The sequence below is a fragment of the Megascapheus bottae genome, unplaced genomic scaffold (assembly GCF_031878675.1).
Source record: "Megascapheus bottae isolate mThoBot1 unplaced genomic scaffold, mThoBot2.hap1 HAP1_SCAFFOLD_40, whole genome shotgun sequence".
NCBI lineage: Eukaryota > Metazoa > Chordata > Mammalia > Rodentia > Geomyidae > Megascapheus > Megascapheus bottae.
In genome coordinates, this window is record NW_028327715.1 from 105371 (window position 1) to 166318 (window position 60948).

The 60948-nt window shown below is 45.1% G+C and overlaps 3 protein-coding genes, 1 long non-coding RNA gene and 3 pseudogenes across 4 annotated transcripts; 4 read left to right on the plus strand and 3 right to left on the minus strand.

Moving 5' to 3' along the window:
* Positions 1-7869: 7869 nt before the first annotated feature.
* Positions 7870-8355, minus strand: LOC150039256 (fibroblast growth factor 3-like). Its single transcript, XM_090327812.1, has one exon. It carries the CDS (start codon positions 8353-8355, stop codon positions 7870-7872), a length of 486 nt encoding a protein of 161 aa, XP_090183938.1.
* Positions 8356-8903: 548 nt separating this feature from the next.
* LOC150039257 (RWD domain-containing protein 3-like) lies at positions 8904-9925 on the minus strand (annotated as a pseudogene).
* Positions 9926-21485: 11560 nt separating this feature from the next.
* Positions 21486-23074, minus strand: LOC150039258 (proteasomal ubiquitin receptor ADRM1 pseudogene; annotated as a pseudogene).
* A 9585-nt stretch (positions 23075-32659) lies between these two features.
* LOC150039259 (AP-1 complex subunit sigma-3-like) lies at positions 32660-33180 on the plus strand (annotated as a pseudogene).
* An 8016-nt stretch (positions 33181-41196) lies between these two features.
* Positions 41197-48862, plus strand: LOC150039260 (ral guanine nucleotide dissociation stimulator-like). The gene is made up of 6 exons (XM_090327813.1): positions 41197-41374; positions 46726-46817; positions 47424-47639; positions 47970-48073; positions 48523-48684; positions 48772-48862. Exons 1-6 carry the CDS (start codon positions 41197-41199, stop codon positions 48860-48862), a joined length of 843 nt encoding a protein of 280 aa, XP_090183939.1.
* A 2836-nt stretch (positions 48863-51698) lies between these two features.
* On the plus strand, positions 51699-52459 carry LOC150039261 (uncharacterized). Its single transcript, XR_016534420.1, has 3 exons — positions 51699-51792; positions 52096-52300; positions 52404-52459. It is a non-coding gene; the product is annotated as an uncharacterized LOC150039261 (long non-coding RNA).
* Position 52460: 1 nt separating this feature from the next.
* Positions 52461-56217, plus strand: LOC150039262 (ral guanine nucleotide dissociation stimulator-like). Its single transcript, XM_090327881.1, has 3 exons — positions 52461-52634; positions 53648-53762; positions 55761-56217. Exons 1-3 carry the CDS (start codon positions 52485-52487, stop codon positions 55919-55921), a joined length of 426 nt encoding a protein of 141 aa, XP_090184007.1. The 5' UTR covers positions 52461-52484; the 3' UTR covers positions 55922-56217.
* The last annotated feature ends 4731 nt before the right edge of the window (positions 56218-60948 follow it).

Here is a 60948-nt window from a genome sequence, read left to right on the forward strand (position 1 = left end):
CCAGATATTAAACCACAGACCTATGGCCACCTAATCTTTGACAAGGGAGCCAAAAAAATAGAATGGAAGAAAGACAGCCTCTTCAACAAGTTGTGCTGGCAGAACTGGTTAAGCACCTGCAGAAAACTAAAGCTGGATCCTTCTTTATCACCTTGCACTAGAATTAACTCCAAATGGATCAAAGACCTGGAGGTAAAAGCTGACACACTGAAAACTCTACAGGAAGGAATAGGAGATACACTAGGCCTCCTTGGCACAGGTCGAAACTTTCTTAATAAGGACCAAGAATCCCAACAAATCAGAGAAAGGCTGGATAAGTGGGACTGCATTAAACTGCAGAGCTTTTGTATGGCAAAGGACATAGATAGTAAACTAATCAGGAAGCCTACAGAGTGGGAGAAGATCTTCACCAACCAAACAACGGACAAAGGCCTCATATCTAAAATATATCAACAACTCAAAAAATTGAATCACTCCAAAACTAACCTCCAAAGTAACAACCATCCCATTAAAAAATGGGCCAAAGACTTAAAGAGAATCTTCTCTGAAGAAGAAACAAAAATGGCCTATAGACACATGAAGAAATCCTGAACATCTCTGGTCATAAAAGAAATGCAAATCAAAACAACTCTAAGATTCCACCTCACTCCAGCTAGAATGGCCAGGATCAGGAAAACGAATGACAACAGATGCTGGAGAGGATGTGGCCAGGAGGGATCACTACTACACTGTTGGTGGGAGTGCAAACTCGTTCAACCACTATGGAAAGCAGTGTGGCAGTGCCTCAAAAGGCTAAACATAGAACTCCCCTATGACCCAGCGATTCCACTACTTGGCATTTACCCAACCATCCAGAAACAAGGGCGTACTAAATCCACTAGCACAACAATGTTCATTGCAGCACTATTCACCATAGCAAAGATATGGAACCAACCTAGATGTCCCTCAGTTGATGAGTGGATCAACAAGATTTGTTGATTTGTACACAATGGAATTCTATGCTGCTGTCAGAAAGAATAACATCGCCCCATTTGTTAGGAAATGGAAAGACTTAGAAAAAATCCTATTAAGTGAAGTAAGCCAAACTCAAAGGAACTTAGGCTCAATGGTTTCCCTCATACGTCATAATTAGTAGATACCTTGGGCTCTACTAGCAGAGATTTGCAATAGAGCAAAATCTTGATACATAAGGACATATAATGTGAAGCTAATTGAAAGGACCTCCAGGATATCGAAACAAAAGCCATATAATGAATGATTGTTGTCCTTAATGTACTATGTTGTCTCTCATCTCCTTTGCTGTCCCTTGGTTATCTCATATTGGTATAGTATCTCACTTTGTTATCTGATATATTAAATTTATTTGTATTTGGATATTTGAAATTTGATAGGGAAGGGGGGAAAACCAAGACGGGTGGGGGGGGTGGGGGGGAGGGAAATGGGTACCAAGACATGTGAAAGGGTATCAATGTATGTGAATTAATGCACCTTCTATCTGGCAAATATCATGTAACACTTTTACTAATTACAATAAAAAAAGAAGAAGTTTGGCAGGAGAGAGTGTCCTCACCCACCAACCCCTCCATCAGGGTATGGCAGCATAAGGGCAGCCTTAGACCCCAGGCCCAAGCCAGCCCTGGTTGCTGCACAGCTATTGCCCTCATGGACATGCTTGTTCTTGCCCTGGCTGAGGAGGAAGTAGCCAGTGCAGAGACCATATATGAGGACTGGAGAGAATGCAGCTCATAGGACAGAATGGCTGGCTTGCTCACCAGAAGGGACTGTGTCGTACTCCAATGTGAAAACCTGGCTACAGAAAATATTTGACACTTGAGTGTTGCTTAGTTGTAAAGTGTATGCCAGTATTCATGAGACCCTTGCATCGTCCCCAGTTCATTGAAACTATCCCTCCAAACACCACTTACCCTATATCATGGACTAATGCAAGCCCTGAAAGAGCTATTGAGAACTCATGGGCAACTTCCCAATATTCTCTACCTATGAGTTTTCTTCCAAATGAGTTAGAAGCCAGGTGCCTAGGACTCAGCCTACAAACCCAGTTCATTAGGAGGCTAATCTGAGGCTCTAGCCTTAGTCCTATTAACCATGGCAAAAGCAGCAAAAGGCATTGTGGATCCAATGGTGCAACACTTAGTGAACAAACCGGTCAGGGGTAGGACCCAGTCAATGAGTTAGATAAGTAAACCAAAAGTTGACTTACTTGTAAAAGATATCAGTTGAAAAATAGCCAAAAGTTTAGATAGATGAGACAGAGAAACAGGGACAGGGATAGACACAGAAGTAGCAAAAGAGACAGAGACAGTAACAGATGGCAAGAGAGAAGACAGTCTCATGTATCCCTAGAACCCAAAGGCAATTGTGCCATGGTGGTGTTGCTGTGTTGTCTTTACAATGAGGTGCAGAATCCGCCCAGGTCTTTGTGGAGTTGACCAGCATTGAATGCAAGATCCATGCAGGAGGTGTTCTGAATTCCTACCTGCCTCTGACCATTCCCACTATGCTGGCAGCATGGGGTTTCCTCTCACAAAGAGTGCAGTACTGAGGAGACTGGGGAGAAATAAAAGGCCAAAGGCAAGACTTGCTGTCTGCTTGGGGTAGGACAAGCCTTAGGAGAGCTGATCTGCACTCTGCAAAACCTGTTGTGTCTGAGATGCCGATAAGGCAGCAGTGAGGTCAGAAGGGGAATAGCTTGTGCCTCCTTCACCCTGACCTGGCAGGACCTGCAGTCCAAAGTTGTCCTTGGAGCATTTTTCTGCAATCCTTTCCCATGCAGGAGTCACAGAGATTGCAGCCATTCAGGGTCTTAACCCACAGTGGATCTCTAAGTGCATGGGAATGGTAGTGGTCTCAGCCCAAGGTTGGACAGCTAAGAAGGTTTGTGTCCCTCTTCCACCAGAACTGAGGATTCCTGATGATGCCAACGTTTTCTATGCCTTGAAGACCATGGACGTCTACCATGTGGTGCTGTGGAAGTACACCTTCCCCCGGAGGACACCTGCCAAGCAGAGATCCAGCTTCAGCCTCTTCCACAGGAAGAGGAGGGGAAGCAAGGCTTAAGGAGAGCTCCACGTGCCCATGTATCCCTGGGTCTGACTGGCCATGGGCTGGGCACGTGATGACTTGGGTTGCCCTGTCCACCCCTCACTGTCTTTAACTCCAACCCAGGACACCCAGACTCCTTCACCTACAAAACCACTCTGCTGTCCCCTGGCTTCTTGCATTAGCCAAACTCCCCTCCCCTCCTGGGACTCCCTGAGTACCTTGGGCACAGGTACTCACAGGGCCATCACAGGACAACTGTACCCACCACACTGTCACCTGACTCTAGTACAGGTCACCACCACTTGTGCCCTTGGCTCTTCCACTCCCAGAATCCGTGTTCTGGCCTTCAAAGTTTCATCAAAGGACAATTCCCTACCCTCAGCCTTTCCACTCTTAGTTAGGCTACACCAAAATCCAAGCCTCTGACATCAGGCTGGAATGAGACTCACCACGTGATGGAAACCACACACTGCAGAGCTCTGGTGTTGAGGAAAATGCCGCTGCTAGATCTCATTCTTACCCACATGTAGAGGAAACTCATTGACCCATTAATGGTGTCAAGGTCAAGCCAATCCCATCACTGTTTCATACAGCAGCACTCCAAACACTGCAGACCATTGAACATTGGAATTTCAGGAGTGTGGGCCCTGATGTGTGTCCCAGTTCTTGAGTGAATATGTGGACACATGCCAAAACGGACGGAGCTCACGAATTATCCTGGGGAGATGTTTCAGAAGGAACTGTAAGGTTTGAATTTTCACACTCTATTAAAATTCTTGTTCCATACTCTGATCATGATTTTCTTCTTTCATGTCTACTGTTACAAAGACAGTGCTCTTTCATGTGTTTTGACCTGGGAAGCTGGCAGGATGCTCAGTGGATTTGATGTATGCACGGCAAAGGCTGCCAACCTTCTGCACTCTAATGAAGGAAGGGCCTGTCCTCCTTCCACTAAGCAAGGGTTCAATTTAGTTTCACTGCACTGAGGTTGCACTAACATCTCTACCACAAAGGGGGTCTGGAGGGGGCTGGCAGTTTGGCCTACTGGTAGAATGCTTGCCTAGCATGCACGAAGACCGGGGTTTGATTCCTCGGTACCACATACATAGCAAAAAGTCAGAAATAGTGCAGTGGTTCAAGTGGTAGAGCTCTAGCCCTGAGAAAGCCCAAGGACAGTGCCCAGGCCCTGAGTTCAAGGCCCAGGTCTGGCACAAAAAAACAGGACTGGAGGCTGAGGTGATCTCACAGAGCTTGGTGAAGGATTGAGTGCTGCTCAATTCCTCCTGGTCAAGCAAGGCACCAGGCACATGCTCAGGTGCTTGTCTGCAGGCAGGTGATTCTGTCCTAGGTCCCCAGGGGATAATGGCCCCCACACTACAGGTGGAAAATTCCACTGGGGGCCTGGACAAGCACATCACCCTGCACCTCCAACAGACCATTACCCCTCTTTTAATGTTTGCTCCCTTTTTAAGCCCTATAAAGGCCTACCCCAAACCCAGTCCCTTGCTCAACCTCTAGTCCTGTGGGTAGATCTCTGCCCCTTGCTATTCCCCAATTCATGTCCCGTTCTGTTGATGATTGAGTCCAGCCTATTCTGTTTCCATTCTCCTCCATTTTTCTAATACATGAAGCTGTATTCTAATACTCTGAAATGTGACTGTCTCCCTAAACAACACGTGCACTGCAAAGTTGCACACTGGGAAATTTCAGTTCACACACTATTCAAGGATATTCTTATATTCCATGTGGCTTTCATTTCACCATACTGTCAAGAATTATGCTTTTTAGAAGGTCAAGGGCATGCTCATAAATGGAATGGCACACTGAAGGACAGATGTGGACTCACTGTCATAGGTCTGTGGTAACAATCACTGGACTCAGCACAGTAGGAGACATTATGGAGGACCAAGCTCTTGAGGCCATTATTGATTGATTTAGTTTTGGATGAAGGGCACTAGCTAAACATAAGCACGATGCTGTCCACCATAAAGAATGGGCTAGATCTCCTCAGGGGAATCCAGGTGAAAGCCACCAGGAAGTGTAATACCCATTAACAGTGGCTAAGTTCTTTCTTGCTCTTCTTGAGACTTGAACTCAGGAACTGGGCACTGCCTCTTACCTTTATTGTCTCAAGGCTACTAAAATGATAAAGAAGACAATCCAAACCTTCATATGGAACAAAAAAGATGTGAAATAGCCAAAGAAACTCTAAGCAAAAAAGCAGTGCTTGTGGGTTTATAATCCCAGACCTCAACCTCTATTACAGAGCTATAATAAGAAGAAAAAAAACAGCTTGTATTGGCACAAAACTAGACCCAAAGATGAATGGAGTAGAATACAAGACTCAGTGAGACCAAAGGAGGATTCATATACAAGTGAAGTTGTCTTAGATTGTCCAGATCAGCCCATGTTCCAACAAAACCTCCTAACCACCATCAAGTGACCTCCATGAATTCTCCCCCACACCTGCAAAAAAAAAAAAAGAGTTGTCTGACTTGGCACCAAACTGTGAAGTATAAGAAAAATTGTTGATGTTTCAGATAGTCAGCTTGAGGTCTGAATTCTGAAGGTTCTCCAGGACATAGCCAACTTATTGTGCCAGCAAGAGTTCAAAGACTATGCCAGTATTCAATATTGAAAATAGTACTGAGTGGATCTAATCCTGTGACTTCATATGTTGAAGAGTATTACGATTTCAACCTTATTGCTCTCGCTCTGTTTAAATGGTTCTCTATCTAGTTGGTTTAGCCTTGGAGAATCAACAGCATCTAGAAATTTATCAAATTTTTCTCTATTTTTCAATTTATTAGAACATAGTCTTCAAAGTACACTGGTATTCACTGTGACATCTCCATTTTTACTTGCAATTTTTTCCATTTTGGGTCTTTTTCTTCCTTATTTTGGTTAGTTTTTATCTAGGGCTTTGTCGATATTAGTTATCTTTTCATTACAAGTTTTATTCCGTTAATTCTTTCTATTTTTAGTCTATCCTGCTTTCATTCGTGTCTCCCCAATCATCATTGCTTTCTGCCTCCTAATTTTCCTGCCATGTTTAGGTGTATCATTATGTTCTTTCCTTGAAATCACCCTTTATTTACATAGTCACCTTTATGTATGTCTTAATGATTCTAGCATCATAGCTAGAAACATTTCCCCTCGCACTTCCTTTGAATTATACCAGAGGCTCTTGTGAGTTATGCTTTCATATTCATTAGATGCTAAAGATTTCTTGATTTCCTTCCTAATTCTTCTGGCCATTGAATCATATGTGCTCAGTCTCCATGCACTTGAATATTTTCTGTAGCTTTTTTTGCAGTTGACTTCAAGTATTATTGCATTGTTATCAGGAAGAAGAAAGTAAATTATTTCTGTTCTCATCTATTTATTAGTATTTGCTTACTATCCTAAAACACTATCTACTTTGAAAAAAGTTCCATGGATTTCCGGGATGACTGTATCATGCGGATGATAAAGTAGTGTGCAATGGTTTCTTAAGTCCATTTGGTCGACAGTGCCATTCCATTCTGATGTTTCTTGGTTCATGGTTTTGAGGTCCAATAATGGTCTGGATATCCTGCCTATTGGAGTTTGAGGTCTCACAGCACCCCACTCACATTATGTTGGACTCCATCTGCACTGGCAAATGCAGTACTGTTTGCTTCATAAGTTTGGATGCATCAACATGAGAGGCATATATGTTAAAATTGTTATCTCTTATTAAGAGATCTTTCTTTTTATGAATATGAAGTGGCCTTCCCTTGCTTCTCTCCATTTTTCTCTTACAGTTTTCATAGTCTCTTTTTTGCATATCCAGTGCTTCAAATATAGTCTAGTCCTTTTGCTGATCTTGCCTGTTGGTATCCTGAAGGCCTCCGAGTGGACCTGGATGACTCAGGTCATCCAGACTTAACGCGTTCACTACTGTCTTTTTTATGGAGTTCGTTTCCTGTGTTTTTAGTTTGTACTTTTTTTCCAGACCCATGATTCATGGGTTTCCTTTTGTTGTTTATTTGTCTGTCTGTTTGTTTGTTTGTTTGCACCAGTGTTAGGGCTTGAACTCAGGGCCTGGGTGCTGTCCTTGAGCTGTTCTGCTCTACCATTTGTGTCACACCTCCATGTCTACTTTTTGATGGTTAACTAGTGATAAGAGATTCATGGAGTTTCCTACCTGCTGTCTTTGAACCACGATCCTCAAACGTCAAACTCTTGAGTAGCTAGGATTATAAACGTGAGCCACCATACCTGGCAAGTTTTACATGTTACGTTTATATTTTCTTATTTTTGTTGTTTGTCTGATTGATCTAATTGCGCTACTTTATCTTTGATCTCTAATACTCCATCCTCACTTTCTTTTAATTCTGTTCACAATATGTTTAATTGAATTAATTGGATTATTGAAATTTTCCTTTCTAAAATGTTGACTCTTCAAAATATCTGTTTCCTCCTTGAATTTTTATTTTTTTATCCTATGTTGGCTTCCTTACTTCATTTTGTTCAGCTGTTGTCTTCGTAGCATTTGTTTAGATTTCTGAGCAAGTTCTTTCAAATATCACCCATTTCACTGTCTTTAAAATCTCTTATGGAAACAGTTGATTTTGGAGGAGATATATTTCTCTGGTGATCTTTATAGTTGTTTTAGTTTATGTATTTGTTTTTCTTTTTATAATAAAATACTTTAATGTCCCAGTTACACAAAGCCTCCAGCCAGCCGACACCGACCGCTGGACGTGGGGAAACTGAGGCCCCTCGAGTCCCATCCAGCCTGGTTGCAGAGGGCAGGAGGAAGCGTGTGGCCGGGAGAGTCAGTCAGGGCCACGTGCGAGGTGTGGTGCCCGCGGTGGCTCGGGCTGGGGTGCGCCGCCTGGCGTGGGCCCGGTGACCCCCGGCTCTGTCTCTGCCGCCGTGGCCGCCGTGGCCGCCGTGGAGTAGCCGCATCCTCTTGTGGTCCTTGGGGTCCAGCACATGGGCCAGGAAGAGGGAGGACTTCTGCGTGCGGCGGGCCCGGAAGCCCCGGCGTGGCCGGCCCTTGCCATTCACGGCCACGTACCACAGCCGTGATCTCCAGGAAGCTGGAGGCCCTGTGCTCCAGGCTGCCGTCCACGCGGCCGCTCGGGTGCAGCTGCAGGTGGTACCGGGTGGTACAGTAGAGCTGGTGGCGCCGGGTGCCCCGCCTAGGCGCTGGTACACGCCTCCGCTGCGCCCGCCCACATCGCGCCACAGCCGCGCCCCCGGGGCCGCCGAGGGCCAGCCGGGCTCCAGCAGGCTGAGCAGCAGGAGCCAGATCAGGCCCATCCTGGCATCGCGCCCGCCACGCGGCGGCTGCCGGCCTGCATGGTGCCCATGGAAGGCGCAGGGAGGGGATGGGCAGAGGGGAGGGGAGGAGGAGAGAGAGCAGGAGAGAGAGGGGGGGGAGAGGGAGACACTGACTTTAATTTCTTCCCCAGGAGCCCTGGAGCGGTGAAATTTCTGCTGCTGCGCAAAAGCAGCTATATTGGATACATTTGTATTTGGTTATTTGAAACTGGATAGGGAAGGGGGAAAAACAAGATGAGGGGTGGGGGTGGGGGAGGAGGGAAATGGGGACCAAGACATAAGAAAGGGTATCAATGTATGTGAATTAATGCACCTTCTATCTGGCGAATATAATGTAACCCTTCTATTAATTAGAATAAAAATATATGAAAAAAACAAAGGCTTTTTTGCTTTCATCTCTTTATCTTTTAAATAAAGTTCCATCTATTAAGCCCAGTTTTCCCTGGCAAAAATTAGGACATGGAAGGCATTTTCCTGCGTATATTCTATGAAACACAGCTTTTGTCCCAGAATGAGAAAGACTGTACTTGAGAGAAACCTTAACATTGCCTCCTTATAATTCTTTCAATAGCCCCTCCACCAAGCCAGGGCAACAACATCAACAAAACCCTGCTGTTTGATCCAGACTCCTGTCATTCATTTTATTTCACCAGCCCAAGCACGAATTCGGGGAAAACCTTCTGAAGTCCTGCAGCTTCAAATTCCTTTTGTAAGTCATCCCACACTGAATACTCTTTGACTTCCAATGCCAGAAACCTTGTGTGTTCTGTCTGTACTTTTGTTTCCAATAGTAAACTAATCATTTTCTCTTTGCATTTCTTTCCACTTGAGTCCACATCGACTTTGGAGGTTTTCTGCAGCATCAGGTACTCCTTGATGTTGCTTCTGTGTCCTTGCAGTAAAATCAGTATTATTTTACCCATGAACATCCGTCTTCCTGTGAGCCTTAAATCAGAAGCCCATTTCTGCACAGTTCTGATGTATTTAGTCTTTGCTCTCATAGGATCTAGATGCAAAAGAGCCAGCCACAATCCATCATCCATGGTCGGGCTGACTGCAAAAGCATCCTGGCTGCTGCCCTTTCTGGGTTCTGGCTGGTTGAGGATATGCCGGAGATTCTGCTGACACCAGAGGACCCGCTCCTGAACCATAGGTTCTGACAGGAGGGTCTCTGCTTGCTCCAGTAGCATGTCCTTCCCAGTCTCCCACTGGGCCCTGGTCAGGAGTTCAGAGTTAACTGAGATCCTGGGCACGCACAAGTGGTAGGTGGCAGGTAACTGGAATACCGACTCTCAGGGTATATCCACATCTCAAGTCCTTCAGCCTTGGTGTGGATTCTGTTTCAAGGCCTCAGGGAAGGAGCCTGGGTCTCGGAGCGCCAGGGCCAGGGGGGAGGGGCGCGGGGCGGGGCCCCCGGCCGGGCCACGGGGAGAACACCTGAGGCTGATGGCCCGGGGTCTTCACCTGAGTGGCTCAACACCTCCCACTGGTGGGGCCCGCAGAAAATCGCCGCCAAAGCCTCCAGCTCGTCGCTCACCAGCGCCGCCATGTCCGCTTCCAGCGGCCGCTGTCACCAGGCCGGGAGCAGCGCGGCCTCACGGCCACTCATATATCCTAATTTTTGCTGGGTATTTCATTAATGTTTGAACTCAGGACCTCATGCTCTCTTGACCTGCTTGCTTTGCTGACACTCTAATACTTGAGCCATATATCCTAATTTTTGCTGGCCATTTCATTAATGTTTGAACTCAAACCTCATGCTCTCTTGACCTGCTTGCTTTGCTGACACTCTAATACTTGAGCCATATATCCTAATTTTTGCTGGCTATTTCATTAATGTTTGAACTCAGGACCTCATGCTCTCTTGACCTGCTTGCTTTGCTGACACTCTAATACTTGAGCCATATATCCTAATTTTGCTGGCTATTTCATTAATGTTTGAACTCAGGACCTCATGCTCTCTTGACTTGCTTGCTTGGCTGACACTCTAATACTTGAGCCATATATCCCAGTTTTGGCTGGCCACTTTGGAGACAAACTCACAGAACTTTCTGCCTGACCTTGAATCTCTCATCCTCCATATCCCAGCCTCCTGCTTAGTAGATTATCACATGAACCACAGCATGGGACTTCCTAATTCCACTATTTGATGGGGAATGCAAGTTACTAGTAGAGTGAGAAAAATCGTAGAAAATACTGTGGACGCCACTTAAATTTTATTGAGTCAGTACAGCATTCTGTGATGTTTTCCCAATGTTTTATGCCCAAATCAGAAATTAATTCACTTTTGAAAAATACGTACTAAATTCTTGATATGAGCTGTACATTTCACTAAGTTATGGATATGTAAAGATTAATAGGACAATATTCTATTCCCCAAAATCCTCAGTGCCTTCTATGAGAACAAATATGAAGCTGCATGGCTTAGGAATAATTGGGCTGAGCAGGATTTACAGCAACTATGAGGCTTAGAGTCTGGGTTTAAGTTGCCTGGGTGCAAATCCCTGCTTTGTTACTCACTTCTGTCTAGTACTTGGTAAGTTCTTGAAACTTTTCTTTCCATTATTGTGTGATATATGGCACTTGTAATAGATTTACCTCATTGGCTGTTGTAAGCTATAGCATATTATGTGACTAGTTAAATACTGCCTGATCCATAGAGAGGAAACACTTGACAAATATTAGCCGTTAATAGGGTTATTAATACTATCATATGCATTGAGTGCTTATGGCATCATGATGGGTGAAAGAAGACAGAAAATAAGCCATACTATATCAACACAATGAAGTTCAGAAAAACATCACAAGTGAAATATTCTACTGGGAAAAATCCATCAAACAATGATAAATGAAACATTGGATTAGAAAATCCTATAACATCTTTTCTCTCTATTCAAAAACCAAGATTTCCCTATAAAAATGATTTGTGTGGCCAGGAATGTGGACTATTAGTAGAGTACTTGCCTAGCACGCACGAAGGCCCCAGTTTTGATTCCTTGTACCACCTACACAGAAAGTCATAATAGCCCAGCACAGTGGCTCACAGCTGTAATACCATCCACTCGGGAGGCTGAGATCTAAGGATTGCACATAAAAGCCAGCCGGGGCAGTAAAGTCCGTGAGACTCTTATCTCCAGTTAACAACTAGAAAATCAGAAATGGTGCTGAGGCTCAAGCGGTAGGGTGATAGCCTTGAGCTGAAAAAGAGCTCAGGGGCAATGCCCAGGCCCAGACTTCAAGTCTAATGACACACCACAAAAGAAGGAAGGAAAGAAGGAAGGAAGGAAAGAGAGAGAGAGAGAGAGAGAGAGAGAGAGAGAGAGAGAGAGAGAGAGAGAAAGAAAAAGAAAATCTCTAAGTGGTGTTGTGGTTCAAGTGGTAGACCTCTAGCCTTAAGAAAACCCAAGGACAGTACACAGGCTCTGAGTTCAAGCTCCAGCCTCCTGAGTAGCTAGGATTGGAGTAGCAGCCACCAGCACCTGGCTATATATGTGTTTTTAAAAACTATAAACTCGGCTGGGTGTTTGGCTTAGTGGTAGAGTGCTTGCTTAACATGCATGAAGACCCGGATTCGATTCCTCTTGTACCACATACATAAGAAAAAGCCAGAAGTGGTGCTGTGGCTCAAGTGGTTGAATGCTAGTTTTGAGGAAAAAGCCCAAGGGCAGTGCTCAGGCCCTGAGTTCAAGACCTAGGATTGGCAAAAAAAAAAAAAAACAAACTAGAAAATCTTAGCTGCTACCACACAGTTAAAATAATAAACCCATTTCCTGCTAAAAGAAAAATCAAATGTTAAAGATATATAGTTTCTGGACTTCCAATTCCCTGTAAGCCAATCATTATTGATCTGCATTCTCCTCTGCTCTTTTTAATGCCATGGACCTACTGTTATAGTCGAACAAGAGGGAAGAGAGAAACAGTATGAAACTTAACCGCATGTCATCGTGAGAATTACTAATGCACAGTTGTTAATCACTGAGGACCCTTTTAACATCACAGGTAACCTTCTATACAGTTCCATTTATCACTCTGGTTCTAATGTATTTGCCAAACACATGAATATTTAAACATCTAAAACTATGGCATCAGCAGAAAATGTGACAGATTTACAGTCAGAGTTTTTCCTTTGGGTTTCTCATCACTGTGTACCTGGGTTACACAATACAAAGAAAATCTCACTTCACCTGGAGAGTCAGCTGTCTGTTACAAAATAATTGAGACAATCCACTGAAAAGAAGAAAAGGTTTACATTGCCTCATCCAAACATATCTCTTGGCTATATTGTTTTGAGCAATGTATATCAACTGGAACATGTGAGAGAAGAGGAGGCCTGTGTAACTCAGTGGCTGGGGGGTGGGGAGAGAGACAGAGAGAGACAGAGAGAGGGGGGGGGAGAGGGAGAGAGGGCACACAGAGACTATCATCCCCACTATGCCATTTAAGGGCATGCTCACAGTGACGTAATTTCCTCCCTTCCTCCTAAAATACCCCAGTACTGAGGATTGGTAGAGGAACATGCCCAAGGTCCTGAGTTCAGTACCTGGAAGGTGAAGAAAGCAAAGGAAAAACTTAGTTGCAAGTGTGATTGTACAGGTCTGTTATACCAGCACTTGGGAGGCAGAGCATACAAGTTCTAGGACCTAGCTACATGTTTAGAATGTTTGATTTCATCTCATCTCTCAGATCATCTCTATAATGTATGAGATATGATTAGCTTCGTTTTATAGAGGAAACTTGAGGTTCGCAAATAATTAAATGTCTTCTCTGAGTCCCAGGGGAAGGATCATGGATCTGGCCTTTCAGGAAAATCAAACCTATGCTGTGAGCTCCAGGAGTTGTGGTCAGAGACAGATGAGCAGTGTACTTGGAGATCACATGGTGCTTTCTGAGAGGGCTAAGCAGGTGATCCCAGCATGGAGAAGGCAAGATGGCATCATGGGATACCAGTCATCTCCAGTGCTTCATCCCCAGAGAAAGCTGACCAGAATGTCTACAGGCCTCTCACAGAGGAGTCCACCCACACCAGACCTTTCCTTCTTCCCTCTTTTGTTTGCGTGAGTGAGTGTGTGTGTGTGTGTGTGTGTGTGAGAGAGAGAGAGAGAGAGAGAGAGAGAAAGAGAGAGAGAGAGAGAGAGAGAGAGAGAGAGAGAGAGAGAGAGAGAGAGAGTTCTGTGCTCACAGCAGGTACTCTCCCACTTAAATTATGACTCCAGTCCAGCATTTTGCTGATGAATTGGAGATGGACCCTCAAACTTTCCTGTCTAAATTGACATTCAGGTTCCGTTCACACCATCATCAGTGGCTAGGGTTATGAATGATTCCTTTTAATAGGAGAGCAATATCATACCTCGGTGGGATTGGGGTTTGGGAAACTACAGAAATTAGTGCTCAAGCAGATGACCCGACAACCATTCAGTGCAATGATGAAGAACAGCACAGGACACCTCTAGGCCAGCTTGCCACACCGTCAATCTCAGCCACAGTAACCCAACCTAAGAGGAGAACTGGACTTTCTCACATGGTCCAAGTGAGCTCACAGGAAAGCAGAGAAAGCACAAAGTGAAATTGGAGGTGAGGAGGGCTGGTGAAAGTACATACCACTGTCAGGCCCTCACACTGGTATCAACAATCGCTGGAGGCTTACAAGGGAAATCCTAGCTACTGAGGAGGCTGATACCTCAGGATCATGGCTCAAGACAGCCCAGGCAGGAAAGTCTAAATGTAACCACCAACAAGTCGGAAGTAGACACACAACTCAAGTGAGAAGGGCCAACTCTGACATAAGTAAGAGCCAGTAGCTGTGAGTTCAAGTCCCAGTACTGACAGCAAAAGAGAAAGGGAGGAGTCAGAGAGTAAGAGCGAGAAAAAGAGAGGAGGGAGAGAAGAGAGAGGGAGGGAGGGAAGTAGGGCAGAAGGAAGGAAGGAAGGAAGGAAGGAAGGAAGGAAGGAAGGAAGGAAGGAAGGAAGGAAGGAAGGAAGGGAGGGAGGGAGGGAGGAATGGAGAGAGCGACAGGAACTATTTTGTAAGTTTTAAAAAGTGGAAAAAATTAATATTTAAAAGCCAAAACTGGAGGGCAGGGAATTCATTCCATTTCCTCCTATGAGGAGCAGTTTGGGATTCGGAACGGTTCCTGAGAAATCAACATGTCTCTTCCAACAACGTAATGTTGGAGCTTCCCAAATGAGAGAGGTATGGTGAACCTGTTCAAATTTCCTACCTAATTAGTGAAACACGTCACAGACAGTATAAATTCAGTATTGTTGAGAACTGGACACTCATGTTTACTGTGGCACTATTATAACAGTAAAGATTTATGTGGCCACTCAAGTTTCTGTCAACAGATGAACGGAGGGAGGAAAAAATACACACACACACACACACACACACACTCACACAATGGAGTATTGTTCAGTCATCTATGAGAATAAAAGTGTGTTAGTTCCAAGAAAATGAGAGGAAGTGGACATCAGAAAAGCCAAGGAAAATGTGTCAGACTTGTGACCACCACATGTTTTCTCTTACATTTGGAGTCTAGACTCATATGTACAAGTAATCAAACAACCAAATAAAAAAGGCCTAAGCAGAGGGAAGGATAGGAAGGTGTATAGGAACCAGGATGGGAATGTGAATAAGCACACAGTTCTCTTGTGCACGGGTGGAAATATCATAATAAAATCCATTATTTGGTGAGTTAGAATTGTGGCCTAGTGGTGGAGTGCTTGCCTAGCATGCACGAAGACCCAGGAGTAGAGCTAGAGAGTGGTAGAGCTCTACCCTGGGTGCCTCCTTGGACACATTTTGCTCAAGGCTAGTGATCTGCCACTTGAGCCACAGGGGCACTTCACACATGGACATCTCTCCCTACTCCATCACTGAGCCAAGACATATAGAGTTCCCATTCTCTCTTGGATGCTGCCTAATTTACATTCCTTTTTTTTTGCCAATCCTGGACTTGAACTCAGGGCATGGGCACTATCCTTGGGCTTCCTCAAGGCCTACCCTTGAGCCACAATACCACTTCCAGCTTTTTCTGTGTATGTGGTGCTAAGGAATAGAACACATGAGTTTGTGCATGTGAGGCAAGCACTCTACCACTAGGCCATGCTCCAGGTCCCTTACATTCAGTTTTATTGAGCAATTCAAATGCATGCCCCTCTTGAAGTTGAATGTCAGCCAGGGGCTTTGGGCAGCCTCCACAACCCCTCCCCCTTTTCCCTTGTAGCAGGAAGGATCCTTTGCCTTCTGACACATCCCATTTCATCTATTTCCTCATTTTATTGAAATCTGTTCTTCCCTATGCTAATCACACTCCTGTTTATCTATGGGTTTTCCAATGCATGATTTTTTTCACATCCAAAAGTCCGAATGTAAGCAAGCTGCTAGGAAATTTTCACTCAGAATCCAACGGTTGGTCTTGAAAATGAACAAGTATGGAATTTATCTCTAAGAGGCAGTCAGTGGTTGGTGAGGCCCACAGCTGGACATAGGCAAGGTGAAAGGCAGGTGTTAGATTTCATCCTCATCCTACTCAGAGTAGTGAGTAACTAAAAATTTGTGGGAGGGCTGGGAATTGGGCCTAGTGGTAGAGTGCTTGCCTAGCATGAAGGAAGACCAGTGTTTGATTCCTCAGGACCACACACATAGAAAAAAGCTGGAAGAGGTGCTGAGGCTCAAGTGGTAGAGCTCTAGCCTTGAGAAAAGTCCAAGGTCAGGGCTCAAGTCCTAACCTCCAGGACTGCCAAAAAATAGACAAAAAATTATGGGAGCTTTCAATTATGTATAACTCAGCATGAGAGCATTCACCTTGCATCTACAGGCTCCACAATTGATCCTCAGCACCATACAAAAAGAAATAATTAAAGAAATAAAATTTATGAATTTTCTGGAGTTTTTATTACTATTGTTAGACTATAGTTGACTTTGAACAACTCAAAAAGACAGCCCACAAATACAGTAAGAATTATGATATTTTCTCTCCCCCATCTCCTCCCTCTCTCTCTATATCTCACTTGCTGGCTCAGTTGTGTGTATGTGCATGTATTTTACACTCTGGCTGTGTTGTCCAGACTCTTTGAAACAGCTAGGCTCAACTGATATTCCCATCTCAGGTTTCCAAGGTTTCTGGGACAACTAAAATGTACCACCATACCCCGCTCAGAACTAGACTATTAAAAATCACTCTCTCTTGTATAACTACAGGGGAATTTTATGAGAATAGGCAAAGTCATTGTCACAATTTAAAACACGATCTGTAATACCACCATTTTTTCTTCTTCTAAAGTGTTGCTCTTCTTTATAAGAAAATTCTGGCTAAACTTTGTCTCTCTCTCTCTGAATCTTAAGTTTGAAGGAGAAGCAAATCTATCATCATATTGAAATTAATATAGGGAATACGTCACCAGCCATCAATTTTTCCTGAGGCTGAGATTTGAGGATCATGGTTCAAAACCAACCCACATGAGAAAGTCCATAAGACCCTTATCTCCAATTAACCACCAGAAAACTGGAGTTGGAACTGTGGTTCAAAGTGATAGAGCACAAGCCTTGAGCAAAAGAGCTCAGGACAGTGCCCAGACCCTGAGTTCAAGCCCCACAACGAGACCCAAAACACAGACACAGACACAGACACAGACACACACACACACACACACACACACACACACATGAAGACTTGCTTCTAGGGTAGGTTGAGGGAGGCTCTACCTGTAAGGTAGAGGTCTAAAGTGTATACCACATGTAGCTAAAGGAGCATGGACTCTGCCCACAGGAAGGGCTCACTGACCTGTCCTTAATGATTCAAAGCCTCCCTGAATCCCCCCAATCGAATTCCTTGTATACTTGTACCACATTTGGAAGGGACCGGGTGTCCTATAAGCTCAGTAATTGTCTTAATTGTGCTCTGTTCGTCTGGAAAGGTGGGATGAGAAAGACAGATGCAACACTTCTGTTCTAATCATTGAAGCTACCCAGTGATATTTTATCCTTCAAAACAGATCTTCCTCTACCAGATCACTGAAGAGTCTTGCCACGTCATTAGATTGCTATCTTTGGTTGAGAAGAAATACTGTGGTGTGTGGATGTAGAAACTGCAGATGGGCCAACCAGGAAGCATGAAGCAGATGGGGCTAAGATCCAGCAGAGGCCCCTTGATCTCTACAAGCTGGGTTGTGATGCATTGTGACAGGAAATCAGGCCCAGGTGCTCATACCCGTAGGTAATAGTGGTGGCATTACTTGAGGTGGTGGGGGCAGTGTGTCTGTGGATGGTTTGGGTGGCATATTTGGACAAGTAGCAAAGTGGGAGCTTGGATGATGAGAAGTAGATTGTTGGTGAAATGAAGCTTTCATTTGGGAACCCAAAACCTTAATTTCTTTTTTTTATTGTAATTAGTAAAAGGGTTACATGATATTTGCCAGATAGAAGGTGCATTAATTTACATACATTGATACCCTTTCACATGTCTTGGTACCCATTTCCCTCCCCCCCACACCCCCCACCCGTCCTGGTTTTCCCCCTTCCCTATCAAATTTCAAATATCCAAATACAAATAAATTCAATATATCAGATAACAAAGTGAGATACTATACCAATATGAGATAACCAAGGGACAGCAAAGGAGATGAGAGACAACATAGTACATTAAGGACAACAATCATTCATTATATTGCTTTTGCAAAACCTTAATTTCTTAAACCTTGAGCCACATACTTTGCTTGAACTGTATGCCTTTTCTGGTCGATTTTTACTGAAGCTTATGGTACTGAAAAGTGAACTTAGTCACATGGCCTACTGTACTACACACCTTAAAATCTACAGCTGACTTGAATTCTTTTTTCTATCATTTAGAAGACTTTCCTTTTCTTTTTCTTTTTTTTTTTTGCCAGGCCTGGGGCTTGAACTGAGATCTGAGGATTGCAGTTTGAAATTAGTCTCTGCAAGCAAGTAAATGAGACTTGTTTTTAGTTTTTGTGCTAGTCCAGGGGCTTGAACTCATGGCCTACTCTCTGTATCTGAGCTTCTTTTGCTCAAAGCTAACACTCTATCATTTGAACCACAGCACCACTTCTGGCTTCTTTTGAATATTGTATTGGAGAGAAGAGTGGCATAGACTTTTCTGCCCTAACTGGCTTTGAACTGTGAGCCTCAGATCTCAGCATCCTGAGTAGCTAGAATGACAGGCCATGAGCCAGTAGCACCTGGCAGTCCATGAAACGCTTATCTGCAATTAAATACCAAAAAGCCAGAAGTGGAGCCAGATATGGCTCAAGGTGTGGCTAGTTCTAAAGCATTAGCCTTGAGAAGAAAATTAAAAGCTCAAGAAAGCACCTAGACCTTGAGGTCAACCCAGGACCAAGACACACACAAACACACACACACACACACACACACACACACACACACACACACACACATTGTTTCCTATACATTAAAACTGCAGTTCTTTAGATTCCTATGTTATAAGGCCCAGTGGCAGTCTCCCTGCCTTTTTCTTTTACTATAACAGCCTCCAGTGTCTATTTGATGTTTATGTGAAACCAGTGGCTATAAATTAGACAGCTTAGAACAACAGAACCAAAATAAAATAATCTCAAGTTATTAAAGATATTTATAACAAAATTTAAATACACATAAGACTGCTTAAACAATTTTCCATCTATCACTTTGGGTTTACTGTGAAAAACACCAGCTCCTGCTCAGTATTTAACTCAGGCAGATGGACTCTGAACAAAAGCTTATCCAATTTCCCTGAAACAGATGCAGTCATATCAGTTTTCCTTGACACAAAATGTGACAAGCTACTGCCTTCACTTCTCTTGGTTGTGCGGCAGGCCTGGGCACTGTCCTTGGGCTTTCTCAAGGCTACAGCTCTACCACTTGAGACACAGCACCACTTCCTGCTTTTCTGTATGTATGAGGTACTAAGGAATCGAACCCTGGTCTTCCTGCATGCTTAGGCAAGCACTCTACCAGTAGGCCAAACTCCTAGCCCTGCCTTCAGTTTTATCCATGGAGAAATAGATTCAGATGTAAGAACTGGACTAAAATAGGTCCTTCCAAGAATGGGAGGTAAATGAAGGAAATGAGAGAGAGAGAGAGAGAGAGAGAGAGAGAGAGAGAGAGAGAGAGAGAGAGAGAGAGAGAGAGAGAGAGAGAGAGAGGAGAGAGAGGGAGAGGGAGAGGGAGAGAGAGAGAAATGCTCTTCCTCCAGGGACCAGTGCTAGACGGTTCTGGGACATATCTCAGAGTTGATCCATTGGAGGAGTAAGGAAGCTGGGATATTTTATGTACTAGCTCATATTTATTATTGTTTAAGGGCTGTCCTGGAGCTTTAGTGCCTAAGGGACTTCCAGATTGCCCCTTACATAGGCTGAGCATGCTACTATAGGTAAAAAAAAATGTCCACAGGCAAAAAGTGACAGTAATTTTCAGAAAGAAGCCACATGTGCATAGGGAAATGACAAATAAAGACATATGGAGGGATGGCAACCGTGTTGGTTCACAAATAACTCAATTAGAGCATTCCTGTGAGAGGGTGCAAGAGCAGTGACTCTCCATGCAAGGGCCATGCGTGGAGTGAAGCACTAGTTACTCAGTTAAGTTAAAATCAGCTGGATTGAGGCATTATAATGACTGTATTGCTAGCTACCTGGGAGGTGGACTTTGGGAGAATGGTAGCTTGCAGCTATTCTGAGTATGTAGGTTTATGAGACCTCTTCTTTAATACATAGCTGACTGTGGAGACTGCTGCCTATCATCTTAGCACACGAGGCTAAGATGGAGAGGTTTGTGATTCTAGGACACGCTAGGCACAAAAATTCCTAAACTCAACAGAAAGGTCAGGGAGGCCACTGGCCTGAGATTCTTATCCCAGTTACAATGGAAAAACTAAAACAGGTAGTCATGGTCTGACCCAGATTAAAAAAAAAATGACTAGTGAAACAAATGCCTGGGGAAGTGGCTCAGTAATAGAAAGCATGCCTGGTAGGCAATTAAACTTTAAGCTCAAAGTCTAGTACAGCCAACTTATTTATATATACATGTATGTGTGTGTACATATGTGGTGTACATATGTATTGAAAGACAATCTACCACTCAGTTGCACCTTGCTTTAAAAACGGGGCCAGGAGCATGGCCTTGTGGTAGAGTGCATGCCTAGCATGCACGAATCTCTGGGTTTGATTCCTCACTACCACATGCATAGAAAAGGCAAAAGTGGTACTATGATTCAAGTGGTAGAGTGCTGGCCTTGAGGAAAGCCCAAGGACAGCACCCAGGCCCTGAATTTAAGCCCAACACTCACACAAAGATAAATCAATAAATGACTTCACAAAGCACTATAGCCTTAAATCCTTTTTTACATTGTTTACTACGTATCTATGAACCACTTATGGCCAAGTTAATGATGAAAAGACTTCTTTTTCTCAGTGGAAATATTGCATTGGTTCTTCACATTCATTAAGCATCTTCCTGGTCATGTTCAGTGAACAAAAAATGAAAGAAAAATGTGGTATGCCTGATGATCACAGATTAAAAGACACAGTAAAGGGGCCAAGAGTTTGGCCTAGTGGAAGAGTGCTTGCCTAGCATGCACGAAGACCTCAGTACCACATACGTAGAAAAAAGCCAGAATTGGTGCTGAGGCTCATGTGGTAGAGCCCTAGCCTTGAGAAAGTCCAAGGACAATGATCAGGTCATGAGTTCAATCCCTGGACTGGCCAAAAAAAGAAAAAAAAAGACACAGCCTGGTGCTGGTGTCTCATGCCTGTAACACCAGCTAGTCCAGTCTGAGGATTCGGTTTACAGCCATCCCAGGCAGGAAAGTTCAGGGGACTCTGACCTCCAATCAAATACTCAGAAAAGGCCAAAAATGGCACTGTGGCTCAAGTGGTAGACTAGGAGCCTTGAGCAAAGGAAGCCCAGGGACGGTACCCAGACCTTGAATTCAAGACCCATGACTGATGAGAAAATAAGCAATAAATAAATAAATGACACAGTAAAAAAAAAACCAAATACACATGATTCTGTGTTTATTTTTCATTAAAATATCAAGCAGAAATGAAAGAGATTGCTAATCATTACCTAAAGGATTTTACAAGGTAGGATTTTTAATACATTCCTATAAGGTTAATGAAAGGAATTCTAAAATCTAATAAAAGTTGGTACTCTTGGAGTTTATTAACTAGATCATTCAACCTGGTATCATATAAAGTCTCTCTTTTACTTTAACATAGGAGGTTATTAGCATTATATCATTTCTCTTGTCCACATCCTGATTTTTGTTAGTTCTATTTCTATTCAGTTAAGATATAACAATTTACATTCTTGTATTTGTCCTAATTTTCTTTCTTTTTTTTCAGGTAAAAGAAAGGACTTTTATTGGTGAGTTGGAACAGGAAAAGGTATGCAATAAATCACAAATGCCACTACAAGAGTCACGTGACTAAGAATTCAAATTCCTTAAAAGACAGTAAATAACTTAATCTAGACTCATGTCTTCCTCTTCATCTTTCTTGTCTTTTGCGTAGCCCTCCTTCTGCTCAGATTTGGCATTGTTCTGCATAGCTTTGGCAAATGCTTCCACATAGCCCTTGTTGGCGGCCTTCACGGCCTCCGCGGGCAGGCCAAACTGGCCCATGAGGGGGCCCAGCTGCCCCGAGGCCAAGGCTGCACTGAACGTTCCCAGGGCCTGCTGGAACTGGGGCGAGGTCAGCGTGTTCTGGATCTCGTCCGCGGTCTGGGGCAGCGACTCACCCGAGGGTAAGTAGGGCAGGAGGCGCTCCTGGACATCGGCGTTGGCCAGAATGGGGGCCATGATCTCTGGGGTCAGCACGCTGGCCAGGTCCACTTGCTGGCCGCCAGCTGGCCCGGCTGGCACGTTCATGGTAGCCAAAACGCTCTGCAGGTCGCTCAGCTGGATGGGCTGGGTCGGACTGGCTGCCTTACCCGTTTCATTACTTGAACTGGGCGTGGGGCTCGGGCGGGTGGCCGAGGCAGCGGCTGGGGCAGAAGGGACTGGGGGGGCACGGGCAGAGGAGGTAGTGGAGGATGGGGTGACAGCTGCCGACTGGCTCCGGAGCTGGAGGAAGAACTGCTCGCTGGAGGCCCGCCGCTACCTACAAGACTGGCCAGGCCCGGCCCTGTGAGGGCCCTGAGCCCACCCAGTCCTCCAAGGCTAGCCGGTCGGATGCGCTGCAGGAGTTGGCGGTGACTCATGTTTCCAGCAGGCTCTGCAGGCCACCCTCACCACCCAGGGCCGAGAGCTCGTGGCCACCGCTCCCGCTGGCCCCCAGTGCCCCAGGATCGGGGGTTATTCAGATACTCATTGACTTTCCGGCAGTGCTCCTCATCCTGGTCAGTCTTGGGCTCCTGCATCCAGAAGAAGAGCCTTTTGGACCCAGCTTTGAACTTGAGCACGTAGACCCTCCCACTGGGGCACTGGGCCACCCGCTTGAACTCGCAGTCGTCAGGGAAGATGATCAGGTCGTCCTCCACGGTCCCCGGCGCCCTGTCCTTCCAGCAGAAGTGGAGGAGCGAGTCGTCTGTCTGCTGGATGGACAGGAGCCCTGTCGGCTTGTCCGTGGTCACCGTGGTCCCCTTCAGGGTCATCTTCCCTGCCCAGAACTCCACGAGGTACTTGCTGGAGGACCCACGCGAGCCTGGCACCAGGCTCCGGAACAGGGTGCCCGACGTCGTCATCCTGGTTGCGCCTACGCGCTCGGCCAAGAGGCACGGTCCGGGCTCGCTCTTCTCCGTCCTAATTTTCAGAATTACATGATTAAATCCACATGCTCATTCCAGAATGGCATATTGATTGACATTCATCCCAACATGCAACTCAGCCCAGAAGTTTACTCTCAAGTTATTGTATATGTTGAGGGAGGCTAAAAGTAAATCCAATAATACACAATGAAATATAAAATTACCAGACTGCCATTGCATAAAACTTTGAGCAAAAGGGAATGAAGTTGAAAAGTGTTACAAGAAACCAAACCACTCTGACAAGTCCATTGTCTCATATGAGAGGCAAAAAAAAATCCTTTGCTAGAGAATTATCTTCACCAATGATCTAAAATTTTTCTCTTTTAATATGTACCTTGATGAGAGGGGAGTGGGAAACAGGGACAAAAACATAAGAAGGAGTATCAATGTGTGAGAAGAAATGCACCCACGACCTGACGAATGTAACTGTAACCCCTCTATACATTACTCCAACAATAAATGTTTTTAAAATGTACCTTGATGATTAAAAATTAGATGCCCATTCTCAAGTTAAGAAAATAAACCAGGATAAGAGAATATAAAAAAAAGTTACTAGGAAGGGGCCGGAGTGTGGCCTAGTCGTAGAGTGCTTGCCTAGAATGCAGGAAGACACAGGTTCAATTCCTTGCTACCACATACATACAATAAAGCCAGAAGTGGTGCTGAGGCTCAAGTGGCTCGAGCCTTGAGAAAGTCCAAGGACAGTGCTTAGACCCAGAGCACTGGCCAAAAAAAACAAAAATAAAAAAGTTACTAGGAAGCATACTCGAGTGTCACAGTGGACACACTAATCAGATCAGGGTGATAGGAAGAAGGGTAAAAGAAAGCATCCCCAATAAACTTAAAGCCAGACTCTGCAGTTCAAGTGTAACTTGAAAAAGGAGCCAGACTTCTTAGACAGAGAAACAAAAACTCCAGTAGAACCTGTTAACCAGTGAATATTGTTTACCTACGAGACAGATCACAGGCAAAAACCCAATAAGAATCTCACAAAACACTGGACCACAGCACTCCTCTCTTAACCACAATGACCCAACATTTATTGCCCTGGCTACAGAACTCCACTGCCTAGTGAGGAGCAGACAAACAGGGTATTCACACAGAAACAAAGGGACGAAGGACAGAACACAGGAGTTTGCCAGGTCTACAGAGGCAGAGCAGAAGGTTTTTATACAGACTTTAAAAATGAAGCTATAACTGATAGAGGAGCTATGTATTAGAAGGCAGGAAAGACAATGTATCTGAAGGAAACCACAGGCACTCATATCAAGGTTAGTGAAAATAACACATGGAATGGTTTTTGGTCACACTAGGCCAGCTGGCTACTTGCACCCACTACCTGATTCTTCTGTACTAGAGATGTAGAATTGAGAGCAAGGAGGAGGAGGGGAAGGTGAGCTGTAGAGCCCATGTCTATTTCCCATAGTTTTATTTGCTCTCTTACCTTTCTAATAACCCTGGCTAAGTTGTCTTCTTGGACCAAAAAAGATACCTGACCACCATCTACCTTCAGCTACATGCCTTTTCTCCTCATCTTTATTAAATAGAGAAAAAAATTCACCCTCACTTTTCATATGCTCCACTGTATTTTCACAAGGTAGTTAAGTGTTGCTGTCTCCCCCTGCCACTCCCCAACTGCATAACCATGATTCAGGGTTTTCTTCCCTTCCAAACGTCTGCTTGTTTCTCTCTAGGAAGCCTACTGACTGTCTACTTTTATGAAGGCAGAGCCCGCATCCCTGTTTTCAGAGCTGATTTCCATAGGTCAGGTTATTTAGGGGCTGCAGGAGCTGAGGTGAGATCAGCACTGCCACCTGGTGGTGAGAGATAAGATTCCAGCCCTTTTTTTTTTTTTTTTTGTGGGTCATGGGGCTTGATCTGGCCTGGGCACTGTCCCCGAGCTCTTCAGCTCAAAGCTACCACCCTACCCTTGAGCCAAGCCTCACTTCCATTTTTCTAGATGTTAATTGGAGATAAGTGTCTCAGGTTCTTTTGTGCCCAGGCTGGCTTTGAACCTTAATCCTCAGATCTCAGCCTCCTGAGTAGCTAGGATTACAGGCATGAGCCACCGCACCTACACCAGCCTTTTCTGAGGGTGAGAGAGAGGAGTGTGAGGAAAAAGTAGTCTTTTCTGTCAAACTGAAATGCTTTTGTATTGTATATTGATATTTTTGGTATTATTTGCTTTTTTAAAATATATTTTATTGTAATTAATAGAAGGGTTACATGATATTTGCCAGATAAATGGTGCATTAATTCCCACACATTGAAACCCTTTCACATGTCATGGTCCCCATTTCCCTTCCCCCCTCTATTATTTGCTTTTTAAAGACGTATTTCTGTGCTGTGTATGACCAGCAGCCATGTGAGGAATGCAAATCTTGTGCCGAAGGAGTTGAAAGAGTGAAATTGCAATTATCAGCTGTGCTGCTGTGACCCACTCGCCAAATTAGGGAGATAAATATTTATCGAAGGAATTCAAAGAATAAAACTGCAACTGCCAAGTGTGTTGCTTGTTAGACAAATCTTTATCAATGGAATTAAGTCCCCTCCCCCCCCACTTTTTTTTTGGCCAGTCTTGGGCTTGAGCTCAGGGCCTGAACCTGTTTTTGGACTTTCTCGAGGCTAGAGTTCTACCACTTGAGCCACAGCACCACGTCTAGCTTTTTTCTATGTATGTGGTACTGAGGAATTGAACCCTGGTCTTTGTGCATGCCAGGCAAGCACTCTATCACTAGGCCAAACACACGTGACCCTCCCCTTTATTTTCTGTGGGGCACGGGGCTTGAACTGTGCCTGGGAACTGTCCCTGAGCTCTTTTCAGCTCAAGGCTTCCACCCTCCCCCTGGGTCTGGGTGGGAGGTGTCCCTGAGCTCTTCAGCTCAAGGCTACCATCCTACCCTTGAACCAAGCACCACTTGTTTTCTAGAGGTTAGTTGGAAATAAGAGTCTCAGGTCCTTTTGTGCCTGGGGTGGCTTTGAACCTTGATTCTCAGATCTCAGCCTCCAGAGTAGCTAGGATTACAGGTGTCAGCCATGTGCCCCAGACCTCCCCCTTTTAAATGGGAGCTTTCTGCTGACTTCATCAACCTCTCTCACTGTGTCTGTCAGCCACTCGGTTCCCAGTTCTGCTTTCAGCCAGCTGTGATGAAAAAAAAAATTGTAAACCTTTTAAAAAAACAATCTAACGTTGGTAATCAGTTATATTTAGAATGTGAGCCTAACTCCTTGACAAGGGACAGTTTGGACTGGGATAAAAACCTACTAAACTGCTCTGCCCAGTGTGCCTGCTTAGCTCTGGGTAGAGTGAGGCATTGCACCCTTTTGAGCAAAAGTAAATTGCTTGACAAAATTTGTATTTCTTGTGTGTCTATTCATTCCTGACACTGGAGATTTGTGCTTTTTTTGTTGTTGTTTTTGCCAGTCCTGGGGCTTGAACTCCCGGGTTTGGGCACTGTACTTGGACTTTCTCAAGGCTAGCACTCTACCATTTGAGACACAGCACCACCTTCTTGGCTTTGTATGTGGTACTAAGGAATCAAACTTTGTGCGTGCTAGGCAAGCACTCTAGCACTAGACCATGCTCCCCTCCTGCCCAGAGTTTCTAACAGGAGGGAGGAAAGGCCAGGAGCTGAGGCAATCTTGGACATCTGTTCACTTTTGAGCATTAAGTGGCAAGCATGAGAGGGCCAGGGCCCAGGCTCAGAAACAGTCTTTCCTCTCCAGTCTTGTTTCTATATTCAGGAAAATCCTTCCTAATGTTGGACCAAAGTCAACTCTAGTAATCAAAGAAATCCAGCTGCATTTAGATCTTTCAGGAAATACTAGCTTTTTAAAATAAAAATTAATATGTCAGTTAATTATCGAAAAAAAAAAGTTACTAGGAAGCAACTCGGAGTGTCACAGTGGACACACTAATCAGATCAGGGTGATAGGAAGAAGGGTAAAAGAAAGCATCCCCAATAAACTTAAAACCAGACTCTGCAGTTCAAGTGTAACTTGAAAAAGGAGCCAGACTTCTTGGACAGAGAAACAAAACCTCCAGTAGAACCTGTTAACCAGTGAATATTGTTTACCTACGAGACAGATCACAGGCAAAAACCCAACAAGAATCTCACAAAACACTGGACCACAGCACTCCTCTCTTAACCACAATGACCCAACATTTGTTGCCCTGGCTACAGAACTCCACTGCCTAGTGAGGAGCAGACAAACAGGGTATTCACACACAAACAAAGGGACTAAGGACAGAACACAGGAGTTTGCCAGGTCTACAGAGGCAGAGCAGAAGGTTTTTATACAGACTTTTAAAATGAAGCTATAACTGATAGAGGAGCTATGTATTAGAAGGCAGGAAAGACAATTTATCTGAAGGAAACCACAGGCACTCATATCAAGGTTAGTGAAAATAGCACATGGAATGGTTTTTCGTCACACTAGGCCAGCTGGCTACTTGTTGATATCTTCTCTTGGGAAGAAACTATCAAAATCAGGAATCCAGAGCTAAGAATCATGAATCTGACTCTCCTAGTGTAAGAATTGTAGGCGGCGGGTCCTTCTTTCTCTCTGCCTTTGCCCTGCAATACTGAACCTCAGCTACTGCTGAGGAAAGACTTCACAGAGTTACTGGAGCATTTACCCAGCATCCACCGCAGGCCAGGCCGCATGTGAGGCCTGCCCCAGCCACAGGTTGTGGTCATGAAGATGCTGCTGGAAAGGACAGGATGCTTTTGTTTTATTATTATTATCATCATCATCATCATCATCATCATCATCATCATCATCATCATTATCTTTATGTAGTTTTACAGAGTAGTTGCCATTGAACAAAAACATTTATGAAAAGACTATAGCTGAAAAAATGTCACCCCTGGATAAAATCAAGCCAGTGATTCCAAAGTCACAAAGCTCAAGGTTGATTTTTTGTGTGTTCACACTGTCAACGAACTGTAAAATCTGGACAGAGGAATTGCTTATCAATAATTCATTTTTATAGAAGGTTGAAGCCATTATTTTCAAAATTATGTGTCTTATCTGTCGCTTTCATCAACAACTTCCACAGATCTCAAGCCAGGAAATTCAATATCATTTCCTGGGTTGTCCTATTTAATTGTAGTTCACAGACAATATAAGACACATTTGGGTTTTGGTTTTAAATGGAAATGGAACTCTACTAACTACAGTAACCTGTGGATCAACAGAAGTCAATCAAATGGGAACTATTCAAATTCTACTTTGTGGTAAAGCTAAAGGCATTGACGCCAGAAATACCTCCTATTAGAAATTCCCCTATATGAAGTGTTTCTCCTCTACATAGGATCTGAATTATTATTATTATTACTCTTTTGCCAGTCCTGGGACTTGAACTCAGGGGAGCCTGGATGCTATCCCTGAGTTTTAGGCTCAAGGTTGGCATTCTATTATAGTGTTAAATTATGCATATATATACATATATATATATTACAGCTGGGAGTTTGAGGTTTAGGCTCAAGGTTGGCATTCTATTATTCGAGCCATTTCCAGCTTTTTTGTGGGTTAGAGATAATAGTGTTATGGACTTTCATTCCCAGGCTGGATTTCAATGGTTATTCTCTGATCTCAGCCTTATGAGTAGCCAAGATTACAGGCATGAGCCACTGGCACCCAACTTGAATTCTTTCTTTGATTAAAATAAAAGAAAAAAAAATATATATATATATATTGCAGCTGGGAGTTTGACGTAGTGGTAGAGTGCTTGCCTAGCATGGACAAAGACTAATGTTTGATTCCTCAGTATCACATACATAGAAAAAAGCCAGAAGTGGTGCTATGGCTCAAGTGGTAGAGCGTTATCCTTGAGAAAACCCAAGGACAGTGCTCAGGCCCTGAGTTCAAGGCCCAGAACTGGCAAAAAATACATTACAGCCCTGAGTTCAAAGCCCAGAACTGGAAAAAATACTTTACAACTATGTTGAAAGCAAAATATACACCTTATGGATGGGAATGGGAAGGAAAAACTGTAAGAGACAGGGTGACTCTGTCCAGGAAGAAATGTACTCTTGACCTGGCTTATATAGCTGGATACCACCTTTACAATAACAATTTACTTTTTAACAAAGGTAAATATACCTTTATTTAAAAGGTATATTGTAATTAAAAGGTCACCTTTTTGGTTGATCTGACTATTCAACTGGAGATGAGAGGCAAGAATTTGAACAGCTTTTAAGAAGCATGAAAATTAGTAAACACACTTTTAAATCTCATGAAGCATAACCAGGTAATTCAATGCAGAACATTTGCAAGGATACAAAAATGCTAGCAGATAATGTGATCAATATGCCTATTCAGAAGGCTAGGTAATATGACTCAATCTTTTGGGTCCATCTGGTGGTATACTTACATGAATCACATAATGTACCGGGCAGTTTATTTTCAAAATCCGTTGGCACAATTATGCCTTTTTAGAAAGTAGAGGGGGGAGGGTCAGTTCTAACCAGCTGATGAACAGAAAAAGACAATTTCAGCTGGGCACTGGTGTCTCAAGCCTAATCTAGCTATCCAGGAGGCTGAGATCTGAGTATCACCATTCAAAGCTAGCCTGGACAAGAAAGCCCTTGAGTCTCTTATCTCCAATTAACCACCAAAAATCCAGAAATAGAGCTGTGGGAGAGGGCTAGCTTTGAGCAAAAAGCTTAGGGATAGCTCCCAAGATCCTAAATTTGAACTACACACACACACGACAATTACATACTCGAATCCATATACACACATATATTGTATACATAGTAGATAATAGGTAGATATTGCAACTGTATTTTGAACATATTCTCTAACCATGTACAGAAAATCTAGGGCAACATGAAGGAAAATATGGTTTTTTAAAAAACTCACCTCTAATGTAAAATGTAAACATAAATTATATAAAATCATGTTATTCCAAAGTTTTATCAAAGCAAGATGATAAAGGATGAAAAGTATACTTGTTCATGCCACTACTTATTTTATGAAGATCAAACAATTAAACAAAGTAGAGAAATGTTTCATTTTTTTGTAATTCGAGTTATAGTTATCACAATTTGAAGTCAAATTCAGATTGTACACATTAATTCTTTATCTCAAGAGCAAAATTTTTCATTTAATGAGAAATAAAAGTATAAATATACCTATCAAGCCTAGGAAAAGCAAGTACAAAATGTGTCCCTTAAAGTCTGCTTCATTGTCTTTAACCTAATTTGATTTCCTTTTTTTTTGTAGGGCTAAGAAGAACAAGGTGAAGCCTATAATCAGAATAAGCAAGAAGTCTGAGTCTCTTTTAGAAATACAAATAGTATCTGTCAGTGCCCTCACCCACCCAGCCACCCAGGGGTATCCCTCGATGCTCCCAAGAAACCCGACGGTGGAAGGGGAAGAGCACAGGACATTTTTAACCACAACACTTGCAAACCTGCAAGCCACCTGCCTTCCAAATCATAGAGAGTGCGTGCATCTATGTCATTCTCAATACTCAGGGCAGCCCTTTTACATCACCCACCTATCACCTAAAGATAAGTTACACAGAATGCATTCCCAATGATGAGGATTAGGAAATCATTCCTTCACTAGTCTGTATGAAATTGATATTAATTATCACCATTCAATTATAATGAACACTGCAGTGAAGTAAACTCTAGTCGTCGTTGTAGATACTTACCAATAGTTGCTTAATTTCATCCCCCACCATCCTCTCCAAATGGGTACAAGAGTAGAATTTCATTATGCTGTGAAAGAGAAATGTAAATCAAATAAACACACACATGAAGAAAATGAAACTGTCCTTAGAAATTTTGTTTCAAGGAAGTATTCATCTCTTTTTTTTTTGGAATTTTAAAAATATTTTATTTGAAAATTTTATGCAAATGGAATATTATCTTTTCACTTGGCAATCTTCTTATAATTATATAATATAAAGAAACATGATGATTACTTTCACCACAGCCCATATAAAGTGTATCCCTAAGCCCCTCAGAATTTACCCCAGTGTGCCACGTGAAGATGATCATCTTCTGTAGGTGACTCCCAGCACATCTGAGAACCCCTGTGCATAGCCAAGTGTCAAATAGGAATTATCAAGAATATTTGTAAAGCATTTAATGAGGTATGAAAATACTTTTATCCAAAAATAGAATCATAAAAACTTACACAACATGAATTGTTATGAAAAGTAAGTTTTACCAAGTCTTTTAAGTTAAAGGAACTGGAGCCATGGCTTAGTGGTAGAACATCTGCCTGGGAAGTATGAGGCCTCCAGTTCGAACCTCAGATCACACACACACACACACACACACACACTCACTCTCATACACTCACTCACACATACACACCCACACAAGTTAAATATGCAACTGAAGAACATCTAAACAAATTTGATTAAATTTCTATCCGGGGCCATAATTATACTTCTAAATCATTCATTTGAGAAACTATTAGAAATTCAAAGCCTAGTGATTACTTCATATACTATCTGAATTATTTCCTTCAAATCAATTGGAATTGGTCAATTTCTCCTCTTGGCTTAGCATTTTCCTCCTAAATATCTTCTGAGTAGGAGCAACGCTATAATTTTCCATTGTATCCTCTAAGAGTCTGCCACATGAGTTCTCCCCAGAGCCCCCAAGCCACGCATGCACTTGTCCTAGGAAACCCTAGAAGGTCCCGTCCCTGACCAGGCCACTCGAGTGACACAATACCTCGAAACTCATGTGCAAGAATCATGGAAAGACATGATGAAGCACCAGGACAACTACCACGACTAATTCCTCATAATATCTCTGATTACATTAATACCTGGTAATGCATAATCTGCAGTATAAAGGTGACACAGATTCACAATGATAATGTCTAGCAGCAATAATAATGTCTTTGGGGGTAGGAAGGGCAGGAAGATAAAAGAAACATGTACTTCCTGCCAAAGTAATCAATGCCCAAAGTAAGAAACAAAACATATTAGATTTACATTCAAAAGCATGTGAAACTTTCTCAAGTAACTATAACTAAGATTGCTTGGAATAGAAGAGATTGTCTTTAAATAGTGGTAGCAATAATAATCACTGCCATTGTTATGAATCCCTACCACTGAATTGTATTATAGTAAGAGATGTCACAGACATCATTTCTGATGTCTGAAAACCTGGGTAAATAATTTATAGAAAATATAACCCCATAAGAATGTCTTTATATTCAAAGGTTTAAAATTTTTCCATCCCAGCCTAGCTAGCAGCTTTTAAGACATCGAAACTACTGAATATCTATCTCCTCTACCATCTTTGGTTATTCTTCTTTCTTCCAATTCCAAACATACAAATGAATTTAGGACATTCATACAAGATACATTGTCTCTGATCTCTGTAAATATTTTTAAAAGTTCAGCAATATACAGGAACTCTTAACTGCTAATAATATTTCAAGTTTTACAAACCAAACATTAAGGAAAGGCATTAAAGGCATCAGGTTTACTTTATACTCAAACAGGAGATATTACAGGTGAGGCGGGCGCCTTACCTGGTACCCGAGCGGGCTTGGGCGCTCGCGGATCTCGGGGTGCAGGTGGCGGCGGGTCCGGGTCACCATGATACATTTCATCTTGCTGTTCAGTCGACAAGGGAAATTACGGCTACAGAAGTGGTACACCACTCTCCCTGACAAAGAGAGGAAAAAAATAACCCGGGAAATTGTTCAGATTATTCTCTCTCGAGGTCATCGAACAAGCAGTTTCATTGACTGGAAGGAGCTCAAACTTGTTTATAAAAGGTCTGCGAGGTGGATATCATCTTTAATTTTGAAAAGGCATATTTTATCCTTGATGAGTTTATAATAGGTGGAGAAATTCAGGAAACATCCCAGAAAATAGCTGTCAAAGCCATTGAAGAGTCTGACGTGTTACAGGAGGAGAGAGAGAGAGAAAGAGGAGAGAGAGGGAAGACAGTGTAGAGGATGCAATTCCTAGTGTCTCCACTAGGGACAGCAGCTGGTTGAGAAGAGAAGCTCAAATGACAACGGAAGAATCCATGAACAAACCTACAGTTTAACCGACTTGAAGACTCCGAGTGCTGCAAGTGCTGAATTTTAAATCCTCATTGTTTTGTATCCAGCGCAGAGCCATGCCACAAGTAACTTAAAGAAAGGGATTCTTACTTAACTAGCAAATGTTCACGTTGGCTAATATAGTATATTTGAAATGTCTATGTCTATAGTATACTGTATATGATGATTAATCTGCCTCTGTGTTGGAGATAACTGCTGTATAACTTGGCAGACTGAATAGTGTGTAAAATTTTAAAACTCCATGAGATTATTTGTAAGAAATAATTGCAATATATATTTTTGGAATTTGATTTTCTGAGGGATGAAAAACTATACATACTGTAATAGCTCCTGCTTATGAATACATTGTAAGTTTTCATCTCTTAAAGAAAAATAAATACACGTGGTAAAAGAGCACAATGTCTTAGATGTGGGAGGCCAACATGTTTCTGAGCTTTACATCCTATTCAACCATGGACATAGTTATCAAGGGTGTGGTTTCAGTTAATGTTCCACACATCCACGTGCAAAGTGGAGGTTCGGGGCCGGTCCTGGTGCCACGAAGAGGTCGTGGACTGTTCAGAGGGGAAACCCAGTGGGAGGTTAGGTGACTAGGTTGGCGGAGGAGGATGGAGGGGACAGGCAGGAGGGTTGGGGAGGACGGGACAGGGCTCACCTCTCCTCCAGTCTATTCCCCAGAGGGAGGAAGGGGAGTCCAGGGCGGTGAGGACCCGCGCTGTCAGCCATTGAGTCACTGGACCTGCGGAGCCGTTATTTCTGGGTCCTCAGTGGAAGGGGCGGGGAGATCCGGGAGGAGCAGAGTGGACTTCCGGGGTGGGTCCTCCAGGGTCCAGGCCAATCAATTCTCTACCTAACGACGGGGATTCCCTTCCCCCTGCAGAACAAGGTCCAAACGTGGGTCATCTACCAGTGTACAATGTCTCTGAGCAGTGGAGGAAGAATGAGGACCCTCTGGGTTCTTCTCTGTGTCCATTCAGCTTCATGTGGACTCAGACTTTTCCATGACAGCTAATCCTGAAAGAACCTTCCAGAGCTGAGGGTGGCTCAGGAAACAAGTCCCAACTGACCCTGGGGGAGAAGTCCCACAACAATGAGGCCCTGCAAGCCTTTCTTCCATAGGCCTGGCTTCTCTCAGCTACTTGCTGTAGTGCTGGAATGCTGCCAATGAACAACAATGACCACATGCCTCTTGTGTGTGCACTGGTGCTCTGTGCATCAGGGCTGGTTCTGTGTCCTGCTCCCTCCTTTAGCTCTCTCTTAGACTCCTTGTCTCCCTGTACTTAAGTCTCCATTTCCATAAAAAACTTCTTGGCCTACCCTCAACCTATGCACTCATCCATTGAACCCTTATCCTTCTGGGCTATGTGTTTAAAGAAGTCCTGAGTGATTGTGTTGGAGCAGGTCTTTCCACCCAGAGCCAGCAGCTGGTTGCCTGCCCTCACCCAGTGTTTCCATAGGGTCCCACATCTTATGACAGCACAAGCTGGTCTCAGTGTGTCACCAGTCCCAAGTGGGCTTCTCAGGGACCTCTCCCCAACAGGAACTTACCAAATGCTGACATTCCTACTATCTCCCTGAGTTCACCAGTCAAGAGATGTGTATCACTCTATGCTGTGTGTTGCTCTAGATGGACTTGGAGGGCTTTTTGGGAAAAAGCATTACAGATATGGCACTTTAGTTCCTGGAACACTGTTGATCATTGGGGTCATCATTCCACCTCAAGTCTGTTTATTTCTGATGTTTTTTTCTGCCTGCTCCTCAGTTTCTCACTTCATCCTTACCTAATCTCCTGGACGATTCTCCCTCTTCTGGACTTCCCTGACCTCCCAGCACGGAGGCACCCTCCTCCTTTCTTGTCTCTGTTGGGTATGGAAGGCTCTCCTGTGCCCCTCATTGCCCATCCCACTTTGCCCCTTGACAAAGACAGGTGTCTTCAGAAAAAGAAATTTATAAACATAATGAAATGACTCTGTTTTTTTCCTGAAATATTCCAATGTGGTATAAGACCCTCCCAAGATCGTCTATTGGCATAAGCCATATATGTATTCTCACAACTGCAGAGCATCCACAAATTTACCTACAGATTCAATTCCTCACAAATGTCAACCAACTTACTATTTGCTTTTTCTTTTCTTTTATTATATTTATTTATTTTTGTATTTTTTATTGTAATTAATAGAAGGGTTACATGGTATTTGCCAGATAAATGGTGCCTTATTTCCCACACATTGATACCCTTTCACATGTCGTGGTCCCCATTTCCCTTCCCCCCTCCCCCTCTCCCACCCCTCATCTTGTTTTCCCCCGTTCCCTATTTTATATTTATTTTTTATTGTAATTAATAAAAGGGTTACATGATGTTTGCCAGATAGAAGTTGGATTAATTCACATATATTGATACCCTTTCACATGTCTTGGTCACCATGACTCTCCCCTCCACCGCCCACCCCCCGTCTTGGTTTTCCCCCCTTCCCTATCCAATTTCAAATAACCCAATACAAATAAATCCAATATATCAGATAACAAAGTGAGATACTATAACAATGTGAGATATCCAAGGGACAGCAAAGGAGATGAGAGATAACATAGTACATTAAGGACAACAGTCATTCATTGTATGGCTTTTGTTTCAATATCCTGAAGGTCTTTTCAATTAGCTTCCTACTATATAGCCTTATTTCTTTTCTTAACAGGGCTTTTCCACTCAGGGCTGAATCCCAAGGTAACAGATACAATGAAGCACTACACAATCCACCAAATTTTGTTTGTATTTGCTACCATATATAAGAAGGAGACCAAGATGCTATTGTCATCTGTATTTTGTGGAATAAGGAAGTGGTTTTTATATAAATTGCTAAGATACAGGGAGGGGTGATGGCATTTTTTTCATTACAGATCCAACTAATTCTGTCCATCCAGTTGTATTGCCATTTCTTCTGGGTGAAGGGATTGCAAAGGTGTCGCTCTTTGAAGGGAACATTACCTTCTCATCATTTTCATTATTCTTCTATCCTTACCAAAGATCTGTGTGTGCGTGCGTGCTTGTGAGTGTGTGTGTGTGTCTATGAGAGTACCAGTGAATGGATTCATGTGGATACCTTATATCTGTCTTAGAGTTCCATTTCTGTTTGTCACTTCTACCTAGAGTCACCTTCATCTGCCTTGCGCAAGAAGTGATGCAGACATCACAGATACATGCCCATGTAGTACTTATTGCTGTGCTGGTTCTGCCACTTGAATAGGACAATGGGTCTTGAATCTTTATGCTCAAGCCTGCTAATCCAACACATTGGCCATGAATCAAATTTCCTACTTCTTGCTGATTAATTGAAGATGAGACTCTCATAGGCTTTCATGTCTAGGTTGACTCAGAAACATGTTCTTCAGAGGTCAGTTTCCTGAGCAGTTAGGATTGTGTGAGCCATTGGCATCTGGCAAAGGACAATGTGTGTGATTCCTGTGGCATGTCCTGTCTCAGGACATGGATGTGAGTAGCTTCTCTATCTCCTTTTTGTCACAACACGTACGAACGAAATTTATTCTCTGTCAAGACAGAATATGCAGAGACCACATCTCTACTTGAGGCAGTATAAAGGCTGACAGCAGCTCTCAGTGTTCACAAACCTAGGAAGGACACAGGGTATTATTCAGTGGATGACATCCTCACCCTCACAAGCAGGTGCTAAGTGGAATCCCTGCAAAGTGGATTGACTGGGGGACTGAAGCAAAGCACTAACACTAGTAGTGTAAAACACATTTGAGATGATTGATTGTGCCAGGCCGGAAGCCAGTAAGTATGTCCTCAACACCAGGACATTTGCTGGACAGAGGACCGTGGGAAGGTATGTGGAGGGGACTGTGTCTAGTTTTCCTCCTGACCTGCAAGAGGTCCCAGGGAGCAGCCAGTGGACATTTGGAGGGGTCAGGTATGAGGCTCAGGCTCTGGGGGGCATGGTTGGTGACATCATCTAAAGAGATGACAGGACAAAAAAAAGGGGGGCCAGGCAACAATGGGGGCACTGCTTAGCAGCTCATATATTGTGCTGCAGCTGAGCCAGCTCATTTGTGTGCAAACTTTGGAAGCACCAGGATGTTTTCTTGCTGCTGTCCCATATTCCACAGACAGAATCAAATTGGAGAGTTTGATCTCATTGAGAGACAATGGGTCATGCCTTGGCCTGGTGGCCTGCTCAGAAACCCACCCTGCATCCCACAGGTGTATGGAGGAATCATGTGCGCAGGAAGGACAGGAGTCCACACACCTACTACTGTGTGGCATGAGTGTCTGCATTCTGGGTGGGATGTAGGTACATGAGTGTGTGTGAGGGAGGGAAAGGGGTTGTGCCCCAAGCTGTTGTATGGCCAGGAGCCTTTTCCCATTGCTTCTCCTTCTTCACCCCAGTATGGGGAGATTTTAGCCCCAAGCCTTGCTGATCCCTGCAAGGCAGGATACCTGCGGGGAGGCAAAGTGGAGCAACTGGTAGAGCACCTGGTGCCTGCCCTGCTCTTCCGGGATGCCTCCTTCATCCCAATAGTCCTGGGAACCTTCCACACCTTCACTACCACACAGCACATACGGACCCTGCTGGTCAGCAGGTAAGCAGCTGGACCCAATGGCTAGGCTCTGGCCCAAGTTGGTGCCCCGACATGAATCTGCTTGAATCCTGGGAAGTAGCCTGCTAGGGACAACACCCACACTGCCTGAGGCTGGACCAGAGGCACGGGCTGTGAAAATGCCTGTCCTGGTCCATGCCTTCAACAGCTGGGTGTGCAGAATTGTGGGTGGGGCCTGGAGAAGCTCCCCTCTCATCAACACCCCCTTCTCTCCATTGTGGCCTCACTGTCTGAGACCTTAAGCAAAACCTTTTCCAAATTCTCAAGGTGATTGACGTTCTTTCTAGGGTCCTGAACTTATCTGAATCGCACTAGGAAGCACTAGAGGGACACAGAGAACCCATGCCCATTCAGATATGTAGGAGGCAGGTAAAGGCCTTTTCACCTTCTGTCCAGAGGTATATCAGGCTCCACTCGTGTAAAGAACAGGGTGATTCTTGTCATCCCAAGCTCCATCCTGTGCTCAGAAGCCACCAAGAACTGCACCCATCACACTCAGGGACAGTGCATGTGACTTCCTCATGTTATTCCCCAGGTACCGCTCATTTCAAGAACTTGAGGGGGAGAAGGCAGGAGCAAAAGGACAACTACAACAGCGAGTGTGGTGGGGGAAGAGGAGGGACTCTGTTTTCACAGCGGGGGCATTATAAAGTACTGCAAAATAATTGGCAATTTTCAGTTATCAAAATTGTGGATTTTGCATTTGTATCCTTTTCTCAATCAAGAAAAAAATTCTCTTTGAATGTTATATAACATGCATATTAAACAAGATAGAAAAATACATTATAAACTTGTAACAATGGCTGTAAATACATTACATGTTTCTCATAGGCAATAGGTTGGTTATGGTACATACATAGCATGAAACTATTAAGATAATAAAAAATAGACAAAAAATACATGTCAGCTGTACGGTAACATACAAGCGACACTCCCATCTACCCACACTAAAAAAATTACATAATACTGTCAGAAACAGTCTTAAAAAGTACATACTTTACTAAGAAAAAAATTCAATAAAGAATGATAATACTGAGAACCAAGGCATTCAGAGATTTCAAAAGTCATGCTTTTTTTCAGTTGATCCAAAATTTTGTCAACTAAGTTTTCAAAAGTTTGTTCAGAGCCAACATCACTCATAAATGTCACCCATTTATTGTTTCATACATTTACTTTCTTCCCCATAAAAGACCTTTGATAAACATCTAAAATGTCCAGGTACAACACAGTTGAGATGAAACTGAATCAAATACTGGTATTACTTTGTTACTATCACCTCAAGTGTTTGAGTGTCGCAAATTTATTTAACCAACCAAACAAAATAAAAACCAAAATGGCACAGCATATGTTGTAAATAAATCAAAACCAAAGCTAGCTGAGGTCGAAGCAATGTCTATCGCATAGTAAATAATCTGAAAACGGTTCCAAGTGAGACAAGATGATAGAGGTCACCTTGAAGGTGCCCACTAGGCTTCCTGCTGACCTTGACTGTGGAGCTGAGAAGGTACAGAAGAGGGCCGAGCTGATGAGCTAAGGGTCCACCGTCACTTGAGATTTGCCACATCTGGTACTGAGCGGTTCATGGTTATTTACTCAAGTGTTTAGATGAAGGCTTTGTACACAAATCACTTCAACTACAAAATGGTTTGAACTTCACAAGAAACTGGAAGCTCAAACTGAAATTCAGTTCCATATTTCTATGCACAATGATGCTAGTTTTTCACATTCTTTGAAAGTTTAAAAAACAAGGAAGGGCAAAAATGTGTGTGTAGGGGTGACTACTAAAGCCAGCAAAGTGATGGACAAGTTATCTGGTAGGAGATAAAGACTGATTAAATGTGGATCACTTAGAAACATTTTCAGAATGAAAATCACAAAGGATCATTTCTGTGACGAAGTCTGCTAGGTATACTATTATCTCCAATTAATAAGAGGAAAAAAAAGAATCCCAGATATCCCCTCTTCTCTGAAGAAAATAAAGCTCTAATTTTGCCTGTAAAATGATGTGCAGATCTCACATAATTTTTCTCTTAGAATCCTCTGGGCTAATAGTACAGACTATAATAACCCAAAGTACTCAATTACGATTTTTAAAAGAATGACATTTTAAAACTTACTAGTCAAACCTAAGGAAAGGTATGAATTTTTTTCACAGTATCAGATTCGGCAAATTTGCATCCAGGTAACGTGGCACAAACCGTAGAATTCAAAGCATCAACTCTCACCTTCCCTCCTATCTTCGTTCACATACTGGGCGACTGAGTAGCATGCATTCACTTTTACTCTGAGGGAGGAGCTGATCTTACAAGACACTTGACTAAATGACCAGGAAGGAAAATAAGGCACTTTCTTTTCTTTAGACTTATTCCAATACTTAAAAAATAAAAAAGAAAGACAAAAAGGCTCTTTTGGTCTTTTGTTTCTTGACAACCACCAGAAAAAATTAGTTCATGAAATAAAGGGTTTCTTTGTTCTTTTTTCTTTTTTTAATAACACTTGAAAGTATAAAATGCTACATTTCCCAAAAAAAATATATATATATATATTTTTCTGCACCAGCACCCTTGTATAGTAAAAGTCTCTACTTTTGTTCATTTGTTTCAATGCACTACACTTTACCTACAATTTCATTACATGTATACAGCAAATAGGCAAGCATGGCTTTTACATCCTTAATGATTTTTTTTCTATACAGGGAAGTTTAAAAAAAATATTTGAACAGTTTGCCCAGTAATGTGACACATAATGCATGTACCTTGTTCTCAAATATTTTTTAAGGAGGTGTAAAATAATGGTTCAATAATTTTAACTCAATCATCTTTTTAAAAATAGTGTTGCAGTTTTGTTGTTTGTATTACTTTTCAAAACTCGATAAGTTTTTGTCCCATGGCACAATTTCTTCTAATACTTCAAATTTAGGCAGGCAATATAAAAAAAGGCTGCAACTCTGCCCCCTTGCAGGGCATGGTAGTGATTCAACAGCACCTCAAGTTTTGACTACTGTGTGAAACCACTTCACCAATGACAATCCTAAGCAAAGGTTCATGCATGATGCACCACCACACAGAACATTCAGAGAGAGCATTGACTTGGACACAAGAAGACAAAGAGGCTGTCAGGCCGTGGGGCGTGCTTGGAGGGCCTGTGGAGCCAGGCGGGCTGGATGGCCTGGGGGCCTGGGGCGGGGAGGGCTGGGCGGGCTTGGAGCCAAGCATCTTCTCTGGAGGGCTCGGGGTGGGGCGTCCGCCGCGGCCTGGGCACCCGGGGACCAGAGATGGGCACCCAGGGACCGGGGTCGTCCCCCGTCCTCCGCAGGCCGGCCTCCCCCCCCCCCCCCGCTCCCCATGAAAACCCAGCTGCGCGTCCCCCCGTGGAGGGCGGCGCCCATGTCGGCTCCGGGGAGCATGGGGGTCGGGGACAGCCGAGCGGCGATGGAGCCAGGCACGGAGCCCGGCGCGGGCACGGTGCCTGCAGCTGGCATCCCTGGAGCCATGCCCTGCAAGAGCACCAAGTGGCTGCAGGAGGAGCTGGAGGCGCGCAGCGGGGCCTCGCTATTGCCCTTTGGTTAATCTCTCTTATTGTTACATTATCCCACTTTGGTACCTGGTGAATTATAAAGATGTTTACTCGTTTCTTTGAAATAGGAGGGGAAAAATGAGGTGAGGAGGTGTGGGAGGGAAATGGGGACAAAAACATAAGAAAGGATATCAGTGTGTGAGAAGTAAAGCACCTTCCATCTGGCGAATATCACTGTAACCCCTCTATACAATGAAATAAAAATAAATATAAAATAAAAAATACGTTTTCCTAAAGAACAAAGCATAACAATCTACATCATATAAGGTATGGTGGGACAACACTGAAGTAAGTCAGTCTATATCAATCGAACACCAGGTCTCCATCATTTGTAATAATCAGTAGAAACCTTGGGCTCTCCTAGCAGAGATTTACCATAGAACAAAATCTAGAGACATTAGACCAAATAGTATGACACTAAATGCAAGGACCTCCAGGAGAAGGAAACAAAAGCCATATAATGAGTGACTGTTATCCTTAATGTACTATGTTATCTCTCATCTCTTTTGCCATCCCTTGGTTATCTCATATTGTTACAATATTTCACCTTGTTATGTGATATATTTTATATGTGCTTAATTGGATAGGGAAGGAGGGAAGTCAAGATAAGCGGGGGGAGAGTGGGAGGGAAATGGGGACCATGTCATAAGGAAGGGTATCCATGTTTGTGAAGTTATGTACCTTCTATCTGGTGAATATAATGTAACCCTTCTATTAATCACAATAAAAAATAAAAAAATAGCCTGTATCTGTCGATTAAGTCCATTTGGTTCATAGTGCCATTCAATTCTGATGTTTCTTGGTTCATGTTTTGAGTCCAGGAGTGGTCTGGGTATCATGCCTGTTGGAGACTGAGGCATCACCACACCCAACTAACACTAGGTTGGACTCCATCTGCACTAGCAAATGCAGTGCTGTTTGCTTCATTAGTTTAGATGCACCAACATGAGAGCTACATGTGTAAAAATTGTTAACACTTCTTAAGAGATCATTTTCTTTATTAATCTGAAATGATGTTCCCAGGTTTCTTTCAGTTTGTCTCTTGTAATTTTCATATTCCTTGTCTGTATGTTCAGTGCTTGAAATATAGAGTATCTAGTCTTTGTTTTTTCTGATCTTGTCTGATTGGGATCCTGAAGGCCTCCTGTAGGCATCTCAATGGAAAACTCACTTCACCTGGAGAGTCAGATACCTGTCCCCAAACAATTGAGAACACCCACTGAAAAGGAAAAACGGTTTATATTGCCTCATGGTTCGGGTCAATGTATCTGTTAGCTATATTGCTTTGTGCACAGTACATCAAGATAGCACCATGTAGTTGAAGAGGAGGCCTATGGTATATTTTATATACTTTACTTGTTTAATTGAAATAGAGAAGGAATGGGGAAACACAAATGATTGAGTAGAGGTTGCGGGAAGAAAAATGAGAAAACAACATAGGAAGGGGAATCAGTGTTCAAGAAGTTATGTACCCAATGTGTGAAGAATGTAACTGTAATCCCCCATCCATCTCCCTGACATTAGAATACAATTAAAAGGGGAGGCCTAAGTACCTCACAGGGTCTGGAAGAGATACGGAGAGAGGGAGAGAGAGAGAGAGAGAGAGAGAGAGAGAGAGAGAGAGAGAGAGAGAGAGAGAGAGACAGAGAGAGAGGCAGAGAGAGAGAGAGAGAGAGAGAGACAGACAGACAGACAGACAGACAGACAGACAGACAGACAGACAGACAAAGAGAGAGAGAGAGACAGAGAGAGAGACAGAGACAGAGAAAGACAGAAACAGAGACACAAGACCCCCTCATCCCAATATTCCATTTAAGGACACACTCACAGTGACCTAATTTCTTCCCTCACTCCTCAATTACCCCAGTACTGAGGACCAGTGGAAGAACATAGACCTGAGTTCAAACATCTAAGAAAGCACTGGAAAAACTGGATGCCATGTGTTCATGGGCTATATCAGGTCCGTCATGGACGTAGAGAGGAAAAGTATTCCAGACCTGACCAGGCTCATGACAAGCAGCAGAGAGGAGAATCCTAGGGAGTGGAATGGCATCATCACTGCTTGCATTTTCCTCGGCAGGCCACGCGAAGGTCTATGACATAGAGTCCACGAAAGGACCTTCAGATATTGGCCTGTCAGGAAGGTCACGACAACAACAGTGGGTCCAGCAGTTGAAAGGAAAAGGAGATGTGATACACAACAGTGAAAATTCATGATAGAAACCAGGCGCCAATGAGGAACCACTGTACTAATAGCTTCTCAGGGGCTGAGATGTGGAGACTGAGGTTCCAAGCCGTCTCCAGAAGAAAAGTTCCTGACACTCAAAGGTCAAAAGTAGAAGAGTGGCTGAAGTGATAGAGTACCAGCCTGGAGCCAAGAAGCTCAAGGACAGTACCCAGAACCAGAATGTAAGCCTCACAACTGGCACCAGGAAAGAACACAAACATTAACCATTTTATATCTGTCTTCCAAGCTCCATTGGAGGCATAAATAGGAGCATCCCAGTCCAGAGGTCAGTGTGGATGAGGGGACATGAAGGGACAGGTGTCAAGGAATATCATAGGGCCTGGAAATGACATCACCTTTCCAAGCTGAAATACAGTGTCCCCTAACCCACTGCTGATAGCCACACACTTGGACGAAATCAAATTTTCCTAACTCCATCAGACAGACAGGATTCAGCCAGGCCTCAATCTCAGGGCCCTGTGAGGACGGTCTTGTGGTTGTAGACTGAGAGACTCTGTCAGTGGCCAGAACATACTGGCCTGAGCCTCAGTGCTTTTCTGTTTGCAGCTTGGGACATGGTGGAGTTTAGCCCTGAGGCCTGTCCACCGGGCATCCCATAGAATCTTACATGACTCCTCTCCTTACCATTGCCCTGTTCTATCTCTTTGAAGTCACCAGCTTAGTACACTGGAAATTGTGGTTAAAGGGATACAAGACTGGGCACCAGGAGGCACAGAGCCCATCTGTATCTCCTCTAAGGTGGTGTGGCTGCTGCACCCAGGGCTACCTGGGGAGAGTAGTATTGAACAGTGGCTGAAACTCTGAATGGATGAGGTCATGCTCAGGACTAGCAAGTGGTGAGAAAAGGGGTCATCTGGGGAGGGTGTGTCAGAAGGAAGGGCTCAACTGAAGGGACCTCCACAGATGACCTCACTTCCTTCACAGTGGAACTTAGAACCTTGGTATCCTGGCACCCACAGTCAACACAAGCCCCCAACTGCTCACTTGTGTGGCTAGCAGACGTTCAGATGTTTGCCCGATTTTTCTCAAATGGGAGAGGCTCCGGCCTCATGGAAGAGTGCAGAGGGTGTCTGGCACAAGTGTGTCCAAACAAGGCCAGTCCTGGCAGAGAAAACTTCTGGGTCACTGTAACCCACAAGTGACAATGGAGGCCGAGGCCAGTAAGTGGCTGGAAAGCCCACCACATCTAAGTCTCCAGTCATTACCAGGGATAGCTGAAGGCAGAGTGAGAGACCCTCGGCCCACAGGATTCTCAAGGGAGAAAAGGCTTGTCCCTTTCCATTGCACATAGGTTGAAGCCCCTCCGGGTCTGGACATGTTTGTAGGGAGAAAGCACAAATAAGCCGCACTGTTGCAAGCCGGATAAAACACAGGAAGAGACAGCCAGTAACTGTGCAATTCCTCCACAGGTTCAGTAGAGGTGAGGCCTTCAAGGACTCCTCTACACAGGATGAAATCCTGCCTTTCTCCAGCCAGGATGGCATGCCACAGGACAAACTCAGAAAGTGAGTGGACTTTGCTCTCAAAGGAGGGCATCTGTGTGCACAGTGGAGCCAGGTTTGAGTGTAGCGTGGTGGGCAAGCTCAGGATCCCAGAGATCTTGACATCCTCCCCACAGGGTTGAAGTGTGGCATATGTATGCAGGAGGAGGTTGACCCATGACCGACAGTGCTGTTGGGAGAGCTGAGCCCTGTGCCAACCCATCCTCTCCACAGCCCCTGATGCTCAGCCTTGCCTGTCCTCACCATGGCCTCGCAAACAGGATTAGAGCATTGATGTCATGTTTTAGGACTTCTGCTTACCCTAGGAAGGCTGGCAGAGTAGAAGGCCTGGCTGGGTCACCAAGAGAACAGTGAGGTGGGGAGATAGCCCACGTGTGGCTCTTGGAACGGAGGCAGCAGAGTCACCAGTGGATGTGCACCAGCAGCCAGTTCATGCCAGGCATACAACAGACCCCATGGAGACTCCATGCAGTGGGGAGGGACTAGAGAGCTGCAGGAGTATGGGGAGCTCCCTGGAGAGGGGAGAGTTGCTCATCCCATGACTGGGTGCTGGCTCCCTGGAATTCCCTTCAATCCTTCCTTGGTTCCTGAGCACTGTCACTACCTCCACCACCAAAGAAGCTTGGCTTGGGGAGATACTGATGTCCATGTTTCAAATGAGTGCTGAGAGTGTCTGGGGTAGCCGCTGGCCAGGTTTCTGACTCTGCTGCCCCCCATCTGCCCCTAGTGCCCTCTCTTCTATCCTGGACATGTGGCTGGACGAGTACTGGGAGGACTTCTGCCAGCCTGCACACTTTGCCTGCCTCAAGCAGTTGCTGGCTCACCTGAAGAGGCACATAACTGGAACACACGTGGAGAGCCGTGCACAACGGCTCCTGGATCAGATGGAGGCCCAAGAGCCCAGCCAGACACAGCCTGATGGTGTAGAAACTGGGTGGGAAGGCAGAGGAAAGAGGCGGGATGAATGTGGGCCATCAGAGGGTGGAGAAGGCTCTAATATAGGCCTTGTGCCAGGAAGAAGAAAGACGCTGGAACATAGAGACTGTGCAGAGAAGTTGAAATTGAGGATGTGTAGAGGGATCAAGGTTGGGAAGTCAAAGGGAAGAGGGTCTTTATTCTCTTTTCAAACACTCAGGACAAATCCTCATGGAGAGGGCCTTGTCTTCTCCTGCAGCTCTAGCATTAGCCCAGTGTTTGTCTAAGTATAAGAAGAGGGCAGCATTGAGCTCCAAGCTCTGGCGTGCAGCCTAATTGCAGGAACATTACCAGGGTTAGACCAACACCCAAAGTCAGCCTTGACTCTACTGTGCCATGAGATGGGAGCAGCAGCATCAGGTGTGGGTGGCAGCCATGTCTTCCCGGGACTCTGAGGCTATGTCACATGCAGTACCAGCCTCCTTTGCTCTGCTGACTGGGAGCCAGTTCGAAACTTGGCCTCATGGCAGCCTCCCAAGGGAGCCTGGAATTCATATCCTGGGAATCAACATCCTGGCCCCTGGTCCATAGCTTGGGTGGGATCCATGAATTTATGGAGAATCGAAATAGAACCTGGCATGCTTTCCTCACAGGATCTTCCTGTCCTCCTTCAGGGAGCACAGGGGAGGGACTGAACAAGGAGAAGATTGAGGTCTTAGATTTCCCTCCCCTGTTGGTGGCTGAGCAGCTCACCAGGATGGACTCGGTGAGGCCCTGGGCAGGGCAGGGTGGACCGGGCTTCCTTCTGTGCATGGCTCCCTTCTCATCAATCTCCTTCCCCTAGAGCACAAGCTTTCATGCAGCCTGAGCTTCACCTTGGCTCACGCTTCCTAGCATCACTCTCTTAAGTGCAGACACTAAAGTGCACATGAGACCTCTGTGTATCCCAGGAGCTATGCGTGGAGAGGTGCAGCCAGAATCGCAGCTCCTCCGCACTTGGCAGGGACCACATGAGCCCAAGCAATTATGAGGATTCTGGTGTGTGTGCCAGAGCCTAGTGCAGAAAATAGAAAGTGCTACAGAAGCAGCATCAGTGGATATGAACCAAAGGACAGGCATGGGGTGACTTGGGGAGGGCAGAAATTCGGCCTAGGCCAAGGAGGAAGAGTAACATTGCACAGCAGACCCTGACATGAGGTAGGGACACTCAGGTGCCCTCCAGGGTTGCGAAGCGGCATGACATCCCTACAAACCCATGCCCAAGCCTCAGAGACCCCTACACAGCCAGAGTTCTCAGCCCAACTACGGGACCCAATCTGAGGCTGGGCACTGTGCTGTGTGCCAGGCAATGAGACACTCCTTCCTTTGGCAGGAGCTGTTCCTGAAGGTGGTGCCCCACCACTGCCTGCATTCTGCCATTTCCCAGAAGGACAGACACGACATGGAGAACTTGGCCCCCACCATCCGGGCCACCTTCACACAGTTTGACCAGGTGTTCTCCTGCGTGCTCACCACCTGCGTAGGGGACCACAGCATGCAGCCCTGCTCCAGGGCAAGGGTGCTAGAGCACTGGATCTCGGTGGCCATGGTAAGACACAGCTGCTGCCTAGAGACTCTCCCTTCAGGGTCTTATGTTCTGAGATGTGCCAATGTGCTCAGAGCCCTGTGTGGACTTCAGGGCCTCCTGCCCAGGGCCATCTTGTCTGGACTCCCACATACCACACATGCAATGGTGCTCACTCCTTCCTCATACTCAGGACTCAGGGGCAACTTCACCCAGGCCTGGTCAGCCCTCTCTCCCCTCTGAAGCCCTGTAAGCAGCTCCCCAGAATCCTTGTACTGACCCTGGCTTAGCCCAGCCAGCAAGGCATCAGGTGGCAGCAGTAGCATGCAAGGCTCACACACCCTTCCCATGCAGGAATGCAGAGTCCTCAGGAACTTCTCCTCCCTCCATGCCATCCTCTCTGCTCTGCACAGCAGAGCCATCCAGCGCCTGGACAGCACATGGCAAGAGGTCTCCAGGTGGGTCCTTCTCTCCACAGAAGCTGTGCACACACAGGGACTAGCCAGCTTCACCACCAGCCCCAGAGCCAAGCCTGTATGACCTGGGCTGCTAGCCAGGAAAACAGGGACAGTGCCTGCATTATGCCTGTTCATGCACCGGCAAATGTTCATTGCAATGTCTCACTGAAGCTGGACAGAGACCCAGAGGAGCTGTCCAGGATTTCTGTGGTAATTCTACATTTCTGTCCAAAGGAAATCCAAGCACAGTTGTCTAATACAACTGGGCTGGACTCCACTGGGACAGGAAGAAGAAATTGCTTCCAGCTCCTGGGTCCTTGGGAGCTTCATGCAATCATTTGAAAACCTCCTGTTCAGGCAACTTGCAGGCCTGGCTCTAAAAGAAAACCCAGCCTGTCTCCCTTCTCTCTCACTTTCCCATTTCTCACTTCTCTCTGTCCCTCCTACAGAGACAGCATGCAGATTTATGAGAAACTCTCAGAGATCGTTTCTCCTTCATGCTCTTACTTCCGGACCAAAGTGCTACTCTTTCAGGTAGAGAGAAAGGGGTCAGAAAGAACAGGGCTAAGAAGGCAAAAGTGGGATCCAGTTCCAAAAAGAAATGCTTTCCCGTTTTTTTTTTCTCTCCATTCTGGATCTTGAACTCAGGGCATGGCTGTTGTCCACCGTTTTTAATACTCAGTGCTCTTCATTTTCAGTCCCAAGCCCACTCCACGTTTGGAGTTGATTGTAATTCACAGACTCAGTGACTGTGGATTGAACTGGGATCCCCCGATCTCAGGCTCTTGAGTACCTGGTATGTAAGTCAGCTGCACTGCTCAGGAGTGAGTTGCTCTGCCATGGGATATTTCAGAGCTGTCCTTTAGCCAAACAGACATAGCACACACTTGGTTTGGATCTTAACATTCAGAGCCAGGATGTCTACCTGAAGGAACTGGGTCTCTCTGTTCTCCCTAGAGCAAATGCTGCTCACCGCCATACAAACACAGAGAAGGACTAGACAGGGGAACTGAAGGTGGCTGGGGGTTTTCTTGACATGGGAGGCCAGGCACTGCTCACTAAGTCCTCAAATCTCAGCTGGACATGACTGCGAGCCCTAACCTTGACACTCAACCATGAAACCCCGCAAGTGAACTAGTCACTCCGATAGAGACACCCACACAAATCAAGAAAGGAAAAGATGTATCTACCTCTACATTCCAACATACTGAGCTCCTTCACACACAATTCCAGAAGCCTCAGTGGGAAGGGCTACAGACTGCACTCCTCAATGCCTTGACCCGCTTATCCACTACAGTATATCTGGGGAACTCCCCACCCAGATGCATAGAGTAAGATTTCTGCCAGGACACAGACACATAGGGAAGAGCTTTGTAGGAAAGAAACTTTCTCATGATTCAGCGCCCCTCCCCTAGGTGAGGAAATCCAGAATTTTTTTTTTAGGAAGTTAGCTGAAAGTCCATAATCCTCTCCCTCCTGGACTATTCTACCCTCCGGCCCATGACAATTATGGGAGCACTCACTGACTGCACCCTGCTCACAGAGTTAGAGTGTCTCTTCTATGATTGCCTACAGTGAAGTGGACAGGCCACCATCCCTTCCTATTCCTCGGTCCCCTCCTGTCACCTATGAAGACTGAGGAATTTGGATGATTGATGAGACAATGAGGAGAAAGAAATTTCCAGGAGTCCAGAGAAGGCATTGGCACAGAGACTCAGGGCAGCACCAACATTGGGAGAAACCAGTGGATCCCATAGCGCTCAGAGGAACGTCATTTATTTGCAGAGTTTGCAGATGACGAAGCAGGCAGAGAGAGGCCAGTTCAGAGCATGGCATCCCTCAGATCTGCTGAGGCAGAGAATTAACCAGAACAAAGCAGCAGGTGGCACTAGCTTTGGCACCATCCATGCTCAGGTCAGGGACAAAGGTTGAGTGGACACATGTCTCAGGAGTTCTGCTCTCCATTGTGACAGGAGCCTGGTGACTTTGCCCCCAAGGAGAAGAAGGCCAAGAGAGGCCAGAGGCAGGCTGAGGACATGGTGAGTGACTGTGTCCTGAACGCACCAAGAGTGCCTGTAAGAGAAGAGAAGAGAGGTCTGCTTGCTCATCTTACCTCTTGTTCCCCTGCCTGAAATAACTCCATACACATGGGATTTGATTCTTATAATCCCTTGTCCTGAGTGGCTGCCAGAGACAAAGGAGGAGGAGAAGCCAGAGCATGGCAAAGCCTGTGTGGCAGGTGGCCTTCAGAGGCTCCTTAACTTGGGGAGGTGTCAATGCCACCCTTATACTGTTTATTATCCCAAGTGCAGAGAAGGGGCTCTAACAGATTGGCCAGAACAGGTGACTCTGATAAGAAAGGCCCTGTGAGGATGGAGGCTGTCTGGGGAGGCCTACAATGGGGTCCTAGGCCATGGCACATCAACCCATCCAATTCCACAGGTTCACATCAAGGGCACCGTGCCCTACCTGAAAACTTTCCTGGGAGACTTCCAAATGATTGACACGGCCTTTAGGGACTTCCTGGATGTGAGTAGTCTGGGCATCACTGAGCTGCTGGGGTTGGGACAGAAAGTCTCCTGCTGTGTGCTGAGTTATGGCACAGTGAAGAGTTTCTTAAGATAACACTGCATCCATCTTAAGAAGGGACATCCAGAGCTGCTGGGATAGGGAGCTAGGGCACATAGCACAACTGGGACTCAAGTTCCTCTGGGCACAGTGGGCAGTTGGGATCAGTGGAAAACAAAGGACAGGCCAAGCAAGCACCAGTGAGTCCGGCTCAGCTGAGCCCTCAGTCACCCCATGTCCTCAAAAGGTTTGGACAAGATGATCCCAGAACCTCTTTGGAGATGTGTCCAGGTCCCATCTAGGACTTGGTTCACAGGCACATGTAGATGCCCTCTGTCCCATGGAAGAGGACCAGCCCCTCACAGGGAGGACTGAAGGGAGGAAGGGTGGGGTTCTCCTCACATTGTTCTCTGCCTTCTAGGAGGGAGTCATCCATTTGGAGAAATTAAGAAAGGTGAGTTTCAGGTGCCCTCCTGGCTGGCTGGGGACCAGCAGCAGAGTCAGCTTCAGTCACCATGACGGGTAGGGAAATTTGGTTCAGAGTGCAGATCTTTCCTGACGACAGGGTTGGGATGTGAAGTGGGAGAGGAGAGCTTCCTGTGAATGCGTGTGGACACAGTTGTGAGAGCCACAGCACCCTGATGCACTGAGGCTTCCCAGAGCAAAGCCTGGTGAATGCTCTTCCCCTGGGCATCACAGCACAGCCCTCCACTCACCTCATGCTCTCCCTGGCCAGGAATATGCAATCATGGAGCAACTGAAGCAGCTACAGGCAAGCTGCAGCTATGAACACATCACCCCAGACGAGAAGTTTCTAGGCTGGTTCAGAGACCTGGAGAGGATCAGCGAGGAGGCCAGGTGAGCTGGGAGGCACCAGCACAGGGAGAGTCGCCTGTCACTGGGATGTGGTGCCATCCTGAGTGTCACATGTCTGGACTTGAGGACTTACACTCCCTAGGGGCAGTGACCAGGTGGGTGGCAGGCTCAGAACTGAAGCAGAATCTGGGAGGTCCCAAGCTTCAATTTGGTCAGCTCACCTCACACCCCTTGCCTAGCTATGACCTGTCATATACACTGGAGCCTCCGGGACAGAATGACACTGCAAGCCCTCCGACCAAGAAGCGCTTCAGCATCTGGAAGGCCTGGAAGAAGTAAGGACCTGGCCACTGATGGGCAAGAACCAGGGAAGATGATGGGATGGGTGTGGGAATGAGACAGGCTGTGGATGAGACATTTCCATTGAGAAGCCAGGTCTGGCACTCAGTTCTCTGGGGTGTCTGCCCCTCTGCTTACACTGAGTTCTGTCTCTGTGATTCATCCATCACATAAGGGAATGGGAAAATGTTAACTGACCCAGATCATGGAGTGGAGATTCAGGTCCCCAGTGTTTGAGGTCGAGGGTCTTGTGTGTGTCCTGAGAGAAGTTCCTAAAGTAAGCTGACCCCTCTCTAAAGCCACCAGACCCAGAGTGCTGCAATTAGTACCAGTGGCAGCTCCCAGTTGAAGTGGATGGACCAGGACAAGAGTGGCCCTGAGATGAGCAGCACAAACACCACTGCAGTGCAGTCAGACAGCAATGTGCAGTCAGCTCCCTCCTCCAGCTCCTACCCAGAGCTCATCAGGAGCATCTCACAAACATCCTCAGGAGACCCGAAAAAGGTGACTTCCTGTCTTGCCCATAGTCCTCTTTCCACTGCCTGAGAGGAAAGCCCTAGACCTGGTTGGAAACCTGGACTTCTCCTGATGTTGCTGTCATCCACAGGTCCAGGGATCCTCCTCCCGGTCCACTGGGATGACCAGCTTGGCCTCTGCAAGCCAATCCTCACCCACAGACACCAGCACAATGGACACCAATTCAGCCAACACTCACAGCGGCACCTCAGGGCAGAGTAGTGACAGCTCATCCGTGCCTCCCCATCTCAGGCTGGGAGACTCGTGTATCATCAGGGTGGTGCTGCCTGTGGAAAACAGACGTCTATGCAGAAGCATTGAGGTGAGTTGGGCGGCTGCATTTCCTTCTGCTCTTCTGACCTAAAAAAGAGGGAGGGAAAATTATGCCCAGTCTCCAGGCAAGAATAGCTCCTCAGGCAGGGTCAGTGAGGAGTCCCGAGAGGAAGAATGCGGACAAAGATTGGGGAAATCCTAGGCTCTGGAGGGCATAGTTTAGATACTTCACTTTCCCCAGGAAACAACCTGAAGGCTGGTGTTTGATCATAAGATTAGTAGTGAATGAACACGATTGCCAGTTGAGACTGTTTACTGTCTCAGAGACAATCCTCGCACATTACTTAGCAGGCTCTTCTGACAATCACATCTGGGTTGGAGGACAGCGAGACATAGGGATCCTATGTTCTGGGAAGATGAGGAATGTCTAAGGCAGGGTGCTGCAGATGATGGAGCTAAAAGATCTGCTCACAAGTAAACTCCTCACAGGAGAGACAGATGTCTGCTCTTCTAGCTACTCAACTGGGCAGATGACATTCAGAGCCCCTCCTTCCTCATGCTGGGTCTGGTCTCTGCATCTGGTTCAGTCCTCTCACCAACAGTAAGGAGAATGGGTGTCATGAGCAGTCATCTGGGGAGGCAACGACTTCCTCTCTCCTGGACTCTCAGTGTTAGGGGAGTTGATCAAGGGTCCACGTGGTGTCGTTCATCACTGCATCCTCCAACTCACCCCAGACCTGGCTAGGAGCAGGCACTGGGCACTTGGCTGGCTCCTCCCTTGCCTGGGGTTTCTGGAGTTTATTGTGTATTCCACTAAATCTCAGGGGCCCAAAATTTGAAAGCAGATCCAGGAAGAGCTGGTAAACTCTACTAAGAATACTAAATAACCAACTTCAATGCATGGACTCCTCTTCAGGAAGGAAGGGTTAAAACACACCCATGACACCCCATGGCATTTCTCATGTTTAACACTGAGATGGTTCCACCGAAGTCCTGGATACTGACTTCAGGGAGGGACCCCTGGGACCCAGTTCTCAGGGCCTGTTTCCTGATCCAACCCAGGTGACCAACCAGGAGAAGACCCGAGATGTCATCGTGAAAGCTATGAAGAAATTCCAGGTGCGTGGATACAAGCCAGAAGACTTAGAGCTGGTGCAGATCATCACACAGGATCAAAGTGAGTCCTAAAACAATAGCTAGGACAGGCAAATAAGTAAGTTGGCAGGGGCCCAGGAGTTTGGACCGGTGGTAGAGAGCCATCTAGAATGCAAGAACACCAGAGTTCGATTCCTTGGAAATATATGCATAGGCAAAACAAAAAAAAAAAAAAGAAAAAAAGCCAGAAGTGGTGCTGTTAGAACTCTAGCCTTCAGAAAGCCCCAAGGCAGTACTCAGGCCCTGACTTCAGCCCCAAGGTCTAGCAAAAAAAGAAGAGGTTTGGCAGGAGAGAGTGTCCTCACCCACCAACCCCTCCATCAGGGTATGGCAGCATAAGGGCAGCCTTAGACACCAGGCCCAAGCCAGCCCTGGTTGCTGCACAGCTATTGCCCTCATGGACATGCTTGTTCTTGCCCTGTCTGAGGAGGAAGTAGCCAGTGCAGAGACCATCCGTGAGGACTGGAGACAATACAGCTCATAGGACAGAATGGCTGGCTTGCTCACCAGAACGGACTTTGTCATTCTCCAATGTAAACACATGGCTTCAGAAAATACCTGACACTTGAGTGTCACTCAGTTGTAACGTGTGTGCCGAGAATTCCTGAGACCCTTGCATTGTTCCCACACCATTAAAACTATGCCTCCAAACATTACTCACCCTATATCATGGACTAATGCAAGCCCTGAAAGAGCTATTGAGAACTCATGGGCAACTTCCCAATATTCTCTACCTATGTGTTTTTCTTCCAAATGAGTTAGAAGCCAGGTGCCTAGGACTCAGCCTACAAACCCAGTTCATTAGGAGGTTCACCTGAGGCTCTAGGTTGGAGGTCAGCCTGGGTTAGAAGTCTCTGATTCTCTTTCTTCTATCAACCACAGTAAAAGCAGGAAAAATCATATGGCGCCAGTGGCACAACACTTATCTTGAACAAACAGGTCAGGGGGAGAACCGAGTCACTGAGTTAGATAAGTGAGCCAAAAGTTGACTTACTCATAAAAGATATAAGTTGAAAAGGTAGACAAAAGTTTAGGTAGATGAGACAGACAGAGAGACAGGGATAGGGACAGAGACTGAAGTAGCCAAAGAGACAGGGACAGGCTGGGAATTTGGCTTAGTGGTGGAGTCCTTGTCTGGCATGCACTAAGACCTGGGTTTGATTCCTCAGTACCACATATACATAGAAAAAAAGCCAGAAATGGTGCTGAGGCTCAAGTGATAGAGCTCTAGCCTTGAGAAAGCCCAAGGACAGTGGTCAGGCCCTGAGTTCAAGGGCCAGGACCGGCAAGAAAAAAAGAGACACAGACAGACTCACAGATGGTAAGAGGAGTCAGACTCATGCAAGACTCATGGGACTCAAATGATAATGAGCCACAGTGGTGTTGCTGTCTTGTCTTTGCAATGAGGTGCAGAATCTGTCCAGTTCTTTGTGAGGTTGACCAGCACTGATTACAGATTACAAGTTCCATGCAGGATGTGTTCTGAATTCCTTCCTACCTTGTGACCATTCCCACTATGCTGGCAGCATGGGGTTTTCCCTCTCACAGCATAGGGTTTTCCTCTCACAAAGAGTGCAGGATACAGGAGATTGGGGAGAAATTGAAGGCCAAAGGCAGGACTTACAGTCTACTTGGGGCACATGGTCTTAGAGGACCCTGGAACTCACTGCAAGAAGCCTGAATTAGGCCTTGCTTTTTGTGGTCCTGAGGGTCCATGTTTGTAGGACAATCTTAGGAGAGCTGGTTTGCACATTGCAAAGCCTGTTGTGTCTGTGATGCTGATAAGGCAGCAGCGAGGTCAGAAAGGGATTGGCTTGTGCCTCCTTCACCCTGACCTGGCAGGACCTGAAGTCCAAAGTTGTCCTCTGAGAAAGGAGTTTTCAGCAGTTCTTTCGCATGCAGGAATCAGAGATTGGAGGCATTCGGGGTCCTAACCCACAGTTGATCTCTAAGTGCATGGGAATGGCAGTGGTCTCAGCCCCAGGTTGGACAGCTAAGGTTTGTGTCCCTCTTCCACCAGAGCTGAGGATTCCTGATGATGCCAACGTTTTCTATGCCTTGAAGACTATGGACGTCTACCATGTGGTGCTGCGGAAGTACACCTTCCCCCGGAGGACACCTGCCAAGCAGAGATCCAGCTTCAGCCTCTTCCACAGGAAGAGGAGGGGAAGCAAGGCTTAAGGAGAGCTCCACGTGCGCATGCCTCCCTGGGTCCTACTGACCATGATGACTTGAGTGGCCCTGGCCACCCTGCACCTTCTTTTACTCCAGCCCAGGATACCCACACTCCACCTACAAAACCACCCTGCTGTGCCCAGGCTACTTGCATTAGCCAAACTCCCCCTTCCCTCCTTGGACTCCCTGAGTGCCTCGGGCACCCTGTGCCATCACAGGACAACTGTACCCACCACACTATCACCTGACATTTTGGACTCTATTACAGGTCATCACCACTTGTGCACTTGGCTCTTCCACTCCCAAAAATCATAGTTCTGTTCTTCAAAGATTCACCAAAGGACAATTCGCGACCCTCAGCCTTTCTAATCTTTGTTAGGCTACACCAAAATCCAAGCCTCTGCCATGAGGCTTGATTGAGACTCATCAAGTGATGGAAACCACACACTGCAGAGCTGTGGTGTGGAGGAAAATGCCTCAGAACTCATTCTTACATACACATGCAGACTCATTGGCCCATTATTCGCGTCAAGGTCATGCAAACACCATTTCACAGAGCAGTACCACAGACATTGGAGACCACTGAAGATTGGAATTTCAGGAAGCATGGGCCCTTGCTCTGTATATGATTTATTTACAATGAATATTTGTGTACATGCCAGAAAGTAAAAATACTAATGGGACTGGAGGGGTTTTTTAGAAAGTTAAGTTAGATTTGAATGTTCACATTTAATTACAGTTCTTGTTCTCTGCTCTGGTTCTTGTGCTTTTCTTCTTTTATCTGTATGTTACAGAGACAGTCTTCCATCTGACAGGATGGAAGATATTTATAACAAAATTTAAATACACATCAGACTGTTTAACCAATTTACCATCTATTACTTTGGGGTTTGTTCTGAAAAACACCAGCTCCTGCTCAGTATTTAACTCAGGCAGATGGACTCTGAACAAAGGCTTATCCAATTTCCCTGAAACAGATGCAAATCATCAGTCATATCAGTTTTCCTTGACACAAAATGTGACAAGCTACTGCCTTCATTTCTCTTGTCAGGGGGGGCAGGCCTGGGCACTGTCCTTGGGCTTTCTCAAGGCTAGAGCTCTACCACTTGAGTCACAGCACCACTTCCACCTTCTTTCTATGTATGTGGTACTGAGGAATCAAACCCTGTTCTTCGTGCATGCTTAGGCAAGCACTCTACCACTAGACCAAACTCCTATCCCTGCTTCAGTTTTGTCCATGGAGAAATAGATTCAGATGTAAGAACTGGACTAAAAGTAGGTCCTTCCAAGAATCACTAATGGGAAGGAAATGAAGAAAATGAGAGAGAGAGAGAGAGAGAGAGAGAGAGAGAGAGAGAGAGAGAGAGACAGAGAGAGAGAGAGACAGAGACAGAGAGAGAGAGAGACAGAGAGAGAGACAGAGACAGAGAGAGAGACAGAGAGAGAGAGACAGACAGACACAGAGACACAGAGACAGACAGACAGAGAAAGAGAGACAAAGAATTATTCTGGGACATATCTCAGAGTTGACCCATTAGAGGAGTAAGGAAGCTGGGATATTTTATGCACTAGCTCATATTCATTATTGTTTAAGGGCTGTCATGGAGCTTTAATGCCTAAGGGACTTTCAGATTGCCCCTTACATAGGCTGAGCATGCTACTATACGTAAAAAAAATGTCCACAGGCAAAGAGTGACAGTAATTTGCAGAAAGAAGCCACCTGTGCATAGGGAAATGACATGATGAAGACATGTGGAGGGATGGCAACCATGTTGGTTCACAAATAACTCAATTAGCGCATTCCTGTAAGAGGGTGCAAAAGCAGTGACTCTCCATGCAAGGGTCATGTGTGGAGTGAGGCACTAGTTACTCAGTTAAGTTAAAATCAGCTGAATTGAGGCATTATAATGACTGTATTGCTAGCTACCTGGGAGGTGGACTTTGGGAGAATGGTAGCTTGCAGCTATTCTGAGTATGTAGGTTTATGAGACCTCTTCTTTAATACATAGCTGACTGTGGAGACTTCTGCCTATCATCTTAGCACACGAGGCTAAGATGGAGAGGTTTGTGATTCCAGGACACTCTAGGCACATGGTAAGCAGGTTAGGCCCATGGTCCGTTTGCTCTCTGGAATACTTGTTCAACTCTGCTACCCTGGAGTTAGCTGGAGATGACATGGATAATGAGTGCTTATGGCTTTGCTCCAATAACAATGTATTTGCAACAATAATAATAAAACAAGGTTGTGGGTAGATTTGGTCTGTAGGCCATTGTTTTTCACTGCTGATCTAGATAGGAGTTTTCTAAGTAGAAGTCCACTCAACACTTCTTTTTTTTCCTTAGTTAAAAACAATTCTTACTTTTATCTGGGTCACTGTATAACTAGATACAGCTAAACTCTGATCAATGAAGTGGGAATATTTAGTGACAAATTCTGGAAAAAGATTTAAGAGAGAACAGGCAGGATAGATAAGGCCTTTGCCATCTTCCTATCTGGCTGCCTGTAACTCTGATCTGATGGTCGTGATGACGAGGGTGATCACCAATAGGAACGGTAATTAAGAACCCCAAGGGAGGCCACCCCTCTCGTGGCCCTTTCATTCCCTGCAATATGCTCCTCATCTACCCTGAGACAAGCTGGCCAACAGACATCCCAACTGGAGCCAAAAGGAAACAAAAAAAAGAAAGGGAAGGCAAGCAATTTCCTTCCAAGGACTTGTCCCAGAGGTTGTGAATGTTTCGATGACATTCTGTTGGAGGAAACGTAGTCACCTGGTCACATCTAGCTTCAGGAGAGGCTGAAATATTGGCACGGGCTGGGAAGCCAGGTGCCCACCTAGTTCTAATGCTACTATGAAGAATTAATGATGCTTTAAAAAAAAGAATTAGGGATGTTTAAATTTTATTTCCACACAAGGGACACACACACACACACACACACACACACACACACACACACATCAGGTCAAATCTGATATGCAATGAAAACAGCTCTGTCTACTACCATTTTACAACATAGCTGTGGAAACAATTTTAAAGATCCATGCTTGCTCCACGAAAGAGTATCTTAGTCAAACTACGTATGTGTCCATTCTAAAAGGTCCCTGACCCTGCTATGCAGCTTTTCTGTCATTAGATAGAGAAAAACAGAGTCTATGGATAGTAATAAACTGGATGTTTAAAAATGCAGAAAATACAAAACCTACTCTGAAGTGTAGCTGTGACCTAATATTTGAGCTCCAACTAATATGAATATAAATTGATCAAATGTCAAAGGAAATATGAGAACCCTTGGGTGCCTGAAAGTTTGGTTTAAAAAAATCCTCTCATCTGTCTTTATTATTCCCTTTGACCAACATATCAATGACACCTTAGTAGAGGATATAGGATAAACAGAGCCAAACATGCATGAACTGGGAAAAATGAAGACATGAGAAAAGCCACTTAGAGCATTTAATAGACAATACAACGTAAGGCAGGCACCAGTGCCTCACACATGTAATCCTTCCTAAGCAGGAAGCTGTGATATGAGGACTGCAGTTCGAAGGCAGCCAAGGATAAGGAAAGCCTATGAGACTCAGTTCCATGCCTTCTGCCCCCAACACCATTTTTTTCTATTCTCCTGGCATCCCCCTGACTTCGTGGAAATGGCTTACTCTTGTTTGTGCTCATTCATGCCCTGTCTCGTCTTTATAATTTGACTGGCTGCCCTTTCCCCAGAGGGCATCCAGAAACTGGCTGGCCTTTGGCATCTGTTCAGCTGAAATTCAGCTGAGAACTTTCCAGATGCAGCATTACCACTATCCTCTCTAGAAAGCTGTCATTTGGTGCTGGCAACACCTCAGGTCAGCTGTCCCGTGGCCTGCTTCTCAGCCGTTCCACTTTACTGGAGAACCACAAATAGTAAAATGAAGCCAGGAATCACTTCATCCCTTGCAGAACAGGTATTGGTCACCAGTGGCCTCTGATCAGGATCTCAGATGCTCCAAGCATTGAATTGCAAGGACCCAGTGTAGTCTAACCCTTAACGTGAGGGCAGAGAGAGGACACTGTGCTGCAAGCCAGCAGAAGGCAGAGCCAGGTGCAGAAATCCCGGGAGCTTCAGTACTTACTTACAGGTACTTGTTTACCTTACTGCAATGCAATGAATCATCTAGATGAGGTAGGTGGCCTACTGCTCAGTTGTCCTCTAACTTCATTAGCCTTTACAAACCCATTCTCCTGTTCCATGAGAGATGACAAATCAATGTTATTAACTGAAACTCTAAATGTCCAGTATATATAAATACACTGAAGTCAAGAATGTGGTGTAACTAAATTTGTATTTCTGCTGAGAAATGTTATCCACCTTCCTTTACCTCTGATAGCCCTGTTTTCTGGTGACCTCTCATCCTCAAACCAGGGTATAATTCCCTGCAGCCTCTGAAAGCTTCCTGTTCCATAACTCATTCTCACCTGGAGAAGAGGGCTGAGGAGCTCATTTATAATGTGGTTAATAACAAGTCTTAATCCAGGCACACTGGTGGCTCATGCCTGGAATTCTACCTCATCAGGAGTCTGAGATCTGAGAAGCAGGATTCAAAGTCAGTCTGGATAGAAAAGTTCATGAGATTCTTAGCTCCAATTAAAAACCCAGGAGAACCATGACATGAGAAAGGTTATCAATATTTGTGAAGTAATGTACCCTCTATCTGGTGAATATAATGTAACCCTTCTATTAATTACAATAAAAATATCTGAAAAAAAAACAGGAGAAGAGGACTGCCTTAGTTGTTAGGACCCTAGCCTTTGGGTGAAAAAAAAACTAAGGAAAACTGTTCTGACCCTGAGTAAGCCCCAAGATTGCCACATACACAGACCCCAAAATAGTAATAATTCCTTATATATCATCATTAAAATGATGCTTCCAACAACTGCAAGTCATCCAGTGATGGACATTCTCATGAGACAAGAAAGGACCCACCACCACTTAGTTTACCACACTGCTAAGGGTCACCAAGAAACACATTTGTACCCCGTCTCTGAAGGCCTGA

Coding starts and splice junctions, on each gene's coding strand:
- LOC150039262 (XM_090327881.1), top strand. CDS start 52,485: ATGGACACCAATTCAGCCAACACTCACAGCGGCACCTCAGGGCAGAGT. Junction 52,635..53,647: donor GTCTATGCAGAAGCATTGAG/GTGAGTTGGGCG, acceptor GATCCAACCCAG/GTGACCAACCAGGAGAAGAC. Junction 53,763..55,760: donor GATCATCACACAGGATCAAA/GTGAGTCCTAAA, acceptor CTCTTCCACCAG/AGCTGAGGATTCCTGATGAT.
- LOC150039260 (XM_090327813.1), top strand. CDS start 41,197: ATGTCGGCTCCGGGGAGCATGGGGGTCGGGGACAGCCGAGCGGCGATG. Junction 41,375..46,725: donor GGCCTCGCTATTGCCCTTTG/GTTAATCTCTCT, acceptor GTCCTCCTTCAG/GGAGCACAGGGGAGGGACTG. Junction 48,074..48,522: donor ACATGGCAAGAGGTCTCCAG/GTGGGTCCTTCT, acceptor TCCCTCCTACAG/AGACAGCATGCAGATTTATG.
- LOC150039256 (XM_090327812.1), bottom strand. CDS start 8,355: ATGGGCCTGATCTGGCTCCTGCTGCTCAGCCTGCTGGAGCCCGGCTGG.